This window comes from Aegilops tauschii, chromosome 3 (genome assembly GCF_002575655.3).
Source record: "Aegilops tauschii subsp. strangulata cultivar AL8/78 chromosome 3, Aet v6.0, whole genome shotgun sequence".
Taxonomy (NCBI): Eukaryota; Viridiplantae; Streptophyta; class Magnoliopsida; order Poales; family Poaceae; genus Aegilops; species Aegilops tauschii.
This window is the reverse complement of record NC_053037.3, coordinates 285,681,814-285,742,761: the sequence shown is the minus strand read 5'-3', so window position 1 is coordinate 285,742,761 and position 60,948 is coordinate 285,681,814. Positions and strand designations below refer to the sequence as shown.

The 60,948-nt window shown below is 43.0% G+C and overlaps 2 protein-coding genes across 5 annotated transcripts; one reads left to right on the top strand and one right to left on the bottom strand.

Moving 5' to 3' along the window:
• The first annotated feature begins 17,588 nt into the window (after positions 1-17,588).
• Positions 17,589-27,035, top strand: LOC109736975 (vesicle transport v-SNARE 13). Of its 4 annotated transcripts, none has more exons than XM_020296191.3 (6): positions 17,589-17,818; positions 23,514-23,723; positions 23,824-23,882; positions 24,102-24,290; positions 25,106-25,276; positions 26,642-27,035. In XM_020296191.3, exons 2-6 carry the CDS (start codon positions 23,630-23,632, stop codon positions 26,792-26,794), a joined length of 666 nt encoding a protein of 221 aa, XP_020151780.3. In that variant the 5' UTR covers positions 17,589-17,818; positions 23,514-23,629; the 3' UTR covers positions 26,795-27,035. The 4 variants fall into 4 exon arrangements, with proteins under 4 accessions (XP_020151780.3, XP_020151781.3, XP_045090728.2 ...); XM_020296192.4 differs by having other exon boundaries at positions 17,664-17,818; positions 23,568-23,723; XM_020296193.4 differs by having other exon boundaries at positions 17,740-17,818; positions 23,648-23,723.
• On the bottom strand, positions 17,825-23,443 carry LOC109736976 (vesicle transport v-SNARE 11). The gene is made up of 4 exons (XM_073510421.1): positions 20,293-23,443; positions 20,134-20,192; positions 19,726-19,914; positions 17,825-18,910 (listed from the first exon to the last, which is right to left on the bottom strand). Exons 1-4 carry the CDS (start codon positions 20,384-20,386, stop codon positions 18,641-18,643), a joined length of 612 nt encoding a protein of 203 aa, XP_073366522.1. The 5' UTR covers positions 20,387-23,443; the 3' UTR covers positions 17,825-18,640.
• Positions 27,036-60,948: the final 33,913 nt, after the last annotated feature.

Genomic DNA, 60,948 nt, shown 5'->3' with positions numbered 1-60,948 from the left:
CTATAAACTGTTCAAGAATCAGAATGGTGAAGTGTTTGCCAGGTACATTGGTACTAACTGCAGGAATGGACCACCTATGAAGAAGATCTGGGTGCCCAAAAAGTATCTAGAGAATCTTCCTGTGAATGTCATCATGACACCACAAGGGAAGAAGACAAACCCCAGAGCAAAGGCTTCATATGGCCCAAAGGCTTCATACAGACACAGGACTCACCTGAGTCACCCTAACGCCAATGTTTTGCAGGGAAATCACACTCAAACTTATGAATATGAGCGCGTGTCATCAAACCGCTATGTTCATAAAACAAAGAACTTTTCTGCTTATTCATATGAGTACCGTTCATCTCCTGCAAGGCTATTTGCTAGGGCTCCAAAGCCGAAGTTCTCAGATGCTGCACTTAGACTCATTGCTTCTAAGCTACCCCTGAAGATGTGGGTGGTTAAGAAAAATTAACTTTATTTTGCAGGGAAAGGTCTCCAGCCGGAAATCAAAGGCGTCCGATGCTTTTGCTGGGGACCTAAAACATCTTGTAGGGCGCAAGATAAAATGCCCAAATGGTCTCACTATGTATTTTGTTCCTGAATCGCTTGCCAATCATCCTATCTGTCCTAACCTTGATCTGAGCTTTGATAATCCTCTTGTGCATCAAATGTTTATGCTTCACAATACTCTTGGTGAAGCCTATCCCCCTAACTGTACTGTAGGGTATGACACCTCATGCTTTAGAATGGATTATGGACAGCGGATGCACTAATCATATGACTGGTGATCGAAGTCTTCTCATGGACTCAACCTTACGTCCATCTGACAAGAGTCACATCACATTTGCTGACACAGGTAAAAGCAAGGTATTGGGTCTAGGTAGAGTTGCAATCTCAGAGGATCAACACATGGATAAAGTGATGCTTGTTGAATCCCTTGGTTTCAACTTAATGTCTCTCTCAATGCTTTGTGACTTGAACATGATTGTGATATTTGGAAAATATTGTTGCCTTGTACTAATGGGATCTGAGAAGTCTCTAGTCTTTGAAGGGTATCGAAAAGATGATTTGTACATGATAGATTTCTCAGCAGGACCACAGCTGGCCGTATGTCTTCTAGCAAAGGCTTCAGAGTGCTGGCTCTGGCATCGGAGGCTAGGACATGCGGGCATGAGGAATCTGTACACTCTCGCGAAGAAGAAACACGTCATAGGCATCGAGGGAGTCAAGTTCAAGAAGGATCACTTGTGCGGTGCCTGCAAAGCTGGAAAGATGACTAGGGCCAAGCATCCCTCGAAGACAATCATGACGACATCTCAACCCTTCTAGCTGCTACACATGGACTTATTTGGCCCTACTCTCTACTCTACTCTCACTACTACTGCTTATCTCTATGGCTTTGTCATTGTTGATGATTATTCAAGATATACGTGGGTGCATATAATTCTCTATAAGACTGAAGTGCAGGATGTCTTCAGACGCTTCGCCAACCGTGCCATGAATAACTATGGCGTCAAGATCAAGCATATTAGAAGTGACAACGGCACTGAGTTCAAGAACACAGGCCTCGACCTTTACCTGGATACATTAGGCATCACTCATGAGTTCTCCACTCCATACACACCTCAGCAAAATGGCATCGTGGAGCGCAAGAACAGAACACTCATTGAGATGGCTCGGACGATGCTTGATGAATACAAGACTCCAAGAAAGTTCTGGCCTGAAGCCATTGATACTACATGCCATGTCATCAACCGTGTTTATCTTCACAAGCTTCTGAAGAAGACATCCTATGAACTCCTTACTGGTAAGAAGCCTAATGTCAGTTACTTCAGAGTATTTGGTGCTAGGTGCTGGATCAAGGATCCACATCACACTTCAAAATTTGCACCGAAAGCACATGAAGGATTTATGCTTGGTTACGGAAAGGATTCGCACTCCTACAGAGTCTTCAACCTCTTTCACTATAAAGTGGTTGAAACTGTAGATGTGCGGTTCGATGAAACTAATGGCTCGCAAAGAGAGCACCTGCCAAATGTGCTAGAGGAAGATCCACCTAGTGAATCCATCAAGCTCATGGGAACTGGAGAGATCATATCTTCTGAGGCACAGGCTGAAGAGGAACTCATCATTTTTGCACCTAATCAACCTGAAGCCAATGCTCAGCCTGAAGACAATCCTCCAAATGATGACAATGATCAGCAAGAGCAAAATCTTCGTCCGTTTCATCCTCGTGTTGCAAATGAAGTACAAATTGAGAAGATAATTGATAGCATCAATGCACCAGGTCCACTCACTTGTTCAAGAGCAACACAACTAGCAAATTTTTGTGGGCACTTTGCATTTGTCTCAATATCAGAACCCAAGAAAGTTGCTGAAGCCTTCATGGAACCTGAATGGATTCAAGCTATGCAAGAAGAGCTTCAACAATTCAAGCTGAACAATGTGTGGGAACTAGTCAAGCGTCCTGGCCCTCGCAAACACAACATAATAGGCACCAGATGGATATATCGCAACAAACAAGATGAGCATGGTCAAGTTGTCAGAAACAAGGCTCGTCTCGTTGCCCAAGGATACACTCAAGTTGAAGGGATTGACTTCGATGAAACATTTGCTCCTGTGGCTAGGCTTGAAGCCATTCGCATACTGCTAGCCTACGCAAATCATCACAACATCCTTCTGTATCAAATGGATGTGAAGAGTGATTTTCTCAATGGCAAGATTGAAGAAGAAGTGTATGTTGCACGACCACCTGGCTTTGAAGATCCAAAACATCCTGATGTGGTATCCAAGCTCAACAAGGCATTGTATGGCCTCAAACAAGCCCCTCGCGCTTGGTATGACACACTCAAAGACTTCCTGAAGAGCAAAGGCTTCAAACCTGGTTCCCTGGATCCCACACTCTTCACGAAGACATATGATGGTGAACTGTTTGCGTGCCAAATATATGTGGATGACATTATCTTCGGCTGCACTAACCAGAAATAAAGTGATGAGTTTGGACACATGATGCAAGAGCAATATAAAATGTCCATGATGGGTGAGCTGAAGTTTTCTTCCTTGGTCTTCAAATTCGTCAGCAAAGCAACGACATCTTCATATCTCAAGAGAAATATCTCAAAGACTGTCTGAAGAAGTTTGGAATGCAAGACTACAAAGGTTACACGACGCCAATGCCAACCAAAGTCATCTGGGTCCTGGCGCCAATGGTAAAGAGTTCGATCAAAAGGTATACTGCTCCATGATTGGTTCTTTACTTTATTTATGTGCATCTAGGCCAGATATAATGCTTAGTGTTTGCATGTGTGCCCGATTCCAAGCGGCACCAAAGGAATCACATCACTTAGCTGTGAAGTGAATTCTTCGATATTTGGTTTACACCCCAACACTAGGATTATGGTATCCCAAGGGCTCAGAGTTTGATCTAGTTGGATTTTCGGATGCTGATTATGCTGGTGACAAGGTGGATTGCAAGTCTACATCAGGCACATGTCACTTTTTGGGACGATAACTTGTCTGTTGGTCTTCAAAGAAGCAAAACTGTGTATCTCTCTCCACTGCTGAATTTGAATACATAGCTGCTGGATCTTGCTGCGCTCAGCTTCTATGGATGAAGCAAACACTCAAGGACTATGGCATCCATCTGAAACAAGTTCCACTCTACTGCGACAATGAAAGCCTATCAAGATTGCCAACAACCCTGTTCAGCACTCGAAGACAAAGGACATTGAGATTCGTCATCACTTTCTCAGAGATCATGTCATGAAGGAAGATATTGATATCATTCACGTCAACACTGAAGAGCAATTGGCAGATATCTTCACAAAGCCCTTGGATGAGAAAAGGTTTTGCAAGTTGCGGTGTGAGCTAAATATCTTGGAATCCTCGAATGTCCTGTGATTAGGCACACATCCTAACACTTACGCATGTTGATGACATAGATGTGCAACACACGATGTAATGTATGTCTTCAATCAATGAGGACTTACAATTTGAGTGTGAATACATTAATGCAGAATTTGACTTCAGAGCGCCACGATAATTGTGCGCCGTGTCTGGGTCTAATACTTCCTATACGGTGGGTAACGCCACCACCAAATTCTTGTTTGAAGTGTTTTTCTCCTGGCGTTACATTTGCTAAGTCTTCGCATTTGATTTATCTTCAACATTGATTTGTCTTCCTGATGATTTTCACCTTGTTGATTTAGTTTTACTCAGATATATACATATACTTGTGTTCTGTCCTCTACAGCATTCACTTATAGCTATGTCTTCTCATTTGAATCTTTTGGACTAAGTGAATGTGATCGGACCCTAACCTCTCTATGCTTCTACCTCAAATTCTATCTATCCAAATCATATGCATTCTATTGAAACTGTCGAATGTCTTCTCTGCGTCCTTGTCAGCAGAAGATACAGAGACAAACATTGAATCTGTTTTAAATGCTCAATCCTTATTACCTGAAACCCGGAGAAGCCGGAACGACCACCCGACAGTCCAGGCGTGCGTGGGAACATGGAACAACTTCCAATGTGTTGCATGTTCGCCACGTGTCCCTCAGATGTGAACCGCCAGGGGCACCTGCGTAATTGCGTTGTGCTGTCCCTCTCCCTATAAATGCACAACTCATCGTGGTCAAAATCTTTCTTCCAACTCTCCACCTCGACAAACCTTAGCGCCACCGCTAGCTCTCGACGACGCCGGCGACGAAGCGCTTAGCTGCCGCAACCTCACCGACGCCGTCCTCACGCCGGCCGCGGACATCGTCTTCTCCGCCACCGCCGTAGGTGTCCTCCGTCGCCAAGTTAGGGCAGGGAAGATCGAACTGCTCGGCCTCCTCTCTACCTCGTCTAGCAGTTCTTCGTGTGGTAATTAAAACTCACTTTTACTGCCTTTTTGATCCGATTGATTCATCCTTTTTCACCAAAAGTGGTTTCTCTGGCTACATCGTTAGATCTATCCTGTTCCGCATCTCATAATATGCCTAGTATATTCACTTATGCTTCACATATAGTTAGATTCCTCATTTGTACCTATTCTTGGATTCGTACAAATCTGGAACCAACTCCCAACATAAAGTGAATGTCTTTGCACTATGACGTCAATGTCTTCTAAACTGATTTATCTTCAAAATCTTTTGAGAATGCATATGACCTCTTCCCCTTCCCTCGCATCTCTAATGCTGTCACAGGTACATGTCCGTGGGAGAATCCCTTGGTTCTCACAGTCTGCGTTCATTTGCAGAATTCTTACAGCATCACATTAACTCTCCCAAAGCTAGTTCTTGTCTGACCAGCAGACGGAAGACTTTGACAGTTTTGAAGCCATTCAGTCTGAACTTCATGGCCACAGAAAAGTCTGCAAGGAAGGGCGGCAGGCAGCGCCGTGGGGGAACATCAAGGGATTTGCCACCAGATCTCTATGAGTTGTACAAGACTGATCCAGAAGAGGATTATAATCAGCGCAAAACTCGAATCCAGTGGATTCGAAGATATTGGGCCGAGCAATGGTTCAAATACAGATTTGTGACCCAGGAGTATGCTGAGAAGAATGCCATCAAGAGTCCTTGGGGGGATATTCTCTTTCGAAATCTTCAACCCAAGAACAGAGCTGAAGCTATTGCTCAGGGTTTCCACCCCTGTATGGTCCGTGGACCGCAGCCTGCCAATGCCGACCCATCATCATTGCTATGGTGTCGTGACGATAATCTCTTCAAGTGCAACTTTCAGACTGCAAAGGCATCGGCCAAAGAGAACAAGAAATCGCTGGGATTAGACTTCAACCCCGACCCTTCTGCTCCTCGGGCCGATGGCACACGCGATGCTGAACCCAATATCGTCGGGCCCTTCTACAACCTTGAAGGTCTCATCACTCACATTATGGTTCAAGGGGCAGTCGTGGAGCACTCTGCAGATGACGCTGATTCTGATGAAGCGCCTGCTCCACCGAAGCCTCAAAAGCAGAATAAATCCAAGGCTTCAAAGCCCTCCACTGCACCAAGAGCTTCGCGTGCGAAGCCTCTGGCCACTGCTCCTCCTGCACCAAGTGTGCATTCTGAAGATCTTTCTCGCATCTCCAAGACAGAGAAGAAGAAGAAGCCTATGCAAATTTCTGGTCAAGAACTGACCCCAGCTACTGTTCTGAGGAATGAGAACGAAGCCATTGATCTGTCAAGTGATGACGACCTTGGCAACGATGCTCTCGAGCTGCTAATAAAGAGCAAGCAAGAGGCGGAAATCTTCAACGATCTTCCCCTTTTTGATGTGGACGTCCTGAACAAGTTCATTGATGAGTGGTTTGATAGCCCAAACCTAAGTTTTGATGATCTTCAGATTCCTATGGGCCTAAGCGTCTCCTTCCATGGAGCCATTGCTCCTGAGCTGGCTCTAGCTCAGAGAATTGTTGAACTGAAGAACAAAATTGACTATGAAAAAGCCCAGTTCAAGAAGCATATGGCCAAGCTCAGTGTGACTGATGTCCAAAACTTCAAGCAAATGATGCATGAGCTCAAGGAGGCGTTTCACAAGAAACGTGACGAAGCTAAAGGTTCTCGCGAGTGCATGAAACTCCTCGCTGCCAAATGTGTTCAAGCTTACAATGAAGCCGAGAAGCGCAAGGCACTTGGGCGTCCCGGCAGTGACCCCAAGATGGCTGCCAAGAAGAAGAAGAAGCCTGCTGTGGACCAAGCTGAAGCATCCAGGCAGGAAGAACCTCGCATTGTCTTCCCCGCCAGTAACAGGCGTGAAGCCAAAGGTCCCCACAGTAGCTTCAGAACTCAAGAAAACAAGGACAACCGAAGCCGAAGCCAGAAAGCGCAAGTCCAAGAACACCACTGATGAAGCTCCACCAACCAAGAAGAGAAAAACTAAGAAGAAAGATCGGGCTGCTCCCTCAGAGCCCCTAGTAGTCGAGCCAATCTCAGTTGCTCGTCCTGCGTCCACACACCAAGAGCGTCGGTTGATAGTTCATGAGCTTGCTACCACAGAGGCTCCTGAAGCTCAAGAAGATCCAGCTGTTGACCACACCGCAGCTGAAGACATTGGTCCCCAAGACAATGTAGTTGATGATGAAGTCCTTCCTCAAATCGAGCATGAATTGGTATCATCACCTGTTCTAACGAACAACGAACTCATCAGCATTGGTCGTCCTCTGACGCCAATTGCTCAGGAAGATTCATGGGCTGATCACCCTTAAGACTCCCCCCATGAAAAAGAATCACCAAGTACTCCCCCAACTCAGGTCACCACTCCGGTGCTTGATGATGAAGACTTTGTGGCCCAGACAACTCCATCTCCACAAGCATCGCCAGCATTTCACAGGCTTCCCAAAGGACCAAGGCCACAAGTCACTTTTTCGAGTGTTCCAGAAGGAGAAGAGCACCACTCAGTATCACGCCAAGTATTTCCTGAAGCACTCCAACTATGAACATCTCAGAGTTTGAAGCCAAAGCTGCTGAAGACATTCCGGCTGCATCAGCCGATGAACAAGAAGAACCCCGTCAAGAAGAAGAACGTGTTGCTACACCCCCGTCCAACCAAGAAGTTGTTCTCGAGGAGAACGTGTCCGACCCTCCAGCTACTCAAGTGGAGGTTGATAACATTGAGGCAGCCACCAACACCAATACTGAAGCCAATGACGTTGTCATGGCTGAAGCAAATGTGGCGCCTGAAGTTAATGTGGTGTCAGTAGTCAATGCACCTGAAGCCAATGCTGCACCTGAAGCCAATCTGCAGCCTGAAGCTAATGCACATGCACTGCTCCTGTACCACCTCCAAGGCCATACACCATTGAGCAAGCATTTGATCATGGTCGGCTTGTTACTGTCCGATGGCCCATTCTGGTTCCTCCACCTGCTATAGGTCCACAATTTTACTATCATGTAGAGCACAGGTCTCAGGTCCAGAAGCCTAAGCCAAGGTTGCCAAGGTTTCCAGGTACTGCAACTTCACCAGGATCCTTCAATGCAAATGGCTTCATTGCACACAACACCTTCTTTGACAGTGCCAAGAACCCCTACTCGAAGCCAATAATTTCATCTGATCGGTTCTGGAGCTATCAGCAGCGCAGTTACTATTCATGTGTTCTTTATGATCAAGGGCGCATCTTTCCCCGTATGCGACTAGACTGTGAAGCTATTGCTGGACTGCCCTGCTTAGAAGAAGCCCTTGATTGTTTCCGGGATGCTGGTCTGCTAAAATTTGTGACTGACAAAGAGCACTGGAACGAAGAGCTTCTGCTACAATTCTATGCCACCCTCCACATTCGCGGCTACAACAGGGATCCAAAGACATGGATCCTTGAGTGGATGACAGGCAATGTTCATCACGAAGCCAAAGCTCTTGACATTATTGAGCTCTCTAGTCTGCCCACTCCAGGTGAACTATATGAACCTGGTTGTCAGCTTCACCGCAATGCTTTGGAAAGCATCTTCCAGAAGCCTGAGCCCAACATGAGCCAAATGCTGAGCATGATGAAGCCATTGCCACGCGATGCTGAATATCCACGGGAATTCTTTGTTGAAGACCTAGAGTATCTGCCCTGCACTATTTATCATATCATCAGGCGAACTCTCTGGCCTGTCAAGGGACATTCCTCTGCAGTGAAGCTTGAAGGAGCAATGAAGACATTGGCCTTATATATCTTCAATGGCATCAGTTTCAATGCTCAAGACTTCTTCATCAGGCAATTGGTTGCATCTGGCTCTGATCTTTTTGGATTGAAATTCTATGCTCCATGGGTTATGCGCCTTATCAAGCTTCACTCTGCGGTCAACTATCAGTCGTCTGCGCGCAACCATCTGATATTCTTGCGAGAGGTTGATATGTCTGTCGAAGCCATCTACCCAGAGCCTGCAAAGGAGCCTATTTATCTTCACAATGCTGATCATCAAAGCTTCACTCAGCCCATTGAAGGAGTTCTGGCTGCCACTCGTGTTTATCCTTTGGCTGGCAATACTCGTGCACCTCATCGTGCCCATACTGAAGCCACTGAAAGCACAATAGCTCAAAGGCCTCGAAAGCGTTCTCGTGTTCTCAATGACCGAGAGCTTCTCGTTGCCTTGCATCAAAAGCAAGATAAGCATCACTACTGGCTGAAGCGTCAGATGCAAAGCCTCTTGGTGGACGTCAACCGCATTCACAATCTTGCCACCAAGAATGCATTTGTCACTCATGGAACCTGTCGGAGGTCATGGAAGAGTCTGACATTGCTCAGTGCTGAAGCTGATCTTCAAGACGATGGCCTCACAGAGAGATTCAAGTTTGATTCCACTCCTCCCAGGAACGTTGTCTTGCGTCGGACTCCCTCTCTTGAAGACTTTGACTATTCATCCTTAGCTGCAACTGTTAATGCCAGAGTCATTGATGACGAAGATGATGCTACTTCACCACCTCCAACTTCGGCGCGTATCGACACTGCACCAAGTTCTTCTGCACCACCAAGCCTCAACGACGACCCTGCTGCTTCACCTACTCCTCATGGGAACGAGTAGAGGCTCTATGTCTTCAAACCTTTTTGGTCCTTACTGACAAAAGGGGGAGAAGCATATGAGTTGATAGTCTTCAAGCGGGTCCATATGGGTGGTTGCTATACTTTTGCCAAGTGTTTACAACTCTCGCTTTCGATACTTTTGGTTCTTTGAGTTGTAACACTTAAACTTGATGGTCGCCTGCTACTTTTCTGCAATTCTGTGATGCGATGATAAATTCCGCATATGCGATGATAAATCCCGCACGAAGTCATATTGCAGACATCCATTTTTCATTATGCATGTCATTATCTTCATTATGTCTTATCATGCATGATGAATTGCCTTCATAAGTTGAAGAGGATCTCCACAAGTACAACCTACCATGTGCATTTGCATTCCAAAAGCAAAATACTTATATGCACATCTTCAGGGGGAGCCTTTTGCTACTTATGAAGACAATACCTTAATCCTTTACAATTTCACATACTTTTATCCCCGTTGAAAACTTCAACCAGTTTGTCATCAATCACCAAAAAGGGGGAGATTGTAAGTGCATCTAGTGCCATCCCTAGTTGGTTTTGGAGTGTTGACGACAAACCTGGTTGAGGGACTAATGTGTTTGTGAGAATTGCAGGATAACACAGGTAGTAGTCCCTCATTGATTCGGTTTACCTACCGGAGATGACCCCTAAAAATGTATGAAGACATTGAAGACAATGGTGGTATGTGAAGACAATCACATCGAAGCTTATGACTCAAGAAGACATTCACGTGAAGACTATGGAGTGTGAAGACATAGTTGTTTCGTAGTTTCCTTTCTTCTTTGTTGAGTCGTAGGAACCACCGTACTGTTAAGTGGGGTCCCAGTGAACAAAGTCAGAGTGACTGAAGTGATGCTCAACCAAATCCTATGTCTTCGAGCGAAGACAATGAGAGCAAATCTTATCCACAGCTGGATGAGTCAGCTTTACTTGTAGCCCAAGTCAAGCTGCCGTGTGTGTTTGAAATCTGACTGTTGGAACACGTGTCAGTTCCTTAGTGACCCAGGGTCATTTCGGAAAAATCAGGTCGGGTTGCTTAGTGGCTATAAATAGCCCACCCCCTACACCATAAATTGGTGGCTGCTCAGAGTTAGTGCATGGCTTTTGTCGTTTGAGAGCAACCCACCTCGAAGCTTTTGAGAGAGAGAAATCCTTGCGAGGACAAAGCCCAAACACCCAGAGCCAAAGAGTGTTAGGCATCACTGAAGTCTTTCTGTCCGCGTGACCTGAAGACTTGTTACACTTGAGGACTGTGAATCGTCCAGCCGGTTAGGCATCACGTTCTGAGCATCCAAGAGTCATTGTGGATCGCCGGTGAACGAAGTCTGTGAAGGTTTGGAAGTCTACCTTGAAGACTTACCAGAGTGACTGGGCGAGGACTGGGTGTCCTTAGCTCAAGGGGAATAAGGTGAAGACGCGGTCTTCTGAGTTAAATCTCAGCCTCCCTAACCAGACGTACAGTTGTCACAGCAACTAGAACTGGTCCAACAAGTCCTTGTCCTCACCAAGCGACTAGTTATATCTTCTCCCTCTCTTTACTTACAGTTTGTCTTCGTGAAGTCATTGCCTGTCTGTGCTACCTGTTTGACTTCACTGTGCGACTTCTATTGTTGTTTGGCTTCATACTATCTTCCTTCCTGATCGTTACTACTTAGCTGCTATTAGTCTTCGAGCTTTCACTTCATTGAATACTTGACTATGGCTTGCCTAGTGTAGTCTACCTTCCGCTGCATGTTATTAGGTTCATCTCTATTGTTTGTCTTCTAAACTTCCATGTTTTGAAGACTTTCATAAAAATCGCATATTCACCCCCCTCTAGTCGATAACTAGCACTTTCCTTCCTGAACCATGTTGCACTATTTTATCTTCTCTGATTCACAAGCAATATATTCATCCGTTCTTGTGTGCAATCCTCTCATCTCTGCTGGGTCTCTTGTGTGCTTCCCGTGTGTGTGCATGTGTGTGCAGGTGGCTTTGGTTCTTGCTCTGCTCCTCCTACCAAGACCAAGAAGCGAGCCCGTAGATGCAAGCGCCCTGTTGAGTCTAAAGTGGAAGATGAGGTTGTGGTTCCCACCAAGACAACTCACCGTGAAAAGTATGTCGCTGCCAAGCAACATGTTGCCCTTCCTATGCACAAGTGGAAGGCAAAGTACTGGGAAACCTTCCGGAAGAGGAATTCGTATGTGGTTCCGGTTGACCCACGTTGGACCACTATTCAGTTCCAGAATGAGATGCAAGTGAGGATTGTCAATGAGTTGTTCGAGCATCACAAGAATCGGTATACCAAGAAGTGGACCATTGACCTTGACCATTGGAGGAACAACATGGAGTACTTTGGAGAGGCGTTGGTTCTCTATGAGGAGTTTGATTTGATCAAGCTCATGTCTATCAACTGGGACTTCGATGTTCAACTTATTCATCAGTTCTATGCAACCGTTTATTTTGGTGAAGAGGATGATCGCTCTCTCTCTCTCTCTTTCATGTGCCGTGATGAGTTCTTTCAAGTGCCTTGGAGAGCTTTCTGCAATGCTCTTGGCTATGATGATACCGGTCTCGACAGGAATGGCGGCATTCGTCCTCACGACCATGCCCATTCCGTGCCTAGGGAGAAGGTTGCTCCTCTATATATTCGTGGGCGAGGCATCATTGGTGAGTCCAAGGATCTTGAGAAAGTATATGATATCATGCACCGTGTGTTTCGGAATGTGCTTCTACCCAAGGTTGGAAATCAGGATGAGATTTATGGGTGCGTCGTTGATTTGCTTGTTTCTATGAAGACTCAAGTGGGCTCTGGTTCTACGTTTGATGTGTCCAAGTGGCTATGGGAGGAGATGTACATCATGGTCATCTACCGTAAGGTTCCCATCTATGCTCTCTTTGTCATGTGCTTTCTGTACTCAGTTTGGCTGTTCGTCGTCCTAGAAAGCCTCTCACTTCGCCAGATAACCTCACCGTGCATGAGGTCAAGCAACTTAAGAATACGAAGCATGCCGAGCCCTGCTTTCCTGCTGATTATCCCAAGGATGTCTATGCCACTTCAGATGATGAGGATTTCGAGATGGAGGTGGGTGTCAAGCCCTCTTGGGTGACTAAGCTCACCGCTAAGGTGAAGAAGACGTTTTGCCTCCAGTCTCACATTCAGAAGAAGTTGTATGAGGCACATGTGAATGAGAAGCTTGCTTGGCACCGACAAATTTCCATGATGAAGCACCTCAACATGCCAGTGAAGAGTGGATCCGAGAAGAGCATCACTCCAGAGGACAAGTGGATATGTGAGTAGAGCACATGTACTGATGATGAGGCCTCTGACCATCCTGCTACTTCCACTTCTGCTGTTGCTGATGATATCATGGAGGACAATGAGGAGTCTGAAGATGGTGATCCAGATGAGACCGAGGAGTCAGAGGAGGACTACTGAGCTCCGGGGCATTAGGATCACTCTTTTCCTTTTTGGTGTCTTGATGCCGAGGGGGGGGGGGGAGTTCTATTAGGTCTCAGGATTTGCATGGGAGTTGTGTGTTTCATTTGCTTCGCATTGAGAGTTGAACTTGAACTTCTATTTTCTTTCCTTCAGTTTGTGAACCTTGTGGTGTGAGACTTGCATGGTGTGGGACATGTGTTCCCTATCTATCCTATAGTATTTTCATTAAGTTTTGTCTCTCTTTCTTACCAGTATTTACACTCTACATGTATGCTTATTGTCTATCTTCTCAGGTATTCGTATTGGTTGGTCTACAAAATCTAGGGGGAGCATTGATCCTAATGTGTGACTTTGCATTCCAAAGGCAAAATCAAAATAGTGCACACATCTAGGGGGAGCCCGTCTACATTTTCTAGACTTCCAGTGCAAATCTTGTAGTTGTCATCATCCACCAAAAAGGGGGAGATTGTTAGGGCATTTCCCGCCTTTGTGTTTTGGTGATGATGACAACTCACCTTTGGTCTAATCGTGTGCCAAGTTCTTCAGGTACTCTATGTTGGATACAAGACGATTAGGCATTCCCTCCAGACGGAAAAGATCGAAGACGGTGTTCTCTACGTGTTTATTTCTTTAGTAGTAGGAAACCCGTACTATTAAGAGGGAATTGATACGTCTCCGTCGTATCTATAATTTTTTATTGTTCCATGCCAATATTATACAACTTTTGCATACTTTTGGCAACAATTTATATGATTTTCTTGGACTAACATATTGATCCAGTGCCCAGTGTCAGTTCCTGTTTGTTGCATGTTTTTTGTTTCGAAGAAAATCCATATCAAACGGAGTCCAAACGGGATAAAAACTTACGTAGATTTATTTGGAATATATGTGAATTTTGGGAAGTGGAATCAACGCGAGACGATGCCCCAGGCGGCGGCAAGGCAGGGGCGTGCCCCAGGGGGTAGGGCGCGCCCTGGGCCCTTGTGGCACCCCGTAAGGCGGTTAGTGCCCTTCTTTGACCGCAAAAAAGCTAATATCCGGATAAAAATCATGTTAAATTTTTAGCCCAATCGGAGTTACGGATCTCCGGGAATTTAAGAAACGGTGAAAGGCCAGAATCGGAGAGCGCAGAAACAGAAGGAAACAGAGAGAGAGAGATCCAATCTCGGAGGGGCTCCTGCCCCTCCGCCACCATGGAGGCCATGGACCAGAGGGGAAACCCTTCTCACATCTAGGGGGAAGGTCGAGGAAGAAGAATAAGGAGGGGGGCTCTCTCCCCCTCTCTCCCGGTGGCGCCGGAACACCGCCGGGGCAATCATCATATGACGGCGATCTACACCAACACCTCCGTCATATTCCCCAACATCTTCATCACCTTTCCCCATCTATATTCAGCGGTCCACTCTCCCGCAACCCGCTGTACCCTCTACTTGAACATGGTGCTTTATGCTTCATATTATTATCCTATGATGTGTTGCCATCCTATGATGCTTGAGTAGATTTTTGTTGTCCTATCAGCGATTGGTGAATTGCTATGGTTGGTTTAATTTCCTTGTGGTTATGTTCTTGTACTTTGGTGCCCATCATATGAGCGCGCGTGTGGATCACACCATAAGGTTAGTTGTATGTTGATAGGACTATGTATTGGAGGGCTAGGGTGACGGCAACTTCAGCCTAGCATAGAAATTGATGCATACGGGATTGAAGGGGGACCAATATATCTTAATGCTATGGTTGGGTTTTACCTTAATGAACGTTAGTGGTTGCGGATGCTTGTTAATAGTTCCAATCATAAGTGCATAGAATTCCAAGTAAGGGATGACATGCTAGCAGTGGCCTCTCCCCCACATAAAACTTGCTATCGGTCTAGTAACGTAGTCAATTGCTTAGGGACAATTCCGCAACTCCTACTACCACTTTTCCACACTCGTTATACTAACTTAATTGTTTCTTTATCTAAACAGCCCCGAGTTTTTATTTACGTGCTATTTATTGTCTTGCAAACCTATCCTACAACACCTACAAAGTACTTATAGTTTCATACTTGTTCTAGGTAAAGCGAACATTAAGCGTGCGTAGAGTTGTATCGGTGGTCGATAGAACTTGAGGGAATATTTGTTCTACCTTTAGCTCCTCGTTGGGTTTGACACTCTTACTTATCGAAAGAGGCTACAAATGATCCCCTATACTTGTGGGTTATCAGGAATCGACATTGGAAGGTATTGGTACACATCTCTCTTCACCCATTGTTCCCTTCCGTTCGAGGAGAGAGAGGTCCCCGTTTCCTTCCAAACCAGTGGTTTACTTTCCAAGCGGTTGTACCGCTCGTTTGGGCGGTCGTACCGCCTGCCCAGTTCAACTGGCACAACCACCGCCCAGGGGTGATACCCTTGGGTTGCTACTCCCAGGTACATGCCCAGCGGTTGTACCGCCTCTACTCTGGGAAAACATTGGGGTGCTTCACGTGCAGTTGTACTGGCCAGGTACGCGCAACCACCGGACTCGGTTCTGTGATGGGGCGGTCCTTGGGCGGTGGTGGGCCGGTTGTCCCGGTTATACTCTGATAACCGGTACAACCGGTGACCGGAGCGGTTCTATCGCTCTGGACTTAGCCGCCTCCGTGTCTTGGACCTAGCGGTAGTTCCGGTGCAACTACCGCTCGACCACCGCCATAGGGATGACTCCCTTCTATTTTGAGGCGGTTGTTGGGCGGTGGGCGAGCGGTTGGTCTGGTTACTCGTTGTAACTAGTATTACCACTCGTACCTTCGGTTGTACCGCTTGATAGGGTTTCTGCAGCATACCCGTGAATCCCGGTTGTACCGGGGTCATGAGCGGTTGTACCGCTGCAGTGCAAAAACTCCTGTAACGGTTGGAAAATGGGGGTCCCTATATAAAGTGGGGTTCTTCCACCTACCTCCTTACCTCTTACCTCTCTCTCTCTCCTCCATTAATGCCCTTCAAGCTTTCTTGCCCGATCTCTCTCCTTAGCCACTCAAACTTGTTGATTTGCTAGGGATTGAAGGAGGAGACCTAGATCTACACTTTCACCAAAGGAAATTTGATTCCCCCATACTTTCTTGTGTGCATTTTGTTACTCTTGGGTGTTTGAGCACTCTAAGCAGTTGAGGTCACCTTGGAGCCACATTCCATTGTGGTGAAGCTCCGTGGTATTGTTGGGAGCCTCCAATTCGGTTGTGGAGAGAGCCCCAACCTTGTTTGTAAAGGTCCGGTCGCCGCCTTCAAGGGCACCACTAGTGGAATCACGACATCTCGCATTGTGTGAGGGCGTGAGGAGAATACGGTGGCCCTAGTGGCTTCTTGGGGAGCATTGTGTCTCCACACCGCTTCAACGGAGACGTACTTCCTCTCAAAGGGAAGGATTTCGATAACACATCCTCGTCTTCACCGTATCCACTTGTGTTATCTCTTACCTTTACTTTATGCAAGCTTCTATTGTGTTGTATCCTTTGCTTGCTCTTGTTGTTGTTGTTGTTAGCATCATATAGGTTGCTCACCTAGTTGCACATCTAGACAACCTATTTGTTGCTAACCCTAATTTGTTAAAAAAAATTAAAAATATGTAGTTGCCTATTCACCTCCCTCTAGTCAACCATATCAATTTTTTCACACTCGCGCAACACTGGGCCGGCTCATATTGGCTTTCACTTTTCAGTTTTCAACATGTGCGAAACAGAGCGAGCGGCATGTTTCAAACCCACGACCTCCTCGTGCAAGCTAGCAGGATAGCTAACTAGACCAATCACACCGATATGATTAGCTACAACCTATTCGTTCATCTGTTCTTCTTTCTTTTTCTTTTCTATTTTTCCTTTTTCTTATTCGGTGAAAAAAATCACCGAATTTTATGAACATTTTTCAAATTCAGTGAACTTTCCTCAAAATTGATGATTTTTTCAAAAATAATGTTTTTTTAAATTTGATGAACTTTTTTAAAAATCAGGGATCTTTTTTCAAATTTGTTGAACTTTTTTTCGAATTCTATGGTTTATTTTTCAAATTCATGAATTTTTTTAAGTTTGTGAAATATGTTCAAAATTGATGAACTTTTTCTCACTTTCATTGACTTTTTTCAAATTCAATAAACTTTTTTCAAATTCGATGAAATTTTGTTGAATTTGGTGATTTTTTTTTTCATATTCGATAAAATGTTCTCAGAACTAGTGAAGTTTTCTTTCAAGTTCATGAACTTTTTTGAAATTCATGATTTTTTACTTTATTTTTTTGAAAGTCAACAGTTGACTTGCGACCAGTCAAACTGCGCTCGAGCGACGAGGGGGGGGGGGGGAGCGCTCGCCTTACATAGCCGGCCCAGCATGGAGGCTTTGTGTACGCCCATTCCTCCAAGTGGCGCTTAAGGCGCGACTTAAGGGCTCCCAAAAATAAGAAAGAAAATGAAGACAAAACCAAAAGGAAAACGCAGAAACAAAAGAAAACCAAAAGAGAAGCCTTGATAATTGGGCCGGCCCAATCTTATGGGGTGTGCGTTTGTTCGCTATTCCCTGACCTAGACGGCGAATAGGATCCGCCCCCAGGCGGTGATCTAAAAGAAAGTGACGCCAGACCGGACCTTTCGACGAGATAACTACGGTCAACTTTGCCGGGCGGGTGGGCGAGCGGAAGACTTCAGACCCTGTAGCCAAACGAACGGCCTAGATAGACGAGTAGGGAGGCGCATCGTCCAATCAGATCGCGCGGGCCACGTCACGCACAGCGAGCGGACTTTGGGCTCGACCCGACCCGGAAAGCGGCTAGCCCGTGCATAGATATAAGGGGCACGCACATCACGGAGATCATTCCGCGCTCGAATTTCACGCACCAGCTTTGGATTTGGTAGCCAGACGGACAAGAGGAGAGGAGGATCAGCGAGGCCGAGTTCATCAGGTACGCGCGCGTAATCCTCCTATCTCATCACCACCATGCCGGATTGATTGATCCCCCGCCTGCGCGTCGTGTGTCCAGAGAAGATGCGTTACCTTGTTGTCTTTGTGGTTTAGATCGCCTCGGCTTGCGTCCTAGGGAGTTCAGATTTGGTGGAATCTTGATGCGATTTCGGTTCCTTTGATCTGTTCGATGGATGGTTCGTTGGGAGTCGGAATATGTGTGCCGATCCGTCGGTGTTTCTCAGACACGCCATGTTGGATCGTGTGTTCATCCGCAGATTCTAAAGCGTTGTTTCGTAGATTCAGATTGGGCGTAGGAGATTTATTATGTTGCCTACGATCATTGCGACCCGTTTATATATGGTTAGATAATTTTCGCCTTCTATATTTGAATTCCTGATACGAAGAACCATGCTAGCATCCAAATTGCACTGCTTGTGTTATTCCTTTACCTGATCAATTGTAAATAACCTGTAGATGTAATTAACTAGTAAAGTAAGGTAGGTTCTGCTTCTAGCACTTGTAAATAAACAGTTTACATATATAAAAAGGCTTAAAGCATACAGATACATACACATATATATATACATATATATATATATGTATATGTAAACTGTTTATTTACAGCCATCTACGCACAGATATTTGCTTGTAAACTGACTATAGACGAAAACGATACTCCTTGTAATATACTCCCCCCGTCTCAAAATGTAAACGTCTTACATTTTAAGACAGCAGGAGTACAATACAATCAAGGCACAGAGGCGACACATGGTAAGTTATTCAACATGATTTGAATTAAGCAACCTGCATAAACTATGCACTATTTTGGGGTCCACAAATACTTTGCGATGGAAAAATGAATAATGCGCAGAAACAAAGTAATTGACAAATAGGGAGAATTAACAGAAATGTTACTTGCCGTATCATTAGCATGCAAAAGAGACTGGCGCTGCTGATGCAAGTCATGCATGATGGAGACTCCAAGCTCTTCTGTTTCCAGCATAGTTCTATGGCTATCTCTGATCCTATCAGTTGTCTGATTTTGCCTTTCCGTTGTCCTGAGCAATCTTGACCTTTGATCAGCAGATACCTGCAAGATGCAATATCAATAGATCATTGGACTTTAATGGGACAAAAAAATTACTGATAGACAATGTCGAAGGATAAGCTGTTAATACTAAAATGTGAAATAATGCAAGGTTAGTGGCTAAAGATGCAGATGCAGGAGGAAGCACAGTAACCTCGTACTTCAACAAAAACATGACTGAAGCAAATTTGATATGTTAGTTGACTGCATTCAATATTCTCAGACTTTTCTAAGAGCATCACACAGAATCATCTGGGCAGCATATACTATAGCATGTGCATATATTAGAAATTCTAACTACTTCAGAAAGAAAAGAGAAAAATCACTTAACTAGATCTTCATAACAGATGGACTGAGAAAATATGCTTTCAGACAACATTTGTGAATTACAATTCTTTGAGATGGAGAGACTGACAGAGTGACAAATATCAATCTATAATATGCTAGGTATATGTGAGGAGTGGCAGGATTTTTCGGTGAGTGTATGACTCTTGAATGTTGAGGTCCAAATTATCGAATGCTACTTGTATAATATATGTAGCATATGTGCATTTAAAAGAATATCTGGGCCATGCAAAATTATCTAATAGGGGATTAAAGAAAAAGAAACCTTCATATTTTTTTGTCACCGGCCAACCTGGGTTAGCTGTAGATTGAGTTATACATGAAACTAGCACCAACCAAACATATATCAGGGTTTCCCATTTCTGACATCAACAATCAGTAAAATGTGGGTAATAAAAGACACTCAATGCATCACAGTACTTGACTCACCTCCAAATAAGAAACCACTCATGAATTAAGAATAAGGAACATACCACCAACGTATCTGCCATTCCTGACTCCAGCAACTCCTCTCTCGCCCCTTGTTGGCCATTACCAGCAGTGATTCTCTTCAACGCCCCCTTCAGATTGTTAAGATCCGACTTGTACTCTCTCAGTTTCGCCAGTTGCCCGGCCCTCACGCTCGGCTGGAGGTTCCTTGCTTCAAGATCCATCTTCCTTATCTAGAAAAGGAAACCCACATCCAGACATTTCTCAGCATGTACAATTACGCAATCACTAACCTATTACCATAAGGTAATCTATCTTGTATATTCATACAGTAAACAGTTTCCTGATCGTTGCAAAAAACAAACCCCTCCCTTGAGATATCATAAATCAATCGAATTCCTCAGAAAACTTGTTTGGACTGAGATATGTTTGGTTACAAAGAAGAAGGGTACTAGTGCCTCGGCGCCATCGATGCCGGATTTGATCTCCGAGGCCTTTTGCTTCAGTTTCTCTACTCGCGGTACAAAAGACAACCAGAAAACGTTAGAAAATTCGAGACGAGAAATATTTGGGAAAATAAGATCGGAGGACGATTCCTGGACACAACATACCTCCCTCCTGGGAGGCGGCGGCCGTGCATTTGCGGGAGAGGGAGGCCGAGATCTCGCAGTACTGGCGCTCGTAGCCCTGGAATACATCGGTCATGGTCGATGAGCCTGATCGCCGGCCGGCCAAAACCCCTCAAAGTCTTCCTCGTTCCGATCAGGCTAGAGGAAGAAGAGTCGGGACGAAGGAACAAGAAGGGGAAATGGGGACGGAGACTGGTGAGGACGAGAGGAGAAACCGGTTACGTAAACCAAAATCGAAAGCGCATTTGCATCGAACCCATAGATCGCACCCTCAACAAAAAGAAAAAAACCCATAGATCGCACGTGTCACGCGCAAACCCTATTCGGCGCCCGCTGCGCCGGTTACTGGTGTTTGCACAAACTAGCGCGCACCTTCCTCCAATGGGCTCGGCCTCTTGTTCTCCACGTTTCCGTTTGCCTAAAAAAGATAAGAAATACTCCTTTCAAAGATCACTCCCACCATCAGGATGCGATAAGTGATGCACTGCATGTGCGCCTGAAAGTTTTTTCCTTTATCATAGATTCTTTTTAAAAATGTTTTATCTCTTAAACCGTGCGTCCAAATCTCGAACCGTTTTCATCATTGCATTCTTTGCATCGAGATCTTTAAAATTAGATCCCATGTTGATAGATTTTGATGAACTTAAAAAAACAGATGAAAAAACTGAACCCGGTGCACGTTTTTCCCCTTTCCAAAAGAGGCATGGCCGTGCCTCTCATGGAAGCAAAAAATACACGTTTTTTCCGTTTCCGAGAGGCACGTCCATGTCTCTCGCGAAAGAAAAAACGTGCCTCTCGTGGAATGAAAAAAAAAGTGTGTTTTCCCGTTTCCTAGAGGCATGTGCCTCTCGTGAAAGTAAAAGACATTTTTTTCTCGCAATTTTTTTTTGGTCCAAAAGCTAAGAAAGATAAAAGTCGAAAAAAACTGAAAAACAAAAACCCGTCTAAAAAGCCGAAAATGCGTGCGGAAAATAAAAAATAAAATCCAAGGAAAACATTCAAGTGACGCGCTCTCGGCCAACTCCAAGTAATCGTTGGGAGGCTTGCGAAGGAGCGATCGTTAACTAGTTGCTCTCTTGTCCAGCGCACAGACACACAAAGGACCCGCGACTGGGCCGGCCCACAAACAGGCACCGAAGCATAACACGACTTAAGTCACAAAAAGGAGGGAGGAGCCGACAAGGAAAAGAACACACGCCCCTCTAATCCTGAATGTGTGCTGCTAGCCCACTGGAGTTGTTAGCTCTTGGTGATATATGATATATGGGCAGTGCGAGTCTTTTAGGAACACATCGAAGCGGCACATTGGAATTATTTTTTAAAAGGAGACATTTTTTGAAAACATGAAAAATCTTTAAAAATTAGAACCCACTTGCAAATTCCAAGCAATATTTTGGAAGAGTGAGAACAAAAATTTAAATTATGTACAATTTTTAAATTTTCAAAAAAAATAAAACATAATTTTTTTTTTGTAACTATGAATTTTTTTTAAGAATGTGAACACATTTTGAAATTCTGAACATTTTCTGAAATTGCAAATAATTTTGAAAATATGATTACATTTTGAAACTCCAAACATTATTTGACAACGTGAACAAATTTAAAATTCTGAATATTTTTGGAGATGCAAACAAAAAATTTAAAGCAAAAAAGGAATTTCGATTTTTTTTAAAGAATAATATTCCAATATGTCAAACATTTTTTGAAATTTGCAAAAAAACAGAAAAAGGAAAAAAATATGAACAAAGAATAAAAACCAGATCAAAACTGAAGAAGAAAAAGAAAACGCAGTTTAGCAAACTTCTAGAAGGATCCCAAAAACGGTGAGGACTATTCAGAAGGTTGACAAAACCGGTGGCTCGCACGCTCCCATGGGGCAGCCCATTCAATCGATCGGGGTGTGCGATTGCCTGACTATTTTTTCGCAAAATGCAGCGAATAGGTAATTCCCACGCACAGGTCCCGTTCCACCTTTGTGACATGTGCAGTTCGAACCCAGCCAGTTTTATGAACTTTTCTATAAGCTTCCGGCCTGTTTTGGGGAGCTTCTAAATGCTTCTGGAAGGGTTTTGCTCTTTTCTTATTTCTTTTTTGGGCCGGCTTTGTTTGGTTTTTCTTTTTTTCTTTGTTCCTCTTCTCTTAAATGTGTGAATCTATTCAAATCCGAAATCTTTCTTCAAAACCATGAGAAAAATATGTGAACTTTTGTCTCAAAATTGATGAACTTTTTTTTTCTTTACTTCAGTTTCCTTTGTTTCTTCATCATTCTTTCTTCCATTTTTGTTTTTCTTTGTTTCTGGACAGATTTCTTTCCCGATTTTGATTCATTTTTCTTTTGTTTTCTTTTTTGGTTTTCTTCAACTTTTTGTTTCTTTCTCGGTTTTCTCCTATTTTCTTGTTTTCTTTGTTTCATTATCTTTGGCACCTGTATTTCTTTGGTTTTATTTATTTTATGTTGTTTATTCATCGATTTTTTTTGTTCTTTGTTATACTTTGGTTTTTCTCAGTTTTCTTATGTTTCTTCGTTGATTTCCATCATTTTTTGTCTTTTTCAACACATGTCTGTTTTTTTCAGTGCTTAGTGTACATTTTTAGTGTATGAATGAAACATTTTTCTAATACATGTTGTACATTTCTCAAATACATTATGTACTTTTCCTTAAACACATGTTATGAACTCTTTTTTGAATATATGGTCAACATTCTTTTTAAATACACGCTGGACATTCTATAATGGCAATAAACATTGTTTTAAACTATGCAGCATTTTCTTTACATTGTATAAATGTATAAATATTTTTTGAATGTCACAATTTTTTTAAATATGAGAATATTTCTTGAAAACTTCATGTATTTTTTTCTAATGGCACGAAACATTATTTTACTAGGCAAAGATGTTTTGTATATTTTATACACATTTCAAAATTTCACAGACATAGTTTTGAAAGGCATAAATATTTTTTCATTTTGATGACATTTTTCTGAAAGCTATCAACAATTTTATTTGTGCTTTTATATTATGTTAACATTTTTCAGATTTACTTTTTAAAAATTAAGTAAAATTAAGTTTTTTAAAAATATATCCATTTAGAATATATACATATATACATAAAAATAAAAGTATGACCCATGACCAATTATGAGTGTAGTGTGCGCTTTCGATTTTGGTTTACGTAACCGGTTTCTCCTCTCGTCCTCACCAGTCTCCGTCCCCATTTCCCCTTCTTGTTCCTTCGTCCCGACTCTTCTTCCTCTAGCCTGATCGGAACGAGGAAGACTTTGAGGGGTTTTGGCCGGCCGGCGATCAGGCTCATCGACCATGACCGATGTATTCCAGGGCTACGAGCGCCAGTACTGCGAGATCTCGGCCTCCCTCTCCCGCAAATGCACGGCCGCCGCCTCCCAGGAGGGAGGTATGTTGTGTCCAGGAATCGTCCTCCGATCTTATTTTCCCAAATATTTCTCGCCTCGAATTTTCTAACGTTTTCTGGTTGTCTTTTGTACCGTGAGTAGAGAAACTGAAGCAGAAGGCCTCGGAGATCAAATCCGGAATCGATGGCGCCGAGGCACTGGTACCCTTCTTCTTTGTAACCAAACATATCTCAGTCCAAACAAGTTTTCCGAGGAATTCGATTGATTTATGATATCTCAAGGGAGGGGTTTGTTTTTTGCAACGATCGGGAAACTGTTTACTGTATGAATCTTCAAGATAGATTACCTTATGGTAATAGGTTAGTGATTGCGTAATTGTACATGCTGAGAAATGTCTGGATGTGGGTTTCCTTTTCTAGATAAGGAAGATGGATCTTGAAGCAAGGAACCTCCAGCCGAGCGTGAGGGCCGGGCAACTGGCGAAACTGAGAGAGTACAAGTCGGATCTTAACAATCTGAAGGGGGCGTTGAAGAGAATCACTGCTGGTAATGGCCAACAAGGGGCGAGAGAGGAGTTGCTGGAGTCAGGAATGGCAGATACGTTGGTGGTATGTTCCTTATTCTTAATTCATGAGTGGTTTCTTATTTGGAGGTGAGTCAAGTACTGTGATGCATTGAGTGTCTTTTATTACCCACATTTTACTGATTGTTGATGTCAGAAATGGGAAACCCTGATATATGTTTGGTTGGTGCTAGTTTCATGTATAACTCAATCTACAGCTAACCCAGGTTGGCCGGTGACAAAAAAATATGAAGGTTTCTTTTTCTTTAATCCCCTATTAGATAATTTTGCATGGCCCAGATATTCTTTTAAATGCACATATGCTACATATATTATACAAGTAGCATTCGATAATTTGGACCTCAACATTCAAGAGTCATACACTCACCGAAAAATCCTGCCACTCCTCACATATACCTAGCATATTATAGATTGATATTTGTCACTCTGTCAGTCTCTCCATCTCAAAGAATTGTAATTCACAAATGTTGTCTGAAAGCATATTTTCTCAGTCCATCTGTTATGAAGATCTAGTTAAGTGATTTTTCTCTTTTCTTTCTGAAGTAGTTAGAATTTCTAATATATGCACATGCTATAGTATATGCTGCCCAGATGATTCTGTGTGATGCTCTTAGAAAAGTCTGAGAATATTGAATGCAGTCAACTAACATATCAAATTTGCTTCAGTCATGTTTTTGTTGAAGTACGAGGTTACTGTGCTTCCTCCTGCATCTGCATCTTTAGCCACTAACCTTGCATTATTTCACATTTTAGTATTAACAGCTTATCCTTCGACATTGTCTATCAGTAATTTTTTTGTCCCATTAAAGTCCAATGATCTATTGATATTGCATCTTGCAGGTATCTGCTGATCAAAGGTCAAGATTGCTCAGGACAACGGAAAGGCAAAATCAGACAACTGATAGGATCAGAGATAGCCATAGAACTATGCTGGAAACAGAAGAGCTTGGAGTCTCCATCATGCATGACTTGCATCAGCAGCGCCAGTCTCTTTTGCATGCTAATGATACGGCAAGTAACATTTCTGTTAATTCTCCCTATTTGTCAATTACTTTGTTTCTGCGCATTATTCATTTTTCCATCGCAAAGTATTTGTGGACCCCAAAATAGTGCATAGTTTATGCAGGTTGCTTAATTCAAATCATGTTGAATAACTTACCATGTGTCGCCTCTGTGCCTTGATTGTATTGTACTCCTGCTGTCTTAAAATGTAAGACGTTTACATTTTGAGACGGGGGGAGTATATTACAAGGAGTATCGTTTTCGTCTATAGTCAGTTTACAAGCAAATATCTGTGCGTAGATGGCTGTAAATAAACAGTTTACATATACATATATATATATATGTATATATATATGTGTATGTATCTGTATGCTTTAAGCCTTTTTATATATGTAAACTGTTTATTTACAAGTGCTAGAAGCAGAACCTACCTTACTTTACTAGTTAATTACATCTACAGGTTATTTACAGTATATATGTTGCTTGAATTTAACTGATTATTTGTTTTGTATTTCTTGTCATTTATGAACTTGATTTCTTCTTTTCATTCTTAAGTCTACTTATTCATGCCTGATGGAGCAGGGAACCGAGGATCATGCACATTTTGGAAATTTGTGAACCACTGAATTCAAAAATATTTTTTGAGAAATGTCCAGAAAATACCTTCTATTCATAAAATATTTTGTCCCATTAAAGTCAAATTGAGCTTGATGAGCCACTCTATAACTTCTATTCATAAAATACTTGTATTGTCGCATTTGCCTACCCATAACTTTCCTCGATTCTGATATACCCACAAGGGATTGTTTGGATGGACATGTATCAGCTGAATGTTTTGTACAAGTAGCAAACCTAAACATTTTCTATTTGTGGGTTATCAAGGTCACTTTGGATTGTGGCAGTATCTTTGCAATCTGTCCTGATATTTTTGTTTGATGCTAGTCTGCTAGATGTAGAGTTATCCTTTTGGCAAATCCTTGTATGTCGGAAAAACATACGCTGCATTCTGATGCTTTACCTAGGTTCTTTTGTCCCCTGTTCCTAAGAGCCCTATGTTTTATTTGTGCCTTAGTGAACTTAACTTCTGTAGTGGTATTCAACCATATCAATCAAACAGCTACAGTATACATGTTTGTAAGATCACCCAACTGTCATGATACAAAATGTAAGTTGTATTATATATTTTTTCAACCTTAAACCATAGGATAACTTGTTAGTACATATCAACTGTCATGTTACAAAATTTGATGTTCAAACAAATACTATTGTGTCAACTGGATTATATCATATTCTACTAGTGTATGACATTCTAAGGAGCTGCTAGTGTCTTGTGTTTTCTAACCTACTTATTTGCAATCTTGATTGGCTTTTCAGTTGCATGACGTGGATGACAACATTGGCAAGAGCAGAAAGATCATGGGGGCCATGGTGAGAAGGATGGATAGGAACAAGTGGATTATCGGCTTGCTGATAGCCCTTCTTGTTTTAGCGATCCTAGTAGTCCTGTATTTCAAGTTTGTGCACTGAGGGATTCCTTGCCATTACCATATGACTGCACTTTTCTATGCCAACTACCTTTACATTTTTGGTGTGTTTCACACTTTCCATGTCATTTTTTTGGTTTGGTTTTGCAGAACCATTTAATGTGGCCGTGTTTATTGTTTTTCCTATAAAAAAATGTTAGATGATTTGACATCTTTGTAGATATAAAGCAGATGTTTATGACGGATATACACAATTCATGAGCAGTTTGGATTTTGAATTTAAAGTAGTTACTTGTCAGAACTCAGAGGGTGAAAAGAAAGTTGAGTAATGGAGTTGAAATTTTCTATTTATCTCCCACAAAGAAAATTTTGTTTGTCAAGTGTAGTTTGGTTCGATTGGTTCAAAATTTCCACAATCCCTTTTTATGAATAGAACATTTTACGGGATGGACTATGAGCTGTTTGTAACTTTGTATGGTGCTCCACACTTCACTCAATCTCTCACACGTGGTGGACATCACGTTTTGGAGTGCTTCCCTTGTAGCATCTCCAATAGCAGCCCTATTTTTCGAACAAAACATTCTTCTCAGACTTTCATGGATCGCTTCTTTTTATGTGCACTAGCAAATAAATCAGTCCACGATTGTTTCTGGCAACAATCTCCAAAACACAAGTGTTGTAGGGCAAAACCTTAGATGGGATCTTTTCACACTTGGAGGTGGGGAAAGTGAAGAACACACAAGAACCCAAGAGGAGGATCACTCAAACAAACCCAAATAACACATCCACTAAAGTAGCATACAAGAGATCCACAAGCATACAAGCACAATTCAAGGAAAGTAGCATTAGGGAAAGTTCTTCCCACTCCTAGGAGATGAGGTCTTGATGTTGATCTTCTCCAAGAGAAGGCCTTGATAATCCACAAGGATTCTTCCTAAGATGGGGGCTTGATCTCCAAGAGGAGGGGATACAAGGAGCAAAGCTCTCTAGTGTCTATCAAATACTTTGCTAACCTTCCCAACAAGCTAGGTGAGGGATACTTATAGTCTAGAGACGAAATTAGAGGAAGAGGGGGGGGGGGGGGGGAGGTACAAGGGTCCTTTTAACCCAACTTGCGCGCACGCAAAACGGTGGAGTCCGGCCACCCGGGGCAAAGGGGCCCGGGCACCCGGACCGGTCAGAGGTAGGTGCCACGGAGGGGGCCGGGGACCCGGGGGTCGGAGGCCTGGGCACTCGAACGGGTCAGAGAAGGATCGGACTTGGCGCTGTAGAGGACCGGGCACCGGGGGTGGTGGCTGGGGCTCTAGGCGGGAGGGCCGGGCACCCGGCGCTCCAAGGCCGGGCGCCAGGGGCCGGCTGGGGGCAGCGCCCTGCCCGGCCCCCACATGGTCGGGCACCCGGGGCAGGCAGGGGCCGCGCCCAGGTTGAGGCCGAGCACCCGGGCCCAAAGTGGCCAGGCACCCGGAGTGTCCAGGACCTCCCCTTCTTCGTCCTTCTTGCTCCTTTCTTCCTTCTCCTCCTCCATAGCTGCTTGTACCTCCGTCCTTGCCTCTTCACGGTCTTCTTCTTGATACCTGAGCGTGCATAACACTTCCGTTTGAGGTTGGACCCAACTCTCGTGTGAATTCGAATGGAGTTCGAAGAGGAAGGAGTTAACCTCGGTTTTGATGGCACGTGCGCGAGCTCTCGTCATAGGTCCTCTCCGTGCTTGCGGTGGTGGTGTGACGTCCATGGGGATGGTCGAGGGATGCTCCGCATCATCTCCCCCTCCCCCCCCCCCCCCCCCCCGTGGGAGAGATCCGTCCACGGATTGTGATCTTCATCACCATGGTACTTGGCCAAGTCTTTGACGTTAAAGATGTCGCTTACATTGTACTTGTCACGTGGAATGTCGATCTTGTAGGGGTTGTCGTTGTAGTATGCGAGCACCTTGAATGGTCCATCGGCTCTCGAAAGTAGCTTGGACTTGCGCTCCTTGGGGAAGTGTTCCTTACGGAGATGTAACCATACTAGATCGCCTGGTTGGAACACCATCGGTGACTTGTTGATGTTGAGCTTGGAGCGAGGCGGTGTACTTGACGGTCGATCGCGGAACGGGTTTCTTCATGCATCTTCTTGAGGTACGTGGCTCGTGCGTTAGCGTCCATGTTCGCTCGTTCTTGTAGCGGTAGAGGAAGGATGTCCAACGGCGACAAAGGATTGAAGCCGTAGACAACCTCGAAGGGGGACTTGCCGGTAGTAGAGTGTCTTGCGCGGTTGTAGGCGTACTCGGTGACGGGTAAGCACTCCTCCCACTCCTTGATGTTCTTCTTGATCAACACGCGTAGGAGAGTGGTGAGCGTCCGTTGGTGACTTCCGTTTGGCCATCGGTTTAAGGATGATATGCCGTGGAGAAGAGTAGCTTGATTCCGAGCTTGGCACATAACGTCTTCCAAAAGTAGCTTAAGAACTTGACGTCTCGGTCCGACACAATTGTCTTTGGCACTCCGTCTAACCTCAAGATTTCCCTACAAAAAAGATTTACAACATGTGAAGCATCGTCGATCTTATTGCATGGGATAAAATGAGCCATTTTAGAGAATTGGTCCACAACAACAAATACAGAATCCTTGCCATTTTGAGTCCTAGGTAATCCAAGCACAAAATCCATACTAATATCTTCCCATGGTTGATGTGGAATAGGAAGTGGCATATGTAAACCATGGGATTGAGATTGTGACGTAGCTTTGCGGCATGTAGAGCACCGGTTGGTGAAGCGTGAGACATCGCGGAACATCTTGGGCCAAAAGTAGCTCTTGGAGAGCGTGGCAAAAGTCTTGTCGCATCCAAAATGTCCCATGAGTCCGCCTCCATGAGCCTCTTGCAAAATTAACAAACTAAGAGAAGACTCGGGGATGCATAGTTTGTTATCTCTCATTAGATAACCATCTTTGATATAATATCGTTCCCAAGATGTATGCGTCACACACTTAGCAAAAGGAGTAGCAAAAGTCACATCGTGCTCATACAAATCTTTGATATGATAAAATCCAACAACATTCAATTCAAGTTGAGTAATTAACATGCATTTGCGGGAAAGAGCATCCGCCACAACATTCTCTTTGCCCTTAATGTACTTGATCACATAAGGGAAAGATTCAATAAATTCACTCCATTTAGCATGTCGTTTATTCAACTTGGTTTGACCTTTAAGGTATTTAAGTGTCTCATGATCGGTGTGTATGACAAACTCATGCGGGCGAAGATAATGCTCCCAAACATGCAACACACGCACTAAAGCATACAATTCTTTGTCATAGATGGGATAGTTAAGTTGAGCACCGGAAAGTTTTTCACTAAAATATGCAATGGCTCGCTTTTCTTGCATCAAAAATCCACCAATTCCATTACCACTAGCATCACAATGAACCTCAAAAGTTTTGTCAAAGTTAGGCAAAGCAAGAATCGGAGCATGAGTAAGAAAAGATTTGAGCTCATAAAATGCAATAGATTGCAAGGGTCCCCAAACAAAGGGAGCATTTTTGTTACTCAAGGCATGCAACGGTGCGGCAATAGTGCTAAAATCTTTCACAAAGCGACGATAAAAACCCGCAAGACCAAGGAAACTACGCACTTGTTGCAAATTAGTTGGTTGTGGCCAAGTTTTAGTTGCTTCAATTTTTGACTCATCAACATGGACACCCTTTGAAGAAACAACGAAACCCAAGAAAACAAGCTTGTCAACACCAAAAGTGCATTTTTCCATGTTTGCATAAAGACGTTGCTTGCGAAGAGTTTGCAAAACGGTCCTAAGATGATTTACATGATCTTTGATGGATTTACTAAACAAAAGTATGTCGTCAAAGTAGACCACAACAAACACGCCAATGTATGGACAAAGCACAAAATGCATAAGGCACATGAAAGTACCGGGAGTTTTCGATAAACCCATAGGCATAACTAACCATTCGTACAAGCCAAATTTAGTTTTAAAAGCGGTTTTCCATTCATCACCTTCTTGAATGCGGATTTGGTAATAGCCAATTTTACGATAAATTTTTGAGAAAATGGTGGCACCGCTAAGCTCATCTAGCATATCATCAAGGCGAGGAATGGGGTGCCTATAACGTACGGTGATAGCATTAATGGGTCTACAATCGGAGCACATGCGAAAACTACCGTCTTTCTTAGGCACAAGGATAACCGGAACGGCACAAGGGCTTAAACTTTCACGTACATGATCGTTGTCGATGAGTTGTTGTACTTGCCGTTGGATCTCCTTAGTTTCGGCGGGGTTGACGCGGTATGGGGCCTTGTTCGGAAGAGGTGCTCCGGGGATGAGGTCGATCCGGTGTTCGATGCCACGTATAGGAGGAAGCCCCGGAGGTAGCTCATCGGGGAAGACATCCGCGAATTCCTGCAACAAGTTAGAGAACACTAGAGGGAGAGGATTAGAAGTGTTAGTTTTTGCCACCTCATCTTCGCATAGTAGGACATAGTGGACAACACTCGATTGGTTCTCACACACTTCTCTCATCTCTCTTTTGTGGCTAGGAGTACTAAGTTTTCCTCTCTTGGCGAAGAGTCACTCAATTTGGGCTTGTGGCGCTCACTTTCTTTGTGGTGGTTCACTCTCTCACTAGTATCTCCACGATGTGTGGATGCTTGTTTGTCGGCGATCACTTGGCTTGGTGACATTGGTCATAGCACGTACTCCTTGCCCTTCATCTTGAAGCTATAGTGGTTAGTTCTTCCGTTATCGATGACGCCGCGGTTAAATTGCCAAGGTCTTCCCAAGAGAAGATGGCACACGGACATAGGAACCATGTCGCACTCCAAGGTATCTGATGACCCACAAGTATATGGGGTCAATTGTAGCCTTTTCGATAAGTAAGAGTGTCGAACCCAACGAGGAGCAGAAGGAAATGACAAGTGGTTTTCAGCAAGGTAATGTCTGCAAGTGCTGAAATTGTAAGTAACAAAGTAGTTTGATAGCAAGATAATTTGTAACGAGCAAGTAACGGTAATAGTAACAAAAGTGCAGCAAGATAGTGAAGGAAATATGCCCTAGAGGCAATAATAAAGTTGTTATTTATATTTCCTTATATCATGATAAATTTTTATTATTCATGCTAGAATTGTATTAACCGGAAACTTAGTACTTGTGTGAATACATAGACAAACAGAGTGTCACTAGTATGCCTCTACTTGACTAGCTCGTTGAATCAAAGATGGTTAAGTTTCCTAGCCATAGACATGAGTTGTCATTTGATTAACGGGATCACATCATTAGAGAATGATGTGATTGACTTGACCCATTCCATTAGCTTAGCACTTGATCATTTAGTATGTTGCTATTGCTTTCTTCATGACTTATACATGTTCCTATGACTATGAGATTATGCAACTCCCGAATACCGGAGGAACACTTTGTGTGCTACCAAACGTCACAACGTAACTGGGTGATTATAAAGGTGCTCTACAGGTGTCTCCGATGGTGTTTGCTGAGTTGGCATAGATCGAGATTAGGATTTGTCACTCCGATTATCGGAGAGGTATCTCTGGGCCCTCTTGGTAATGCACATCACTATAAGCCTTGCAAGTAATGTGACTAATGAGTTACTTGCGGGATGATGCATTACGGAACGAGTAAAGAGACTTGCCGGTAACGAGATTGAACTAGGTATTGAGATACCGACGATCGAATCTCAGGCAAGTAACATACTGATGACAAAGGGAACAACGTATGTTGTTATGCGGTTTGACCGATAAAGATCTTCGTAGAATATGTGGGAGCCAATATGAACATCCAGGTTCCGCTATTGGTTATTGACCGGAGATGTGTCTCCGTAATGTCTACATAGTTCTCGAACCCGTAAGGTCCGCACGCTTAACGTTCGGTGACGATCGGTATTATGAGTTTATGTGTTTTGATGTACCGAAGGTAGTTCAGAGTCCCGGCTGTGATCACTGATATGACGAGGAGTCTCGAAATGGTCGAGACATAAAGATTGATATATTGGACGACTATATTCGGACACTGGAAGTGTTCCGGGTGATTTCGGAGAAAACCGGAGTGCCGGAGGGTTACCGGAACCCCCCCCCCGGGGGGAAATTTGGGCCTACATGGGCCATAGGGAAGAGGGGAGGCAACCCACAAGGGGCAGCCGCGCCCTCTCCCTATAGGTAGTCCGAATTGCACTAGGGAGGGGGGCGCACCCCCCTTTCCTTCCCCTCTTCCTCTCCCTTCCTTCCCCTTCCCCTTCCCCTCCTAGTTGGACTAGGAAAGGGGGAGTCCTACTCCTACTAGGAGGAGGACTCCTCCCCTCCTTGGCGCGCCCTAGGGCTGGCCGGCCTCCCCCCTTGCTCCTTTATATACGGGGGCAGGGGGCACCCTAGAACACACAACAGACATTGTCTTAGCCGTGTGCGGTGCCCCCCTCCACCATAATCCACCTCGGTCATATTGTTGCAGTGCTTAGGCGAAGCCCTGCGCCGATAGCTTCATCATCACCGTCATCACGCCGTCGTGCTGACGAAGCTCTCCCTCGACACTCAGCTGGATCAAGAGTTTGTGGGACGTCACCGAGCCGAACGTGTGCAGATCACGGAGGTGCCGTACTTTCGGTGCTAGGATCAGTCGGATCATGAAGACGTACGACTACATCAACCGTGTTGTCATAACGCTTCCGCTTTCGGTCTACGAGGGTACGTGGACAACACTCTCCCCTCTCGTTGCTATGCATCACCATGATAGATCTTGCGTGTGCGTAGGATTTTTTTTGAAATTACTGCGTTCCCCAACAGTGGTATCCGAGCCAGGACTATGCGTAGATGTTATATGCACGAGTAGAACACAAGTGAGTTGTGGGCGATAATAGTCATACTGCTTACCAGCATGTCATACTTTGATTCGGCGGTATTGTTGGATGAAGCGGCCCGGACCGACATTACGCGTACGCTTACGCGAGACTGGTTCTACCGACGTGCTTCGCACACAGGTGGCTGGCGGGTGTCAGTTTCTCCAACTTTAGTTGAATCGAGTGTGGCTATGCCCGGTCCTTGTTGAAGCTTAAAACAGCACATACTTGACGAAAAATCGTTGTGCTTTTGATGCGTAGGTAAGAACGGTTCTTGCTCAGCCCGTAGCAGCCACGTAAAACTTGCAACAACAAAGTAGAGGACGTATAACTTGTTTTTGCAGGGCATGTTGTGATTTGATATGGTCAAGACATGATGCTAAATTTTATTGTATGAGGTGATCATGTTTTGTAACAGAGTTATCTGCAACTGGTAGGAGCCATATGGTTGTTGCTTTATTGTATGAAATGCAATTGCCATGTAATTGCTTTACTTTATCACTAAGCGGTAGCGATAGTCGTAGAAGCAATAGTTGGCGAGACGACAACGATGCTTCTATGGAGATCAAGGTGTCAAGCCGGTGACGATGGTGATCATGACGGTGCTTTGGAGATGGAGATCAAAGGCACAAGATGATGATGGCCATATCATATCACTTATATTGATTGCATGTGATGTTTATCCTTTATGCATCTTATTTTGCTTAGTACGGCGGTAGCATTATAAGATGATCTCTCACTAAATTTCAAGGTATAAGTGTTCTCCCTGAGTATGCACCGTTGCTACAGTTTGTCGTGCCGAGACACCACGTGATGATCGGGTGTGATAAGCTCTACGTTCACATACAATGGGTGCAAGCCAGTTTTGCACACGCAGAATACTCGGGTTAAACTTGACGAGCCTAGCATATGCAGATATGGCCTCGGAACACTAAGACCGAAAGGTCGAGCGTGAATCATATAGTAGATATTATCAACATAGTGATGTTCACCATTGAAAACTACTCCATCTCACGTGATGATCGGACATGGTTTTGTTGATATGGATCACGTGATCACTTAGATGATTAGAGGGATGTCTATCTAAGTGGGAGTTATTAAGTAATATGATTAATTGAAATTTAATTTATCATGAACTTAGTCCTGATAGTTTTTGCATATCTATGTTGTAGATCAATAGCTTGCGATGTAGCTCCCCGTTTATTTTTTGATGTGTTCCTAGAAAAAAATAAGTTGAAAGATGATAGTAGCAATGATGCGGACTGGGTCCGTGATCTGAGGATTATCCTCATTGCTGCATAGAAGAATTATGTCCTTGATGCACCGCTAGGTGACAGACCTATTGCAGGAGCAGATGCACACGTTATGAACGTTTGACAAAGCTCGGTATGATGACTACTTAATAGTTTAGTACACCATGCTTTACGGCTTAGAACCGGGACTTCAAAAATGTTTTGAACGCCACGGAGCATATAAGATGTTCTAAAAGTTGAAATTGGTATTTCATACTCATGCCCGTGTCGAGAGGTATGAGACCTCTGGCAGTACTTTGCCTACAAGGTGGAGGAGAATAGCTCAACCAGTGAGCATGTGCTCAGATTGTCTGGGTACAACAATTGCTTGAATAAAGTGGGAGTTAATCTTCCAGATAAGATAGTAATTGATAAAGTTCTCTAGTCACTATCACCAAGTTACTAGAACTTAGTGATGAACTATAATATGCAAGGGATGACGAAAGTAATGCCCAAGCTCTTCGCGATGCTGAAATCGGTGAAGGTAGAAATCAAGAAATAGCATCAAGTGTTGATGGTTAACAAGACCACTAGTTTCAAGAAAAGGGCAAAGGGAAAGAAAGAGGAACTTCAAAGAAGAAAGGCAAGCAAGTCGCCACTCCCGTGAAGAAACCCAAAGCTAGACCTAAGCCTGAAGCTGAGTGCTTCTACTGCAAAGGGAATGGTCACTGGAAACAGAACTACCCCAAATATTTGGCGGATAAGAAGGATGGCAAAGTGAACAAAAGTATATATGATATACACGTTATTGATGTGTACTTTACTAGTGTTCATAGTAACCCCTAGGTATTTGATACCGATTCAGTTGCTATGATTAGTAACTCGAAACATGAGTTACAAAATGAAGAGAGACTAGTTGAGGGCAAAGTGACGATGTGTGTTGGAAGAGATTCCAAGGTTGATAAGATCACCATCGCACACTCCCTTTACCTTCGGGATTAGTTTTGAACCTAAAATAAATGTTATTTGGTGTTTGTGTTGAGCATAATATGATTGGATCATGTTTATTGCAATATGGTTATTCATTTAAGTTAAAGAATCATTGTTATTCTGTTTACATGAATAAAACCTTCTGTGGTCATACACCCAAGGTGAATGGTTTATAGAATCTCGATCGTAGGGAGACACATATTCATAATATTGATGCCAAAAGATGCAAAGTTGATAATGATAGTGCAACTTATATGTGGCACTGCCGTTTAGGTCATATTGGTGTAAAGCGCATGAAGAAACTCCATGTTGATGGACTTTTGGAATCACTTGATTATGAATCACTTGATGCTTGCGAACCATGCCTCATGGGCAAGATGACTAAGACTCCGTTCTTCGGAACAATGGAGCGAGCAACTGACTTATTGTAAATAATACATACTGATGTATGCGATCCGATAAGTGTTGAGGCTCACGGCGGGTATCGTTATTTTCTGACCTTCACAGATGATTTGAGCAGATATGGGTATATCTACTTAATGAAACATAAGTCTGAAACATTTGAAAAGTTCAAAGAATTTCAGAGTGAAGTGGAAAATCATCGTGACAAGAAAATAAAGTTTCTACGATCTGATCGCGGAGGCGAATATTTGAGTTACGATTTTGGTCTTCATTTGAAACAATGTGGAATAGTTTCGCAACTCATGCCACCTGGAACACCACAACATAATGGTGTTTTCGAACGTTGTAATCGTACTTTATTGGATATGGTGCGATCTATGATGTCTCTTACAGATTTACCACTATCGTTTTGGGGTTATGCATTAGATACAGCTGCATTCACGTTAAATAGGGCACCATCTAAATCCGTTGAGATGACACCGTATGAACTATGGTTTGGCAAGAAACCAAAGCTATCATTTCTTAAAGTTTGGGGCTGTGACGCTTATGTGAAAAAGTTTCAAACTGATAAGCTCAAACCCAAATCGGAGTACTGCATCTTCATAGGATACCCAAAAAGAAACTGTTGGGTACACCTTCTATCACAGATCCGAAGGCAAGATACTTGTTGCTAAGAATGGATCCTTTCTAGAGAAGGAGTTTCTCTCGAAAGAAGTGAGTGGGAGGAAAGTAGAACTTGATGAGGTAATTGTACCTTCTCCCGAATTGGAAATTAGTTCATCACAGAAATAAGTTCCAGTGATTCCTACAACAATTAGTGAGGAAGCTAATGATGATGATCATGAAACTTCAGATCAAGTTACTACCAGACCTCGTAGGTCAACCAGAGTACGGTCCGCACCAGAGTGGTACAGTAATCCTGTTCTGGAAGTCATGTTACTAGACCATGATGAACCTACGAACTATGAGGAAGCGATGATGAGCCCAGATTCCGCAAAATGGCTTGAGGCCATGAAATCTGAGATGGGATCCATGTATGAGAACAAAGTATGGACTTTGATTGACTTGCCCGATGATCGGTTAGTCATTGAGAATAAATGGATCTTCAAGAGGAAAACAGACGCTGATAGTAGTGTTACTATCTACAAAGCTCGAACTGTCGCAAAATGTTTTCGACAAATTCAAGGTGTTGACTACGATGAGATTTTCTCACTCGTATGGATGCTTAAAAGTCTGTCCGAATCATGTTAGCAGTTGCCGCATTTTATGAAATCTGGCAAATGGATGTCAAAACTGCATTCCTTAATGGATTTCTTAAAGAAGAGTTGCATATGATGCAACCAGAAGTTTTTGTCGATCCTAAAGGTGCTAACAAAGTGAGCAAGCTCCAGTGATCCATCTATGGACTGGTGCAAGCATCTCGGAGTTGGAATATATGCTTTGATAAAGTGATCAAAGCATATGGTTTTATACATACTTGTGGTGAAGCCTGTATTTACAAGAAAGTGAGTGGGAGCACTACAACATTTCTGATAAGTATATGTGAATGACATATTGTTGATCGGAAATAATGTAGAATTTTCTCGAAAGCATAAAGGAGTGTTAAGGAGTGTTTCAAAGAAAGACCTCGGTGAAGAACTTACATATTGAGCATCAAGATCTATAGAGATAGATCAAGACACTTGATATATTTTCAATGAGTACTGATACGTCTCCAATGTATCTATAATTTTTTATTGTTCCATGCTATTATATTATCTGTTTTGAATGTTTAGTGGGCTTTATTCTGCACTTTTATATTATTTTTGGGACTAACCTATTAACCGAAGGCCCAGTGCAAATTGCTGTTTTTTTTGCCTATTTCAGTGTTTTGCAGAAAAGGAATATCAAACGGAATGAAACCTTCGCGAGGATCGTTTTTGGAACAAATGCAATCTAGGAGACTTGGAGTGGACGTCAAGGAAGCAACGAGGCAGCCATGAGGCAGGGAGGCGCGTCCAGGGGGGTAGGCGCGCCCCCCACCCTCATGGGCCCCTCGTAGCTCCACCGACCTACTTCTTTCGCCTATATATACTCTTATACCCTGAAAACATCCAGGGGAGCCACGAAACCTATTTTCCACTGCCGCAACCTTCTGTACCCGTGAGATCCCATCTTGGGGCCTTTTCCGGCGCTCCGCCGGAGGGGGAATCGATCACGGAGGGCCTCTACATCAACACCATGGCCTCTCTGATGATGTGTGAGTAGTTTACCACAGACCTTCGGGTCCATAGTTATTAGCTAGATGGCTTCTTGCTACGTCTTGAGCACTGCGTTGGTTTTCCCTTGAAGAGGAAAGGGTGATGCAACAAAGTAGCGTAAGTATTTCCCTCACTTTTTGAGAACCAAGGTATCAATCCAGTAGGAGGCCACACGCAAGTCCCTCGTACCTACACAAACAAATAAGAACCTTGCAACCAACGCGATAAAGGGGTTGTCAATCCCTTCACGGCCACTTGCAAAAGTGAGATCTGATAGAGATAATAAGATAAATATTTTTGGTATTTTTATAATATAGATTGAAAAGTAAGATTGCAAAATAAACGGTGATAGAAATAGCTAGTTGACGGGAGATTAATATGATGGAAAATAGACCCGGGGTCCATAGGTTTCACTAGTGGCTTCTCTCAAGATAGCATAAGTATTACGGTGGGTGAACAAATTACTGTCGAGCAATTGATAGAATAGTGCATAGTTACGAGAATATCTAGGAATGATCATGTATATAGGCATCACGTCCGCGACAAGTAGACCGAAACGATTCTGCATCTACTACTATTACTCCACACATCAACCGCTATCCAGCATGGATCTAGAGTATTAAGTTCATAAGAACAGAGTAACGCATTAGGCAAGATGACATGATGTAGAGGGATAAACTCAAGCAATATGATATAAACCCCATATTTTTATCCTCGATGGCAACAATACAATACGTGTCGTTTCCCTTTCTGTCACTGGGATCGAGCACCGCATGATTGAACCCAAAGCTAAGCACTTCTCCCATTGCAAGAAAGATCAATCTAGTAGGCCAAACCAAACTGATAATTCGAAGAGACTTGCAAAGATAACCAATCATACATAAAAGAATTCAGAGGAGATTCAAATATTGTTCATAGATAATCTTGATCATAAACCCACAATTCATCGGATCTCGACAAACACACCGCAAAAAGAATTACATCGAATAGATCTCCAAGAAGATCGAGGAGAACTTTGTATTGAGATCCAAAGAGAGAGAAGAAGCCATCTAGCTAATAACTATGGACCCGAAGGTCTGAGGTAAACTACTCACATATCATCGGAGAGGCTATGGTGTTGATGTAGAAGCCCTCCGTGATCGATGCCCCTCCGGCGAAGCGCCGGAAAAGGCCCCAAGATTGGATCTCACGGGTACAGAAGGTTGCGGTGGTGGAAATAGGGTTTCGTGGTGCTCCTGGATGTTTTCGGGGTATATGGATATATATATAGGAGGAAGAAGTAGGTCGGTGGAGCTTTGAGTGGCCCAAGAGGGTGGGGGGCGCGCCTCCCTGCCTCGTGGCCTCCGCGCTTCTTTCTTGACGTCCACTCCAAGTCCCCTGGATCATGTTTGTTCCAAAAATAACTCTCCCGAAGGTTTCATTCCGTTTGGACTCCGTTTGATATTCCTTTTCCGCAAAACACTGAAATAGGCAAAAAACAGCAATTTGCACTGGGCCTTCGGTTAATAGGTTAGTTCAAAAATAATATAAAAGTGCTTAGTAAAGCCCATTAAACATCCAAAACAGATAATATAATAGCATGGAACAATAAAAAATTATAGATACATTGGAGACGTATCAAGCATCCCCAAGCTTAATTCCTGCTCGTCCTCGAGTAGGTAAATGATAAAAACAGAATTTTTGATGTGGAATGCTACCTAGCATAATGCTGAATGTAATTTTGTTTATTGTGGCATGAATGTTCATATCCGAAAGATTCAAGATAAAAGTTTAATATTGACATGAAAATAATAATACTTCAAGCATACTAACAAAGCAATCATGTCTTCTCAAGATAACATGGCCAAAGAAAGTTATCCCTACAAAATCATATAGTCTGGCTATGCTCTATCTTCACCACACAAAATATTTAAATCATGCACAACCCCGATGACAAGCCAAGCAACCGTTTCATACTTTTGATGTTCTCAAACTTTTTCAATCTTCACGCAATACATGAGCGTGAGCCATGGACATAGCACTCTATGTGGAATAGAATGGTGGTTGTAGAGAAGACAAAAAGGAGAAGATAGTCTCACATCAACTAGGCGTATCAACGGGCTATGGAGATGCCCATTAATAGATATCAATGTGAGTGAGTAGGGATTGCCATGCAACGGATGCACTAGAGCTATAAGTGTATGAAAGCTCAACAAAAGAAACTAAGTGGGTGTGCATCCAACTCGCTTGCTCACGAAGACCTAGGGCATTTTTGAGGAAGCCCATCATTGGAATATACAAGCCAAGTTCTATAATGTAAAATTCCCACTAGTATATGAAAGTGACAACATAGAAGACTCTCTATCATGAAGATCATGGTGCTACTTTGAAGCACAAGTGTTGTAAAAAGGATAGTAACATTGTCCCTTCTCTCTTTTTCTCTCATTTTTTTTATTTGGGCCTTTTCTCCCTTTTTTTATGGCCTCTTTTTTTATTTTCTTTTTCTCTTTTTTTTTTCGTTTGGAGTCTCATCCCGACTTGTGGGGGAATCATAGTCTCCATCATCCTTTCCTCACTTGGGACAATGCTCTAATAATGATGGTCATCACACTTTTATTTACTTACAACTCAAAAATTACAACTCAATACTTAGAACAAAATATGACTCTATGTGAATGCCTCCGGCAGTGTACTGGGATATGCAATGAATCAAGAGTGACATGTATGAAATAATTATGAATGGTGGCTTTGCCACGAATACGATATCAACTACATGATCATGCAAAGCAATATGACAATGATGGAGCGTGTCATAATAAACGGAACGGTGGAAAGTTGCATGGCAATATATCTCGGAATGGCTATGGAAATGCCATAATAGGTAGTATGGTGGCTGTTTTGAGGAAGGTATATGGTGGGTGTATGATACCGGCGAAAGGTGCGCGGTATTAGAGAGGCTATCAATGATGGAATGGTGAGAGTGCGTATAATCCATGGACTCAACATTAGTCATAAAGAACTCACATACTTATTGCAAAAATCTATTAGTTATAGAAACGAAGTACTACGCGCATGCTCCTAGGGGGATAGATTGGTAGGAAAAGACCATCGCTCGTCTCCGACCACCACTCATAAGGAAGACAATCAAAAAATAAATCATCCTCCGACTTCATCACATAACGGTTCACCATACGTGCATGCTACGGGAATCACAAACTTTAGAACAAGTATTTCTCAAATCCACAACTACTCAACTAGCATGACTCTAATATCACCATCTTCATATCTCAAAACAATTATCAAGTATCAAACTTCTCATAATATTCAATGCACTCTATATGATAGTTTTTATTATACCTATCTCGGATTCTCATCACTTAAGGACTAAAATTTTAACCAAAGCAAATTACCATGCTGTTCTAAAAGACTCTCAAAATAATATAAGTGAAGCATGAGAGATCAATTATTTCTATAAAATAAAACCACCACCGTGCTCTAAAAGATATAAGCGAAGCACTAGAGCAAAATTATCTAGCTCAATAGATATAAGTGAAGCACATAGAGTATTCTAATAAATTCTGATTCATGTGTGTCTATCCCAAAAGGTGTGTACAGCAAGGATGATTGTGGTAAACTAAAAAGCAAAGACTCAAATCATACAAGACGCTCCAAGCAAAACACATATCATGTGGTGAATAAAAATATAGCATCAAGTAAAGTTACCGATGGACGAAGACAAAAGAGGGGATGCCTTCCGGGGCATCCCCAAGCTTAGGCTTTTGGTTGTCCTTGGATTTTGCCTTGGGGTGACTTGGGAATCCCCAAGCTTAGGCTCTTGCCACTCCTTGTTCCATAATCCATCAAATCTTTACCCAAAAACTTGAAAACTTCACAACACAAAACTCAACAGAAAATCTCATGAGCTCCGGTAGCGAAATAAAACAAACCACCACTTTAAGGTACTGTAATGAACTCATTCTTTATTTATATTGGTTTTAAACCTACTGTATTCCAACTTCTCTATGGTTCATAACCTCCGATACTAGCCATAGACTCATCAAAATAAGCAAACAACGCACGAAAAACAGAATCTGTCAAAAACAGAATAGTCTGTAGTAATCTGCATCTAACGCAAACTTCTGGAACTTAGAAAAATCTACCAAAATAGGAAGACCTAGATAATTTTTTTACTGATATACTTCAATTGGAATCAGTATTTTATCACATTCTGGTGATTTTTAACAATTGTTTTCGTGAGCAGAAAGTTTCTGACTTTTTCAGCAAGATCAAATAACTATCATCCAAGAAGATCCTATAGGTTTTACTTGGCACAAACACTACAACAACAACAACAACAACAACAACAACAACAACAACAACAACAACAACAACAACAACAACAACAACAACAACAACAACAACAACAACAACAACAACAACAACAAAGCCTTTAGTCTCAAACAAGTTGGGGTAGGCTAGAGGTGAAACCCATAAGATCTCGCAACCAACTCATGGCTCTGGCACATGGATAGCAAGCTTCCACGCACCCCTGTCCATAGCTAGCTCTTTGGTGATACTCCAATCCTTCAGGTCTCTCTTAACGGACTCCTCCCATGTCAAATTTGGTCTACCCCGCCCTCTCTTGACATTCTCTGCACGCTTTAGCCGTCCGCTATGCACTGGAGCTTCTGGAGGCCTGCGCTGAATATGCCCAAACCATCTCAGACGATGTTGGACAAGCTTCTCCTCAATTGGTGCTACCCCAACTCTATCTCGTATATCATCATTCCGGACTCGATCCTTCCTCGTGTGGCCACACATCCATCTCAACATATGCATCTCCGCCACACCTAACTGTTGAACATGTCGCCTTTTAGTCGGCCAACACTCCGCGCCATACAACATTGCGGGTCGAACCGCCGTCCTGTAGAACTTGCCTTTTAGCTTTTGTGGCACTCTCTTGTCACAGAGAATGCCAGAAGCTTGGCACCACTTCATCCATCCGGCTTTGATTCGATGGTTCACATCTTCATCAATACCCCCATCCTCCTGCAACATTGACCCCAAATACCGAAAGGTGTCCTTCCGAGGTACCACCCGGCCATCAAGGCCAACCTCCTCCTCCTCACACCTAGTAGTACTGAAACCGCACATCATGTACTTGGTTTTAGTTCTACTAAGCCTAAACCCTTTCGATCCCAAGGTTTGTCTCCATAACTCTAACTTCCTATTTACCCCCGTCCGACTATCGTCAACTAGCACCACATCATCTGCAAAGAGCATACACCATGGGATATCTCCTTGTATATCCCTTGTAACCTCATCCATCACCAATGCAAAAAGATAAGGGCCCACCACATGACATTCCGCGGTATCTTATCATAGGCCTTCTCCAAGTCAATGAACACCATATGCAAGTCCTTCTTTTGCTCCCTATATCTCTCCATAAGTTGTCGTACCAAGAAAATGGCTTCCATGGTCGACCTCCCAGGCATGAAACCAAACTGATTTTTGGTCACGCTTGTCATTCTTCTTAAGCGGTGCTCAACGACTCTCTCCCATAGCTTCATTGTATGGCTCATCAGCTTAATTCCACGGTAATTAGTACAACTCTGAACATCCCCCTTGTTCTTGAAGATTGGTACTAATATACTCCGTCTCCATTCTTCTGGCATCTTGTTTGCCCGAAAAATGAGGTTGAAAAGCTTGGTTAGCCATACTATCACTATGTCCCCGAGACCTTTCCACACCTCAATGGGGATACAATCAGGGCCCATCGCCTTGCCTCCTTTCATCCTTTTTAAAGCCTCCTTCACCTCAAACTCCTGGATTCGCTGCACAAAACGCATGCTGGTCTCATCAAAGGAGTCGTCCAGTTCAATGGTAGAACTCTCATTCTCCCCATTGAACAACTTGTCGAAGTACTCCCGCCATCTATACTTAATCTCCTCGTCCTTCACCAAGAGTTGGCCTGCTCCGTCCTTGATGCATTTGACTTGGCCAATATCCCTCATCTTCCTCTCTCGGATCTTGGCCATCTTATAGATGTCCCTTTCACCTTCCTTTGTGCCTAACCGTTGGTAGAGGTCCTCATATGCCCAACCCCTTGCTTCACCAACAGCTCGATTTGCGGCCTTCTTCGCCATCTTGTACTTCTCTATGTTGTCTGCACTCCTATCCAGGTATAGGCGTCTGAAGCAATCTTTCTTCTCTTTAATCGCCTTCTGGACATCATCATTCCACCACCAGGTATCCTTATCTTTGCTTCTCCTTCCCCTGGACACTCCAAACTCCTCCGAGGCCACCTTACGAATGCAAGTCGCCATCTTCATCCACACATTGTCCGCATCCCCTCCTTCCTCCCAAGGGCCCTCCTTAATGACCCTCTCCTTGAACACCTGAGCTACCTCCCCCTTGAGCTTCCACCACTCCGTTCTAGCAACTTTGGCACGCTTATCCCGCTGGACACGAATCCAAAAGCGGAAGTCAGCAACCACCAGCTTATGCTGGGGTACAACACTCTCTCCAGGTATCACCTTACAGTCTAGGCACGCACGCCTATCTTCTCTTCTCGAGAGGATGAAATCAATCTGGCTAGAGTGTTGGCCACTACTAAAAGTCACCAGATGTGATTCTCTCTTTATAAAGAGGGTGTTAGCTACAATCATGTTGTAGGCTAGGGCAAAGCTTAAGACATCTTCTCCTTCTTGATTCCTGATGCCATAGCCAAAGCCCCCATGCGCCCCTTCAAAACCTGTGTTAGATGTACCCACGTGGCCATTGAGGTCTCCTCCTATGAAGAGCTTCTCACCAATCGGTACACTCCTAACCATGTCTTCCAGGCCTTCCCAGAACTCCCTCTTGGTGTTCTCATTGTGGCCTACTTGCGGGGCATACACGCTGATAACATTGAGAACCAAGTCCTCAACTACCAGCTTGACCAGGATAATCCGGTCCCCACGTCTCTTGACGTCTACCACTCCATACTTGAGGCTCTTGTTGATCAAGATGCCTACACCATTTCTGTTTGCAGCCATCCCCGTGTACCACAGCTTGAAGCCGGTATCGTCCACCTCCTCCGCCTTCTGTCCTCTCCATTTGGTTTCTTGGACGCAAAGGATATCAACCCCTCTCCTCACCGCTGCATCAACTAGCTCCCGAAGCTTCCCTGTCAGAGACCCTACGTTCCAGCTACCTAAGCGAATCCTCCTAGGCTCGGCTAGCTTCCTTACCCTTCACACTCGTCGAGTCAAATGCGAAGACCCTTGCTCATTTTCCACTACATCCGGGCGCCGATGTAGCGCGCCACTAAGGATGCGATGACCCGATCGTCGCTCACTTGCCACCATATCCGGATCAAGATACGGCGCGCCACTTGGGGGGTGACGGCCCGGCCCTTGCCCATTTTCCACCACACCCGGGTTTCGATGTGGCGCGTCGCTGAGAGGGTTACGCCCCAACGAAAATCTTTTGGGTTTCATCTCCATAAGAGTGGCTGAGTTTTTACGTTGGCTCGCCAAGCCTATCACAACCCTCCTCCTTTACCCGGGCTTGGGACCGGCTATGTTGAGACAACATAGACGGAGTTTTTACTTGGCACAAACACTAAATTAAAAAATAAAACCACATCTAACCAGAGGCTAGATCAAATATTTATTACTAAACAGAACCAAAAAGCAAGGAACAAAAATAAAATTGGGTTGCCTCCCAACAAGCGCTATCGTTTAACGCCCCTAGCTAGGCATAAAGGCAAGAATAGATCTAGGTATTATCATCTTTGGCATTGGGAAAGAAAAGAGAAAATTTCTTATATATAGCATTTATATTTCTATTTTGAAAAAGCACGTGGCCATTAATGGAGGAAGAAAGATTAAGCACGTTACAAAAATTTGCATCCAAGCTAGCCTTCATCTCTTTGATAATTTCATTTTGCTAAAAGCACAAAAGAGAGGTGGATTCAACCCTCTCACTCATGGGGTGCCCAAATATAGTTTTCAACTTTTCATAGGTATCTATGGGATCGCCTTCAAGGAAACCTTCTTCAAAAATAGAATCTAAAACTTGCTTGAACAAAGAGGGCAAGCCGACATAAAAGCTTTTTAGGTATATCTCAATTCGATATTGGGGCACATAGCTAGCTCGGATCCTTAATAGCCTATCCCAAGCATCTTTCAAAGACTCATCAAGTAAATAACGAAAAATTCCGCAATCATCTTCATCGAATTTATTCAAACTCTCATTGATAACCCCGGTAGGTCTTTCCATAGCATCATTATTTATAAGCTTAGAGAAGACAGAGGGACTATTCAAAGTATTAAAACCTTGGAGAGAACCCTTAGCCCTTTTTAATTCGGCCATGGCGCAAGAAAAACGATGGGAAGGAGGCGAATAAAATGGCAAGGGTGAAGTGGGGGAGAGGAAAACGAGAGGCAAATGGCAAATAATGTAATGTGAGGGATAAGAGTTTGTGATGGGTACTTGGTATGTCTTGACTTGTGCGTTGACTCCCCGGCAACGGCGCCAGAAATCCTTCTTGCTACCTCTTGAGCACTGCGTTGGTTTTCCCTTGAAGAGGAAAGGGTGATGCAGCAAAGTAGCGTAAGTATTTCCCTTAATTTTTGATAACCAAGGTATCAATCCAGTAGGAGGCCACACGCAAGTCCCTCGTACCTACACAAACAAATAAGAACCTTGCAACCAACGCGATAAAGGGGTTGTCAATCCCTTCACGGCCACTTGCAAAAGTGAGATCTGATAGAGATAATAAGATAAATATTTTTGGTATTTTTATAATATAGATTGAAAAGTAAGATTGCAAAATAAACGGTGATAGAAATAGCTAGTTGACGGGAGATTAATATGATGGAAAATAGACCCGGGGGCCATAGGTTTCACTAGTGGCTTCTCTCAAGATAGCATAAGTATTATAGTGGGTGAACAAATTACTGCCGAGCAATTGATAGAATAGTGCATAGTTATGAGAATATCTAGGCATGATCATGTATATAGGCATCACGTCCGCGACAAGTAGACCGAAACGATTCTGCATCTACTACTATTACTCCACACATCGACCGCTATCCAGCATGCATCTAAAGTATTAAGTTCATAAGAACAGAGTAACGCATTAGGCAAGATGACATGATGTAGAGGGATAAACTCAAGCAATACGATATAAACCCCATCTTTTTATCCTCGATGGCAACAATACAATACGTGTCGTTTCCCTTTCTGTCATTGGGATCGAGCACCGCATGATTGAACCCAAAGCTAAGCACTTGTCCCATTGCAAGAAAGATCAATCTAGCAGGCCAAACCAAACTGATAATTCGAAGAGACTTGCAAAGATAACCAATCATACATAAAAGAATTCAGAGGAGATTCAAATATTGTTCATAGATAATCTTGATCATAAACCCACAATTCATCGGATCTCGACAAACACACCGCAAAAAGAATTACATCGAATAGATCTCCAAGAAGATCGAGGAGAACTTTGTATTGAGATCCAAAGAGAGAGAAGAAGCCATCTAGCTAATAACTATGGACCCGAAGGTCTGAGGTAAACTACTCACATATCATCGGAGAGGCTATGGTGTTGATGTAGAAGCCCTCCGTGATCGATGCCCCCTCCGGCGGAGCGCCAGAAAAGGCCCCAAGATGGGATCTTACGGGTAGAGAGGGTTGCAGTGGTGGAAATAGGGTTTCGTGGTGCTCCTGGATGTTTTCGGGGTATATGGATATATATATAGGAGGAAGAAGTAGGTCGGTGGAGCTTCGAGGGGCCCACGAGGGTGGGGGCGCGCCCAGGGGGGCAAGCGCGCCTCCCTGCCTGGTGGCCTCCTCGCTTCCCTCTTGACGTCCACTCCAAGTTCCCTGGATCACGTTTGTTCCAAAAATAACTCTCCCGAAGGTTTCATTCCGTTTGGACTCCGTTTGATATTCCTTTTCTGCAAAACACTGAAATAGGCAAAAAACAGCAATTTACACTGGGCCTTCGGTTAATAGGTTAGTCCCAAAAATAATATAAAAGTGCTTAGTAAAGCCCATTAAACATCCAAAACAGATAATATAATAGCATGGAACGATCAAAAATTATAGATACGTTGGAGACGTATCACTTCTTCTCTCTCTTTGGATCTTAATACAAAGTTCTCCTCGATCTTCTTGGAGATCTATTCGACGTAATTCTTTTTGCGGTGTGTTTGTCGAGATCCGATGAATTGTGGGTTTATGATCAAGATTATCTATGAACAATATTTGATTCTTCTCTGAATTCTTATATGCATGATTTGATATCTTTGCAAGTCTTTTCGAATTATCAGTTTGGTTTGGCCTACTGGATTGATCTTTCTTGCAATGGGAGAAGTGCTTAGCTTTGGGTTCAATCTTGCGGTGTCCTTTCCCAGTGACAGCAGGGGCAGCAAGGCACGTATTGTATTGTTGCCATCGAGGATAAAAAGATGGGGTTTATATCATATTGCTTGAGTTTATCCCTCTACATCATGTCATCTTGCCTAATGCGTTACTCTGTTCTTATGAACTTAATACTCTAGATGCATGCTGGATAGCGGTCGATGTGTGGTGTAATAGTAGTAGATGCAGAATTATTTTGGTCTACTTGTCACGGACGTGATGCCTATGTTCATGATCATGCCTAGATATTCTCATAACTATGCGCTTTTCTATCAATTGCTCGACAGTAATTTGTTCACCCACCTTAGAATTTGCTATCTTGAGAGAAGCCACTAGTGAAACCTATGGCCCCCGGGTCTATTTTCCATCATATTAATCTCCCGCCAACGTGCTATTCTGTCGTCGTTCATTTTGCAATCTTTACTTTTCAATCTATACAACAAAAATACCAAAAATATTTATCTTATTATCTTTATCAGATCTCACTTTTGCAAGTGGCCGTGAAGGGATTGACAACCCCTTTATCGCGTTGGTTGCAAGGTTCTTGATTGTTTGTGTAGGTACTAGGGATTTGCGTGTAGTCTCCTACTGGATTGATACCTTGGTTCTCAAAAACTGAGGGAAATACTTACGCTAGTTTGCTGCATCACCCTTTCCTCTTCAAGGGAAAACCAACGCATGCTCAAGAGGTAGCAAGAAGGATTTCTGGCGCCGTTGCCGGGGAGATCTACGCACATGTCAAGACATACCAAGTACCCATCACAAACTCTTCTCCCTCGCATTACATTATTTGCCATTTGCCTCTCGTTTTCCTCTCCCCCACTTCACCTTTGCCTTTTCTTCGCCTCTTTCCCGTTTGCTTTTCTTTCGCCATGGCCAAGTCAAAAAGGGCTAAGGGTTCTCTCCTGGCTTTTAGTACTTTGGATAGCCCCTATGTTCTCTCTAAGCTCATAAATAATGATGCTATGGAAAGACCTACCGGGGTTATCAATGAGGGTTTGGATAATTTCAATGAAGATGATCCCAGAATTTTTCGTTATTTACTTGATGAGTCTTTAAAAGATGCTTGGGATAGGCTATTAAGGATCCGAGCTAGCTATGTGCCTCAATATCAAATTGAGATATACCTAAAAAGCTTTTATGTTGGCTTACCCTTTTCGTTCAAGCAAGTTTTAGATTCTATTTTTTAAGAAGGTTTTCTTGAGGGGGATGCCATAGATACCTATGAAAAGATAAACCCATATTTGGGCACCCCATGAGTGAGAAGGTTGAATCCACCTCGCTCTTGTGCTTTTATCAAAATGAAATTATCGAAGAGATGAAGGCTAGCTTAGATGCAAATTTCTGTAGCGTGCTTAATCTTTCTTCCACCATTAATGGCCATGTGCTTTCTCAAAATAGAAAGATAAATGCTATATATAAGAAATTTTCTCTTTTCTTTCCCAACACCAAAGATGACAATACCTAGATCTATTCTTGTTTTTATGCCTAGCTAGGGGCGTTAAACGATAGCGCTTGTTGGGAGGCAACCCAATTTTATTTTTGTTGCTTGCTTTTTGTTCCTGTTTAGTAATAAATAATTCATCTAGCCTCTGGTTAGATGTTATTTTATGTTTCAATTAGTGTTTGTGCCAAGTAAGACCTATAGGATCTTCTTGGGTGATAATTATTTGATCTTGCTGAAAAAGACAGAAACATTCTGCTCACGAAAACAATTGTTAAAAATCACCAGAAAGTGATAAAATACTGATTCCAATTGCAGTAGATCAATAATCAAATTATCTAGGTCTTACTATTTGTGCAGATTTGTCTGAGTTACATAAGTTTGCGTTTGATACAGATTACCACAGACTGTTCTGTTTTTGACAGATTCTGTTTTTCGTGTGTTGTTTGCTTATTTTGATGAATCTATGGCTAGTATCGGGGGGTATGAACCATATAAAAGTTGGAATACAGTAGGTTTAACACCAATATAAATAAAGAATGAGTTCATTACATTACCTTTAAGGGGTGGTTTGTTTTCTTACACTAACGGAGCTCATGAGATTTTCTGTTGAGTTTTGTGTTGTGAAGTTTTCAAGTTTTGGGTAAAGATTTGATGGATTATGGAATAAGGAGTGGCAAGAGCCTAAGCTTGGGGATGCCCAAGGCACCCCAAGGTAAAATTCAAGGACAAACAAAAGCCTAAGCTTGGGGATGCCCCGGAAGGCATCCCCTCTTTCGTCTTCGTCTATCGGTAACTTTACTTGAGGCTATATTTTTATTCACCACATGATATCTGTTTTGCTTGGAGCGTCTTGTATGATTTGAGTCTTTGATTTTTAGTTTACCACAACCATCCTTTCTGTACACACCTTTTGGAGAGACACACATGAATCGGAATTTATTAGAATACTCTATGTGCTTCACTTATATCTTTTGAGCTAGATAATTTTGCTCTAGTGCTTCGCTTATATCTTTTAGAGCACGGTGGTGGTTTTATTTTATAGATTGATATCTCATGATTCACTTATATTATTTTGAGAGTCCTTTAGAACAGCATGGTAATTTGCTTTGGCTGTAAAATTAGTCCTAATATGATCGGCATCCAAGATGGGTATAATAAAAACTTTCATATAAAGCGCATCGAATATTATGAGAAGTTTGATACTTGATGATTGTTTTGAGATATGAAGATGGTGATATTAGAGTCGTGCTAGTTGAGTAATTGTGAATTTGAGAAATACTTGTGTTGAAGTTTGCAAGTCCAGTAGCATGCACGTATGGTAACCGCGTTGTGTGACAAATTTGAAACATGATGTGTTCTTTGATTGTCATCCTTATGAGTGGCGGTCGGGGACGAGCGATGGTATTTTCCTACCAATCTATCCCCTAGGAGCATGCGCGTAGTGCTTGGTTTTTGATGACTTGTAGATTTTTGCAATAAGTATGTGAGTTCTTTATGACTAATGTTGAGTCCATGGATTATACGCACTCTCACCTTTCAATCATTGCTAGCCTCTTCGGTACCGTGCATTGCCCTTTCTCACCTTGGGAGTTGGTGCAAACTTCACCGGTGCATCCAAACCCCATGATATGATACGCTCTATCACACATAAACCTCCTTATATCTTCCTCAAAACAGCCACCATACCTACCTATTATGGCATTTCCATAGCCATTCCGAGATATATTGCCATGCAACTTTCCACCGTTTCATTTATTATGACACGCTTCATCATTGTCATATTGCCTTGCATGATCATGTAGTTGACATCGTATTTGTGGCAAGGCCACCATGCATAATTTTTCATACATGTCACTCTTGTTTCATTGCCCATCCCGGTACACCGCCGGAGGCACTCATATAGAGTCATATTTTGTTCTAGTATCGAGTTGTAATCATTGAGTTGTAAATAAAAAGAAGTGTGATGATCATCATTAATAGAGCACTGTCCCATAAAAAAGGCCAAATAAAAAAAGAAAAAAAGAAAGGCCAAATAAAAAAAGAAGGCCCAAAAAAAAGAAGGGACAATGCTACTATCCTTTTTGCACACTTGTGCTTCAAAGTAGCACCATGATCTTTATGATAGAGAGTCTCTTATTTTGTCACTTTCATATACTAGTGGGAATTTTTCATTATAGAACTTGGCTTGTATATTCCAACAATGGGCTTCCTCAAATGCCCTAGGCCTTCGTGAGCAAGCAAGTTGGATGCACACCCACTTAGTTTCTTTTGTTGAGCTTTCATACATTTATAGCTCTAGTGCATCCGTTGCATTGCAATCCCTACTCCTCGCATTGACATCAATTGATGGGCATCTCCCTAGCCTGTTGATTAGCCGCGTCAATGTGAGACTTTCTCCTTTTTGTCTTCTCCACACAACCCCCATTATTATATTCTATTCCACCCATAGTGCTATGTCCATGGCTCACGCTCATGTATTGCGTGAAAGTTGAAAAAGTTTCAGAAATACTAAAGTATGAAACAATTGCTTGGCTTGTCATCGGGGTTGTGCATGACGAGAGCATTTTGTGTGACGGAAATGAAGCATGGCCAAACTATATGATTTTGTAGGGGTGAGCTTTCTCTGGCTATGTTATTTTGAGAAGACATAATTGCTTAGTTAATATGCTTGAAGTATTATTATTTTTATGTCAACATTAAACTTTTATCTTGAATCTTTCGGATCTGAACATTCATGCCACAATAAAGAATTATGTTAGGTAGCATTCCACATCAAAAATTCTATTTTTATCATTTACCTACTCGAGGATGAGCAGAAATTAAGCATGGGGATGCTTGAGACGTCTCCAGCGTATCTATAATTTTTGATTGTTCCATGCTATTATATTATCTGTTTTGGATGTTTAATGGGCTTTATTATGCACTTTTATATTATTTTTGGGACCAACCTATTAATCGAAGGCCCAGTACAAATTGTTGTTGTTTTTGCCTATTTCAGTGTTTCGCAGAAAAGGAATATCAAACGGAATGAAACCTTCACGAGGATCATTTTTGGAACAAACACAATCCAGGAGACTTGGAGTGGACGTCAAGGAAGCAACAAGGCGGCCACGAGGCAGGGAGGCGCGCCCAGGGGGGTAGGCGCGCCCCCACCCTCGTGGGCCCCTCGTAGCTCCACCGACCTACTTCTTTCGCCTATATATACTCTTATACCCTGAAAACATCCAGGGGAGCCACGAAACATATTTTCCACCACCGCAACCTTTTGTACCCGTGAGATCCCATCTTGGGGCCTTTTCCGGTGCTTCGCCGGAGGGGGAATCAATCACGGAGGGCCTCTACATCAACACCATGGCCTCTCCGATGATGTGTGAGTAGTTTACCACAGACCTTCGGGTCTATAGTTATTAACTAGATGGCTTCTTCTCTCTCTTTGGATCTCAATACAAAGTTCTCCTCGATCTTCTTGGAGATCTATTCGATGTAATTCTTTTTGTGGTGTGTTTGTCAAGATCCGATGAATTGTGGGTTTATGATCAAGATTATCTATGAACAATATTTGATTCTTCTCTGAATTCTTATATGCATGATTTGATATCTTTGCAAGTCTCTTCGAATTATCAGTTTGGTTTGGCCTAGTAGATTGATCTTTCTTGCAATGGGAGAAGTGCTTAGCTTTGGGTTCAATCTTGCGGTGTCCTTTCCCAGTGACAGCAGGGGCAACAAGGCACATATTGTATTGTTGCCATCGAGGATAAAAAGATGGGGTTTATATCATATTGCTTGAGTTTATCCCTCTACACCATGTCATCTTACCTAATGTGTTACTCTGTTCTTATGAACTTAATACTCTAGATGCATGCTGGATAGCGGTCGATGTGTGGAGTAATAGTAGTAGATGCAGAATCATTTCGGTCTACTTGTCACGGACATGATGCCTATGTTCATGATCATGCCTAGATATTCTCATAACTATGCACTTTTTTATCAATTGCTCGATAGTAATTTGTTCACCCACCGTAGAATTTGCTATATTGAGAGAAGCCACTAGTTAAACCTATGGCCCTCGGGTCTATTTTCCATCATATTAATCTCCCGCCAACGTGCTATTCTATCACCGTTTATTTTGCAATCTTTACTTTTCAATCTATACAACTATAATACCAAAAATATTTATCTTATTATCTTTATCAGATCTCACTTTTGCAAGTGGCCGTGAAGGCATTGACAACCCCTTTATCGCGTTGGTTGCAAGATTCTTGATTGTTTGTGCAGGTACTAGGGATTTGCGTGTAGTCTCCTACTGGATTGATACCTTGGTTCTCAAAAACTAAGGGAAATACTTACGCTACTTTGCTGCATCACCCTTTCCTCTTCAAGGGAAAACCAACGCATGCTCGAGAGGTAGCAAGTACATACCTTGACAAGATTTTGAAGTAGTTCAAAATGGAACAGTCAAAGAAGGAGTTCTTGCCTGTGTTGCAAGGTGTGAAGTTGAGTAAAGACTAAAAACCCGACCACGGCAGAAATAGAAAGAGAATGAAAAGTCATTCCCTATGCCTCAGTCATAGGTTTTGTAAAGTATGCTATGCTATGTACCAGACCTATTGTGTACCTCACCATAAGTTTGGCAAGAGGGTACAATAGTTTTCCAGGAGTGGATCAGTGGACAGCGGTCAAAAATATCCTTAGTGGAATAAGGAAATGTTTCTCGGTTATGGAGGTGACAAAGAGTTCGTCGTAAAGAGTTACGTCGATGCAAGCTTTGACACCGATCTGGGTGACTCTAAGTCTCGATCTAGATACATATTGAAAGTGGGAGCAATTAGCTAGAGTAGCAAAGCATTGTAGACATAGAAAATTTGCAAAATACATACGGCTCTGAATGTGGCAGACCCGTTGACTAAATTTCTCTCACAAGCAAAACATGATCACTCTTTGGGTGTTAATCACATACCGATGTGAACTAGATTATTGACTCTAGTAAACCCTTTGGGTGTTAGTCACATGGAGATGTGAACTAATCACATAAAGATGTGAACTATCGGTGTTAAATCACATGACGATGTGAACTAGATTATTGACTCTAGTGCAAGTGGGAGACTGAAGGAAATATGCCCTAGAGGCAATAATAAAGTTGTTATTTATATTTACTTATTTCATGATAAATGTTTATTATTCATGCTAGAATTGTATTAACCGGAAACTTAGTACATGTGTGAATACATAGACAAACAGAGTGTCACTAGTATGCCTCTACTTGACTAGCTCGTTGAATCAAAGATGGTTAAGTTTCCTAGCCATAGACACGAGTTATCATTTGATTAACGGGATCACATCATTAGAGAACGATGTGATTGACTTGACCCATTCTGTTAGCTTAGCATTTGATCGTTTAGTATGTTGCTATTGCTTTGTTCATGACTTATACATGTGCCTATGACTATGAGATTATGCAACTCCCGAATACCGGAGGAACACTTTGTGTGCTACCAAACGTCACAACGTAACTGGGTGATTATAAAGGTGCTATATAGGTGACTCCGATGGTGTTTGTTGAGTTGGCATAGATCGAGATTAGGATTTGTCACTCCGATTGTTGGAGAGGTATCTCTAGGCCCTCTCGGTAATGCACATCACTATAAGCCTTGCAAGCAATGTGACTAATGAGTTAGTTGCGGGATGATGCATTATAGAACGAGTAAAGAGACTTGCCGGTAACGAGATTGAACTAGGTATTGAGATACCGACGATCAAATCTCGGGCAAGTAACATACCGATGACAAAAGGAACAACGTATGTTGTTATGCGGTTTGACCCATAAAGATCTTTGTAGAATATGTGGGAGCCAATATGAACATCCAGGTTTCGCTATTGGTTATTGACCGGAGACATGTCTCGGTCCTGTCTACATAGTTCTCGAACCCGTAAGGTCCGCACGCTTAACGTTCGGCGAAGACCGGTATTATGAGTTTATGTGTTTTGATGTACCGAAGGTAGTTCGGAGTCCCGGATGTGTTCACGGACATGACGAGGAGTCTCGAAATGGTCGAGACATAAAGATTGATATATTGGACGACTATATTCGGACACTGGAATTGTTCCGGCTGATTTCGGAGAAAACCGGAGTGCCGAAGGGTTACCGGACCCCCCCCCCCCCCCGGGGGGGGGAGTTTGGCTTACATGGGCCATAGGGAAGAGGGGAGGAAGCCCACAAGGGGCAGCCACGCCCCCTCCCTACAGGGAGTCCGAATTGGACTAGGTAGGGGGCGCCCCCCTTTCCTTCTCCTCTTCCTCTCCCTTCCTTCCTTCCCCTTCCCCTCCTAGTTGGACTAGGAAAGGGAGAGTCCTACTCCTACTAGGAGGAGGACTACTCCCCTCCTTGGCGCGCCCTAGGGCCGGCCGGCCTCCCCCTTGCTCCTTTATATACGGGGGCAGGGGGCACCCTAGAACACACAACACACATTGTCTTAGCCGTGTGCGGTGCCCCCTCCACCATAATCCACCTCGATCATATCGTTGCAGTGCTTAGGCAAAGCCCTGCGCCGGTAGCTTCATCATCACCGTCATCACGCCGTTATGCTGACGAAGCTCTCCCTCGACACTCAGCTGGATCAAGAGTTCGTGGGACGTCACCGAGCCGAACGTGTGTAGATCGCGGAGGTGTCGTACTTCCGGTGCTAGGATCGGTCGGATCGTGAAGACGTACGACTACATCAACCGCGTTGTCTTAACGCTTCCGCTTTCGGTCTACGAGGGTACGTGTACAACACTCTCCCCTCTCGTTGCTATGCATCACCATGATAGATCTTGTGTATGCGTAGGAATGTTTTTGAAATTATTGCGTTCCCCAACAGATAGCCCAATCCTTTTGAGGCAAAGGACAGGCCAAAACAGTCTCTTATAATAAGCAAAGCGTTCTTGAGGGTACACGGGAATTTCATCTAGTCACTTTGATCATGTTGGTTCGATTCATGTTCGTTACTTTGATAATTTGATATGTGGGTGGACCGGTGCTTAGGTGATGTTCTTACTTGAACAAACCTCCTACTTATGATTAAACCTCTCACAAGCAGCCGCAACTACGAGAAAAGTATTAAGAATAAATTCTAACCAGAGCATTAAACTTTTGGATTCAATCGGTCCCTTACGGAATAGCGCATAAACTAGGGTTTAAGCTTCTGTCACTCTCGCAGCCCATCATCTAATAACTACTCCACAATGCATTCCCTTAGGCCCAAATATGGTGGAGTGTCATGTAGTCGACGTTCACATGACACCACTAAGGGAATCACAACATACATACTATCAAAATATCGAACACACATCAAGTTCACATGATTTCTCCCGTGGCATCAAGAACAAAAGTAACTAATCATAAATGATAATCATGCTCAAGATCATAGGGGTATTAAATAGCATATTGGATCTGAACATATAATCTTCCACCAGATAAACCATATAGTAATCAACTACAATATGTAATCAACACTACTAGTCACCCACAAGCAGCAATCTATAGTTCCGGTACAAAGATTGAACACAAGAGATGAACTAGGGTTTGAGATGAGATGGTGCTGTTGAAGATGTTGATGGAGATTGCCCTCCCCAAGATGGGAGAGTTGCTGGTGATGATGATGACGATGATTTCCCCCTCCGGAGGGAACTTCCCCCGGCGGAATCGCTCCGCCGCAGGGCAAAAGTGCTCCTTCCCAAGTCCCACCTCGAGACGGCGGCGCTCCATACCGAAAGTCCTCTCCTTATTTTTTTTCTAGGTCAAAATGACTTATATACCAGAAGATGGGCACCAGAGGTGGGCCAGGCTGAGCACAACCCACGAGGGCGCGCTTGGGGAGCCAGGTGTGCCCTGGTGTCTTATGCTCACCAAGTGGCCCCCTCCGGTGGTTATTTGCTCCAGTATTTCTTATTTATTCCATAAAAAATCCTCGTGAAGTTTCAGCTTGTTTGGAGTTGTGCAGAATAGGTGGCCTGACATAGCTTTTCCAGGTCCAGATTTCCAGCTGCCGGAATTCTCCCTCTTTGTGTGTACCTTGCATATTATGAGAGAAAAGGCATTAGAATTACTCCAAAAAGAATTATTATGCAAAAAAACATCATAAATAACAGTAGGTAGACATGATGCAAAATGGACGTATCAACTCCCCAAGCTTAGACCTCGCTTGCCTTCAAGCGAAAACCGAAATCGAAAAACATGTCCACATGCTTAGAGAGAGAGGTGTCGATAAAAAAACAAAATACGGACATAGAAGCATCATGTGAATTATTATAACAGCAACAAACTTTAACATAAAACTTTTATCATAGACTTCTCATGAATAAGTAACAATTCATCACACTATCGAAGTATAAAGCATAAACTCTATTAGAAACCAACAAACTATGTTCCCAGTCAACCTTACAACTACAATTCATCATCTTTTCAGGAAGGGTCACGTATCAGAGCCTTTAGGCAAGTCCACACACTCAACCATCATATAATCTTCTATGATTGCTAACACTCACCGCATACACATGAGCAAAACGTTTCAACCGGACACATAGAAAAGATAGGTGCTTATAGTTTCGCCTCCCAACGTATTCACCTCAAGGGTGATGTAAACAATAATAACTCATGCTACCCATATTCAACTGGACATATGTGCCTAGATCTTTCCTCACCGCATGATGCTTGCCAAAGGAGAAAAATAAAAAGGAATAGAGAGAAAAACTTTGACTCTTGCATAAAAGTAAATACATAAAAGTAAAAGATAGACCCTTCGCAGAGGGAAGGAGAGGTTGCCATGCGCTTTTTTGTTTGTATGCTCAACCCCTTAGTGCAAAAGAACGTCACGTTATATTGCCCCTTATGATAGAAACCTTTATTATGAAGTCTGTCGCTTTTATTACTTTGCCATCACAAGTTCGTACAACGCTCAATTTCTCTTACACTAAATGATCTAACACTTTTAGAAGCAATTTTTATTGCCTTATTGCACCGATGACAACTTACTTGAGGGATCTTGCTCAGTCGCTAGGTAGGTATGGTGGACTCTTTGAAGATAAGATTTGGTTTAAGGGTTTTTAATGCATAAGTAGTATCTCTACTTGGTGCAGAATTTTTGGCTAGCAAAGATAGGGGGCAAGCACCACATGTTGAAGGATCTATGAAAATATAACTTCTATGTGAATATGAACAAACATAATTCATTATGTTGTCTTCCTTGTCGAATGTCAACAATTTTGGCATATAATATTTTGATGGGGGCTCACAATCACAAAAGATTTCCAGGATAGTGTATTTATATGTGAATCTTCTCTTCCCTTATTAATTATTTCATGAGTTGCATCATTGACCAATGCTATGTTTGTCAATCTCTAATAAAATTTTCTACTTATACTTTTCCTTATGTGGTGTCATCACCTACCATAAGATTAGCATATGATCTTTTTCATTTATTTCCTTTTTTTATTGCAACAAGTAAGTAAAGGAAGCAAAAACTCAAATTAAACTTTATTATATATCTCGCACACGATTACAAGGATAGATCACTAAGCAAACTCTCGGAAAGAAAGGATCAAAATAAACTTTTATTCATCTAAAGCAAAAGATAACTATGGATCGAACTAAGCTAAGTAAAGGCAAAAGATAGTGGGGGTGATACGATACCGAGGCACCTCCCCCAAGCTTGGCGGAAGCTAAGGGGAGTGCCATACCCGATACTCAATTTTCTTTTGGTGATGAAGAAGGTGGTGATGAGGTAGAGATCTTGTCCTCGGGTTTCCATGGCAGAGGTCCACCATCATAAGAGGAGGAATGAGTCTCACGGGTCCTGCAACTGGCAGCCAAACTCATACCTTTAAACCTTGCCTCATATTCAAAGACTTGGTTTTGAAGATCATAGATCTGGCTTTGGAGGAAGTTGATTTGCTCGTTGAGGGTGAAGACGATGTCCTTCATGGACTTGCCATCCACCTTGAGATAACGGGTAAGGTCTGTGATCATGAGGTGATTGGCATTGAGTCCATGCTCCACCATCCCCTTGCACCGGATGACCTCGTGCTCCATAGCTTCAAGCCTGGCCTCCATAGTTCCCGTCCCCTTGGGACCTTGCACATCGCGGATGTGAAGCACCCCCTCATGCATCTGGATGACCTGAGGGTGCTGCACCACCTCCCGCAAATATGGGTCGATGATGTTCTTGAAGAACTAGTCCTTGGAGGAGCTTGAAGCGGCCATGGCAGATGGGATCTGACAGAAAACAGCAAGGAAAAGAAAACAAAAGATTTCTCCGCGATACGGTGATCAATAGGTTCGGGGGGGTATATAAAGATTTTTTATCTTGGGAAACAAGCAAACAGAAGAAAAGCGGAGTCCAGAAGGTACCCGAGGTGGGCACAACTCACCTGGGCGCGCACCCTGGTGTCTTGTGCCCACCAGGGTGACTTTCCTGGTAGTTTCTTATTTTCCAAATTTTTGTTATTTTCCAAAACTGAGAAAAAATATTTTTGCGGATTTTTCGGAGTCTGTTTACTTACCGTATCACATACCTCCTTTTTCACGATTCTGGAGTGTTCCGGAAGGTCTCTTTTATGTGTTCCTCCGGTGTCATAGTTTGGATAATATTGCTTTCAACATCAATGGGCGTACCTGG

What these genes read in the sequence shown, in the direction of transcription:
- LOC109736976 (XM_073510421.1), bottom strand. Translation starts at nt 20,386, where the DNA reads ATGACCGATGTATTCCAGGGCTACGAGCGCCAGTACTGCGAGATCTCG. An exon ending in CGCCGCCTCCCAGGAGGGAG is followed by an intron (nt 20,193 to 20,292) that starts GTATGTTGTGTC and finishes TACCGCGAGTAG; the next exon opens with AGAAACTGAAGCAAAAGGCC. An exon ending in GAATGGCAGATACGTTGGTG is followed by an intron (nt 18,911 to 19,725) that starts GTATGTTCCTTA and finishes TGCATCTTGCAG; the next exon opens with GTATCTGCTGATCAAAGGTC.
- LOC109736975 (XM_020296191.3), top strand. Translation starts at nt 23,630, where the DNA reads ATGACCGATGTATTCCAGGGCTACGAGCGCCAGTACTGCGAGATCTCG. An exon ending in CGCCGCCTCCCAGGAGGGAG is followed by an intron (nt 23,724 to 23,823) that starts GTATGTTGTGTC and finishes TACCGTGAGTAG; the next exon opens with AGAAACTGAAGCAGAAGGCC. An exon ending in TCGATGGCGCCGAGGCACTG is followed by an intron (nt 23,883 to 24,101) that starts GTACCCTTCTTC and finishes TTCCTTTTCTAG; the next exon opens with ATAAGGAAGATGGATCTTGA.